At 47.9% G+C, this 59,507-nt stretch overlaps 4 protein-coding genes and 5 non-coding genes across 9 annotated transcripts; 7 read left to right on the top strand and 2 right to left on the bottom strand.

Moving 5' to 3' along the window:
- Positions 1–235: 235 nt before the first annotated feature.
- LOC135806567 (uncharacterized) lies at positions 236–1,585 on the bottom strand. Its single transcript, XM_065320769.1, has one exon. It carries the CDS (start codon positions 1,583–1,585, stop codon positions 236–238), a length of 1,350 nt encoding a protein of 449 aa, XP_065176841.1.
- A 1,619-nt stretch (positions 1,586–3,204) lies between these two features.
- On the top strand, positions 3,205–32,084 carry LOC135805119 (uncharacterized). The gene is made up of 19 exons (XM_065319118.1): positions 3,205–3,508; positions 6,701–6,807; positions 7,346–7,509; positions 7,871–8,249; positions 8,819–8,877; positions 9,503–9,679; positions 10,592–11,133; positions 11,956–12,103; positions 12,994–13,154; positions 13,724–14,960; positions 15,766–15,975; positions 18,713–18,826; positions 19,327–19,425; positions 19,720–19,868; positions 20,233–20,370; positions 25,612–25,741; positions 28,133–28,315; positions 28,812–29,135; positions 30,381–32,084. The coding sequence occupies exons 1-19, from the start codon at positions 3,492–3,494 to the stop codon at positions 31,503–31,505; spliced, it is 5,463 nt and encodes a 1,820-aa protein (XP_065175190.1). The 5' UTR covers positions 3,205–3,491; the 3' UTR covers positions 31,506–32,084.
- Positions 18,508–18,579, top strand: Trnaa-cgc (transfer RNA alanine (anticodon CGC)). The gene has a single exon. It is a non-coding gene; the product is annotated as a tRNA-Ala (tRNA).
- Positions 32,085–32,358: 274 nt separating the features above from the next.
- On the bottom strand, positions 32,359–39,671 carry LOC135805120 (uncharacterized). The gene is made up of 7 exons (XM_065319119.1): positions 39,263–39,671; positions 36,238–36,325; positions 35,702–35,793; positions 35,390–35,453; positions 34,229–34,332; positions 33,556–33,650; positions 32,359–33,163 (listed from the first exon to the last, which is right to left on the bottom strand). The coding sequence occupies exons 1-7, from the start codon at positions 39,538–39,540 to the stop codon at positions 33,087–33,089; spliced, it is 798 nt and encodes a 265-aa protein (XP_065175191.1). The 5' UTR covers positions 39,541–39,671; the 3' UTR covers positions 32,359–33,086.
- A 2,792-nt stretch (positions 39,672–42,463) lies between these two features.
- LOC135805117 (GPI mannosyltransferase 1-like) lies at positions 42,464–52,775 on the top strand. Its single transcript, XM_065319117.1, has 4 exons — positions 42,464–43,547; positions 44,392–44,650; positions 45,119–45,220; positions 51,735–52,775. The coding sequence occupies exons 1-4, from the start codon at positions 42,838–42,840 to the stop codon at positions 51,906–51,908; spliced, it is 1,245 nt and encodes a 414-aa protein (XP_065175189.1). The 5' UTR covers positions 42,464–42,837; the 3' UTR covers positions 51,909–52,775.
- On the top strand, positions 45,463–45,535 carry Trnar-acg (transfer RNA arginine (anticodon ACG)). Its single transcript has one exon. It is a non-coding gene; the product is annotated as a tRNA-Arg (tRNA).
- Positions 46,439–46,511, top strand: Trnar-acg (transfer RNA arginine (anticodon ACG)). Its single transcript has one exon. It is a non-coding gene; the product is annotated as a tRNA-Arg (tRNA).
- Trnar-acg (transfer RNA arginine (anticodon ACG)) lies at positions 47,521–47,593 on the top strand. Its single transcript has one exon. It is a non-coding gene; the product is annotated as a tRNA-Arg (tRNA).
- Trnar-acg (transfer RNA arginine (anticodon ACG)) lies at positions 51,263–51,335 on the top strand. The gene has a single exon. It is a non-coding gene; the product is annotated as a tRNA-Arg (tRNA).
- Positions 52,776–59,507: the final 6,732 nt, after the last annotated feature.

The raw sequence follows: 59,507 nt of genomic DNA, 5'->3' as shown, positions 1-59,507 counted from the left end.
TCTCAAAATAAACTCCCTGCATGATGTCACATACTCCTCGCCTTGTCAGGTGTGTCTTGTTTTTCTCCTTCTAGTTCTACACTTTTATTCTGCACCTGCGAGCAAGTGCACAAAGAATGATGATGATAGTATTGCATTGACCAAACTAACGTGATAGCCTGCAGTAGCAGTTACGTTGTGAACTTGCATGGTTTGGATTGTAATAGTAACTACTATACAGTACTACAGTCTGCTATCACAGCATTGAAGAGATTGCAAAGCGGACATCGCCCCCGCCAGGTAGATCTGCAGGTGCCGCTGGTGGCAATTCTGGTCCTATGCGAATGTAATTTGCTTCGTCGGCATTCCATGTCGTACTGTACTTGCAATTGGCTCTCTGGCAGATATTGTGGAGAGCTGCACAGACCAATGCAACGTCTCTCATAAAAGCCGGGTCTCGGATGAAATTCTCAATGAGAACATGCCAACGCCCTTTATAGAAGCCAAACGCGTTCTCAATTTTCTGTCGGGATGATATCAGTGCCTTGTTGAACCTTGTCTGGTGTTGGAAGCGTGCCTGGTCGTAGCACTTCATCAGTTGAGGCTCCAGAGGGAACGCACTGTCACCTATCAAATAGGGACGAACAGTGGTGCCATCAAAGTTGCGGTGCAAATCTTGGAGCCACCGGCCACCAACAATACGTCGGCGCAGAGAGCTTTCTGCGTAGCTGAAAGCATCTCCCACGCAACCAGCTCTGCCGACATCCACGAAAGTGAATTGGCAGCGGTGATCGCACACTGCCAACATATGAATTGCTATAAAGTTTTTATAGCACCAATAGTTGTCTCCCCAGAGAGCAGGCTTCTTGATATGCACAAAAGTACCATCGATCGCACCAGCACACATGGGCAGCTGAGCTAGATCACTGAAGCCAGCGATGACGTCCTCCAGCTCCCTACCAGAAGGGAACTTGATGGCTGCTGGTACCAGGATGTTTTTAAAAACACTGACTGCAGCATGCACAATATCATGGGCAGTTGACGCCCCAATGCAATACAGCTCGCCTAGCTGGTCAAACGTAAGACCATGCGCAAGCCAGTGCATACAAATTGCCAGGCGCTTGGCAGGGGGTACAGGTGTCCGAAACCTAGTTGACTCTTGCTGTAGGTCATTGCAGGTTTGACGGAGCAGGAACTCAAACGTCCGACAGTCTACTCTGTATGTGCGCAAATAACGCATGTCCAAATAGTCGTCAGCGTCTCCTGGCATCCCAAATTCGTCCGCAATGCGATGCCATTGCTTCACTTTGGTCTCCCAGAAACCCAGTTGGCCACCAGTGTGGTGAATTGACCACCAGCGCCGCTCTCGCCTCATGGACGAGGCAGCATCCTCCGCTGCAAGAAGAAGAAGAACGTCATGGCGTGAAGATCGGCGAGAAACTTGAAGATTCACACTATCGTGGCTTCGCAGGGAGCGATACCTGGACTGAACACTACGGACAGGTCGATGCACGTGGGCTTGCAACAGTCTACTTCGGGCAGAGTCACCCTCTTCTCTACCACTACTTTGCTGCAAAAGAGAAAGGCCAGCGAACATAGCAGCCATACTCTACTGGAGGGAGGGGAAATTCAGACGACTCAATAACTTTTAGAACTTAGCTGTGCGATGGAAACTTATACACTGTATTTGAACTTCACGGGCCGCTATATACCTATGCGCCACGTCACTGCAAAAGAGAAAGACCAGCGAACATAGCAGCCATACTCTACTGGAGGAATATTCAGACGACTCAATACTATAATAACTAACTTCTAGAACTTAGCTGTGCGATGTGAACTAATACACACTGTATTTGAACTTCGCGGGCCGCTATATACCTAGTACCTATGCACGATTCGGCAAAAAAAACTTTTCCAAACTGCCCCGCACGGACGCCATATTGGTTGGCATGGCAAAAGATGCTCGGGCTGTCAGTAGGGGGAAATCCCTTTTCGGTGCCGCGGTGAGAGCTGCACAAGTTTACCGGTAGTGTGAATGCCGTTCACGGTTTGACGGGGTTCACGGTTTGACGGGGTTAACGGTAGTCTGAACGCGCCCAAAGCAGCACCAGGAGAGGGATAGTGAACAGATAGACGAAACAAGCCACACCAATCCGCTTACAAGGTTGCTGCAGCTGATGCTCCCAATGATGTTGATCAGGGAGTAGTACAATACGCGGTATTGTACTACTCTCTGATGTCCATTTGCTTTGAGTTCTTTACATTTTAAATTTGTTTTGGGTTTTAGTTGCATTGCTATTATGCATTGCTATTATTGATCAGTATGGTATTCTTGCCCGTACAAGAGGCTTGAGTAAAAAGTTAAAAAAAAAACTACATGTACTCCCTGATGTTGCAACGTTATCATCTGGCATGGGGGAAATATCAACATAACCACCTCAGCAGAAGGCTGTACTCACCTCATCTGCAGCTCCTGAATGCGTATTCTTCTCCTCGAGTCGGCAATGTCATACCGCTAGCAACTAAGGGTGCGCTCTCGGAAAAGTTGGAGACTCTCCGAAAAGTTCGAGAGCTGTTCTTATATCCTCTCCGACTTTTACTTAGGAGGCTCTCCAAAATATAAAGCTCTCCGAGCTCTCCAAGCTTCAGAGGTGGTTGAAACTTGGAGATTCCCGCGGTTTGGGATCAGCGCATGCGAACTACGACTAAAAGCCACGTGTTCATCATGAGTATACGCATTTTCCTTTTCGCATACGCACACATTTTTTTTTTACACGTGCATTACTACATTCATCATTCAAGATCGCGGCCCCTTTGGCGCTTCATTTTGATGTGCAAAATATCTCCTTCGAGACCCGTTCTTGAGTAAATCCCAGTTTCTTCGACTTCTCTTTTCTTCTTCTTCTAGAAGCTAGAGAATATAAGAACGCACCCTAACTTACATGCACGTACTGACATAGTCATTCAGTGGAACAAAAATTCACAGACCGAAAAAATCCCATTCAGTGATTCACCTTCACTGCATCCATGTTTTCCGGCTGCAGCGGATTTTGAACTCTCTCTAGCTCTGCTCTACATATAATTATATTATGTAGATCTACAGCACTAGTGGGTAGTGCATGCTGTAGATCTACTAGGCCACGTGATCACGATAACTAAAGGCGCGAGATTCCAAAAATCGTCAGCGGCCATGCACGGCCACTTTCACATCGATCACGCGGCCACAACTCGTCGGTTTTGTACTGAGCTGATTTGGTTGTCTGATCGATCGATTCGACCGAAACTACTTTGTAGTTATGTCTTGATCCCGGAGCCTCGGAGTCGGAGGTACTTACCGTTTTCTTCCACGAAGATGCCTTGGCCATATTGATCTGCTCTGGTGACTGACGTTGGATAATCAGAATACAAGTACAGGAGATACATTTAGGCCGTAGTGATGAGGGAGAGCATAAGTAATTTTTCTCCAACTACAACTTTTCGTTGATGTCCTGCATTGAAATATCCGTCATACAATGAATAGCAGTCTCAGGTAGGTGTTTATGAACTTTCAGTACTTTATAGAGAAGATCATCTTGCAATTTTAATAGAAGTTACTAAAAAATAGTTAGTGTTACTCTTTTTGGTTTAGTGCCAGTCCAGTCGTCCCCCTCAATCCAGCATTTTATAAACCAGAACCTCCCATGAGTATAACCAAGAGTAGATAAACAGGAGTGTGCAACTCCGGATCTCTCCTGCACAATCTGCAGATACGGCGGAATTTTTTGTTCACGTCACCTTTTTTCAGAGAAAGGCGCATTATGCCGCAGAGCAGTGTGAGAGCACGTGCTGGGCACCGACTTTGTAGTGCAAATGCGGCCAAGTGCACGAGGGAAAAATTTGCAAAAGACTCGCAGCGCGTGCGTCGTCGAAAAGATTACGTCAACAAAAAATTCCGCCGTGGGCCAACCCATCCCGAGTTGCACACTCTTGTTTATCTACTCTTGGCATTACCCAGCACACCCTATAAAGCAGCATAATTTGCAGCAGCCAAAATGTCATTTTCATGCCCGCTGCACCAATAGATTTGTTAACCTTTTGAGCCCGGGCCCATTGAAAACCTCTGCCACGCAGTAAAAAAATTTAATTCACTCTATGTGACCAAACTTGATTTCAAACGATTCTTTCATGTATCCTGAGCACAGAACTGTTTTCGTTTTGAAAATACGACAAAGATTACAAAAGTTATGACCGTTTTCATAAGGTAGTTATACGCGAAATTGGTATTTGGAAATGTATGCACGCGCATGTAACTCCAGTTCAAACTTGCGGAGCGACTCGCACTTTTTTTTACGGTACGCGTACATACTAGGAGTCCTCTGTGCAGCGGTACAGCTCGACGCCACGCCACGGAAGAAACGCGGGATCGATGTAGTTCCGCACTGACTCGTGACGTCCTAGAACGTCACGCGTGTCACAGTGGCAGTGGTCATGACGTGTCAGAACGTCACGCGTGCTCAAAAGGTTAACAGCAACCTCCCTAATCCAGCAGAATTTCAGTAGCACAAAGGGTGTATTGCGCTACAAAGCTTTCGCTCAGTTCTTCTAGACTGGCGTGCGCGTGGGCAGCGTCAATGCATGTGCTACATTAAAAAAGATTTGGAAACCCTTCCTGTAATGCTGTTTATATCAGCTTTTTTACATTGTATAAGGCGTTCGATGATGGCGAAATGCCGAAATGTTACTAAAATTGAAAAATGGATGTGAATTGAAAACTATGTTCAGTGTTTTGCAGAGTTATGGGAATGAGCTTGTCAGCTTCAATGTCTTCTAAATGAAACTGCAAGAAGCCTCTCCCTTACTTCTGAGTTTACATTGTATGTACAGTTTGAGCGATTCGTTGCAGAAAATCGCTGCTGGAGACGGAATTCAAGTGCCGGATTAAAGCGTATTAGAGAGGGACGACTGCACATAGATTATAATATAGAATAGAAAGTCACATAGTGGAGAGAGAGAGAGAGAGAGAGAGAGAGACAGAGTCAGAGTCAGAGACAGAGAGAGAGAGACAGAGAGAGACAGACAGACAGAGAAGAGAGAGAGAGAGAGAGAGAGAGAGAGAGAGAGAGAGAGAGAGAGAGAGACAGAGAGAGAGACAGAGAGAGAGACAGAGAGAGAGACAGAGAGAGAGAGAGAAAGAGAGAGAGAGAGAGAGAGAGAGAGAGAGAGAGAGAGAGAGAGAGAGAGAAAGAGAGAGAGAGATAGATAGATAGAGAGAGAGAGAAGGAGAGACAGAGAGAGGAATCTGTGTAGCAACTGAATGATTATCACGATCGTTCAGTCAACTGGTGGCGGGGGAGCGAGGTGATTAGGGGGAAGCACGGCGCAAACTGTAGGTGTAGGCAATACCCGTATTATCTCTAATATAAGCACGGTCCTTTATTTTTTCAATGTACCTCCGCCCAGTGCTATTAATGGAGACGTTGCTTTATTGGAGACTGTTCCATTAATATTTCAACCTCATTTCAGAGGTTGGTGCACCGCGCGCGATCGCGCAACTGACCATGATAACATGTACATGTTCATGCAATGTGCGTACATATACTACCGTATGGTGTCCTTTATTGGAAGCCCAGGTGGTTTTCAGAGCACTTCACAGTGAGCACTTCACAGTGTGCTTATAATGGAGACTGAGCACTTTATTTTTTGAATGCCGCCCCAAGGTGTTCTATTATTGGAGACGTGCTATTATTGGAGACTGTGCTTATATTAGAGATAATACGGTTAGTCTTGACTGTCTAGTATAATCAGACTTCAACTCCCTCACTCCCCTGTACGTTCGGCTGCCTGTTTTTGACCACCAGTTGAGTCGCTTGACTGATTAACATGACTTTTAAAACATGTGATACTGTGAGTAGCAACACCCCCCCCCCCCTCTCCCTCTCTCTCTCTCTCTCTCTCTCTCTCTCTCTCTCTCTCTCTCCCTCTCTCTCTCTCTCTCTCTCTCTCTCTCTCTCTCTCTCTCTCTCTCTCTCTCTCTCTCTCTCTCTCTCTCTCTCTCTCTCTCTCTCTCTCTCTCTCTCTCTTCCTCTACTGTGTGGAAAGCTCTGCCTTTTTTTGCGGGCAATTGAGCAGCCTACTTGCCTGCAAGTAGCAAGTCTTATAATTGGTGAGTTTCTGCTACACGGAACTACGTACCAAACTCCGTGTCAACTGCAGTGAAGCTTGACACCGATTTTTCGTACGTTGCGCCGGTTCTGCTGTGTGTGGCATGCTCGTAGCATGCTCGAACTTCCCACCACATATACTCTGTGTGCTCAGTCTTCACACGGAGACGGTATGAAAAAAATCCGTGTGAAACTTGATCTCGAAACCGCGACGATGTTTCCATGCGTACTTTGGTACGTTTTACCGCGTAGCAGAAACTCACATTTATGATACACGTCATCCGATTGACAAGCCAAGAGGCCCTCCTTTCCGACAGTCACTCTGGGATCAGAGTGTGAAAGGATACTAGTAGTGGTCCGCGCTCGATAGGTAGACTGGGTAATTATGATATCATATTTGGGAAGCTTGATGTTCAATCTGTAGTAATCATGTCCAATTGTTCGTTTTTCAGGCAAGATTGGATTTAAAAAATAAATAACGTTATGCTTGCAAGGCTGGGGTGGGCATCGTTGGAAAAACAAAGTGTGTGCGTGGGTACCTATAATACTATGTGCCTGCGCCTCTACTCTTGTTGATGCAGCCAAGGTCGTTTGCCCTTCAAGCGGATCACGCCGGCCATATTCTCTGCTGGTAAATTTCACGATGAAGATGAGGACGACGACTTTGAGGACGCTCCACTTCGAAAAGGTTCGATCTGAAATACAACGTACTAGTAGTCATGGTATTGACATGATCCTGTGTGTGCCTGGGGGGGGGGGGGGGGGGGGGGCTGACTTACTGGGCCTGACGTACTGGGCCTGACTCACTAACAACGACGAAAGTACCGTATGGGGCTTTGCGGCGGAAGAGGTGCCTGTGCATGCGGAATGGCGAGGAAGTACTTCAAAGCATGAGAAGTAAATGGAGAGAAGGGCCGTTTCTTCTGTAGACCCAATTTCCTTTATTTCACCAAGTAGTGAAAATTAAGCATAGGTACTATCAAGAGTACATGAAATCCAGAGTGTCGGGTCAGTGGACTGTATGTTAGCTTGGATAGTTTTACGCATCACGTGAAGCAGTCACTCGCCTCCTCATTGTCATTGAATGCAGCATCTGCTGTTCATGTTTGTTTGGCGTTAGCTGATCTAGACCTCATTAGTTTTTGTCGATTTGTCAACTAGTTTGGACGAGTTAGGCATGTGACTTTTTAAAATTATGTTGAATTTCTTCCTCCTGTTTTTGTTAGGAGTTTCACCTCATGCTAACCCTGCCAAGCGACTATGCTCCACTCCTGCTCCCACTTCGGCCTCATCTGTAGCCAGAACACCCATCGATCCGTGTGCCCGGTTTCAGCCACTTGCCTCTGATTCACGCTCATCCTCTGGGAAGCGATTGCAAAAGCAAGTACCGGTAAGAGTTGTGTTCTTGTGTAAGAGTGCTTGATGTTGCTCCTCTTGGCTGCCATATGTTTGACTTCAGTCTTCCATCAAACAGTGGTAGTTGAATGCAGTAAGTAGAGACCTTTCCCTTTGTTATGCGAGTGCGGGACGAGCACGAGACGAATGCTTATCTGTTACCTGTGTTTGTGCGCTGGTAAAAGCTTGTTGATACAAGTAAATGCACTTACTTGTTCATTTGCTGGCTACTCTTAGTGGAGCTTTGTCTCTCACTCGTTTTGTCGCAGAATGTGAAAGGTATCGACGCGAAGTTAGCTTTGCCGTTGATCGTGGTGTTTCGTTGTACTGCTCTGTGTTGCGCTCTCGCCTTTCAGACTACGGTCACCACCGCCAAGGCTACCAGTGGCATATTTCGGCAGGCTGGCAGGCGCATACTGGGAGCACACAATGCTCCTCGCCTCCGTCTTCTGCCTGACGACTGCGACGTACCTGCAGGCGAGGAAAGCCTGGATTGCGATGACGAGCTGTTTGCAGATGATAATATCATTGACTTGACATGCAGCCAACCCGTCCCCCCACCAGCCGTGATGAAAGGAAAGCGTAAGGCGGTCATCATGGACTCTGATTCAGATGACAACTGTGATGATAGTGCTGGTGGTGGTGATGACAATGGCCCCAGCAGCACTGCTCGCAAAGCTGAAGACCGTGACACTGTGAATAGGACCACTCCAGGAAGTAGGGCAACTTTTTTCGGTGAGTATTGCCGGTGAGGGTAGCAGAGTGCTTCCTTGCACGCACATCTTGGATTGTTGAAGTTCGGTTGAAATTATAATTTGGACTCTTGGGTATACAGCTGCGGGCCAGAGTTCAGGGAGTTTAGAAAAACATGGCGTACGCAGCACTCGCACGCGGGGAAAGCCAAGACCCCGCACACGGGAAAACCCAAGACCCCACCACACCCGGGAAAACCCACGACCCCGTGCCCCGGGAAACCGGAGACCCTGCACCAACACCGTGCACAGGCATACTGCCTATTGTCCTACGATGATGTTGCTTGCCTAATACGTTATTAACAGCCAGGTTGGAATCCTTCTAAATTGGACAGTTGCACGTATACATTCGAACGGTGAGAAATGAGAGCATGGCAGGTTGGGTCAATGCACCCTGCGTTCTTCGGTGCGCAAGATCACTTGAAGTGCTCGAACTTACACGCCGTCTGGGTCATTTTATTTGGAGTCTTCTTCTTCTTTTAGCATAATTATGCTTTGCTCTTGTGTGCTTGTGTGCATCTTATGTTACCTTGGCGCCTGCTGCCTACTCAGATTCCAGTGATGATGATGATGACCTTCCAGACGTGGGTTTGGCTGGAATGTCTACATCGGTAAGAGAGAAAAAAAGTTAAAAAAAAAACTGTTGAAAAACTTGAGAAGAAGAAGTTGAAGTTGAGTTGAAGAACTATCTGTCAATTGAAGTTGAAGTTGAGTTGAAGAATATCTGTCAATTGTCTTCTTGCTCACATCACATTGCTCAGCTTGTATCACTATTGTTTGTGGCGTCTGCATAGCTAGCTGTATCACGGATTTGCATGCAGATCTTGCTAACTGGCCAACCCAGCAATTCCCAATAGAGTGAAACTTCAGTGAAATGTACCTCCAGGGTCTGGAGAAATCTGTCGCTAGTATTTTTAGCCGAGCCACTCTATATCCGAGGTCAAACGAGTAAAAAAGGATTCCCAAGGTCCTCAAAAACATACTTTATATCCGAATGAACACAGAATTTTATGTTATACCGAGGGCACTTTATGCCAAAATTTCGCGAAACATTTCAAAGGTTGAGCAGTGCATGTACTTTCAGCCTTGATCAACAAATTGTTCTACTAACTTCTTTCACTGTCCGTGTGGAAGGTATGCATGTATTAGATTCCAACGCTTTACTTAGATGTTGCGCCACAGCCCGTCTTCTTGTTCTCGTCATGCTTTTTCCTTGTGCTGCATCCGACACTCTAGGCTACTCGCGACAAGCCGGTTAGAAGGCCTCCTTCACCGTCCTTGTTTTCACCTGTGAAACGCCGGGCAGCAGATGAGAGCGTGCTGGAAGATGCCCTTGATCATGGTGACAGCGGTGGTTGTGGTCAGGATTTGGACAGCATTGATGACATTGCTGCCGAGCAGCTTGAAGCGGAGGTACGATTGAAAGATGATAATAGTTGATGTCTGTGTGTGTCCTGTAAACGGAGAGAGAGAGAGAGAGTTTGTGTGTGTGTGTGTGTGTGTGTGTGTGTGTGTGTGTGTGTGTGTGTGTGTGTGTGTGTGTGTGTGTGTGTGTGTGTGTGTGTGACAGACAGACAGACAGACAGACAGACAGACAGAGCTTAGTGAGCAAAGGTATATAAACTCAAAGAGGCTTGGACATCAGGTGTGTATGCAGGCTAGTGCATGTGTGAAAATGTAACACAACTAGAAGTCATTTCGTCCTTCAAGTATCTGATTAACATGCCCTGTTCAGTTGACACGTGTCCGCCGTGTGGGTGTGTCATGGATTGTTCTGGAAGGCATGTTATACTGGAGCTGGTGAATGACTTTATCTGAGCTTCCCTTCGAAGATTCCTTGCCCACCTATTCAGGGCCGGTGCCACTGGTACGGCCGGTACGGCCATGGCCGTACCAACTTCCCAAAAATTCGGTCCACGTGGAACGTCCAAAACCGGGGATTAAAAGTTTCGATGTATGATTTTGTACAGGGAGTCGCCCAGAGTGCAGGATTTGCCGTCTAAATTCCAAAAAAATCTGGGGGAGGACCCCAAGACCCCCCTTAAACATGACCCTTCGGCCACACCGCTCCGCGGAAGCTGTCTCCGGCCCTGCTATTACCAGCAAGGGAGGTGACACTTTGCTTTGGTGCTGCTGCTGTGTCTGGTCGTCATGCAGCACTCTTTTCGATAACTTTAAAAATAAATTCTGCTGTACTTCTTTTTGCTCCTGCCCATGGCTCCCTACAAGTATTGATTCACATCCTATAGTAATTCATTTGAAGTAATTTCATATGAGATGGATTGACTAGACTGAAGACTGATCCGTTTCTTTTTTCTTGTTCAGATGAAAGATTTCGCTGACTTTGATGATGACAACGATGGCTGTGCTGCTGCTGCTGCTGCTGATGATGATGATGGAAGCGATGGTGGCAGCTCTGAGAAGTCACCAGCTACCAGCACAGTGCCAGCTGCTGGAGCTGGTTCGCCTGGCGTTGTCTCTGGTGCTGCTTGCGGCAGCTCAATCGGTGATGATGCATGTGACCGGGAGGACATCGAAGCAGAAGAGTGCAAAGCACCCAATCTGGATACGGGCATTGATATTGGCGACGAAGATGAGATGCCGCTCGGTATGGACTCGGACGCGGAATTTGATCGTTCCTTCGACCTGGACAAAGCCGTGTCGGACGCCATTGACAACTTAAACTCTGATGACGGGCTTGGCGATGCCACACTAGCAGAGTTGAATGGTGCTGCATGTGCTGCTGGACAGGAGCAGCAGCCGAACAACGAGATGCAGGTTGAGCTGGCGCCCGGCGAGGAGAAGGACAACGGACACAATGAACACGGGATTATTGACGTTGATGAGGAATTTCCTGACGATGAATGGTATGTGACACTGTGCAGCGTGCCCAGTGTATTTGATTGGATCCTGGCCCTCCCCGTGCGTATATTCCCAGCTAGAGCCACGTGTGTCCACTACTGATGTCCATGCAGGTGTTCCCAGCCAGGGCCATGTGTCAGTGTGTCCACTACTGATACCCATGTGGGTGTTCCCAGCCAGAGCCATGTGCCAGTGTGTCCACTACTGATACACATGTGGGTATTCCAAGCCAGAGCCATGTGCCAGTGTGCCCACTACTGATACCCATGTGGGTATTGACCCCCAGCCAGAGCCATGTGCCAGTGTGCCCACTACTGATACCCATGTGGGTATTCCCAGCCACTGAGCCTCAGCCATGTGTGTACAGTACTGATGCCCATGCGTATTCCTCTCCCTGTTACCAGTGGCCTGTGTACTGTACTTGTAGCACTCTGGCTTCACCTGACCAGTGGCGGTGTGAAATCCCCCTCGTCAGGCTCTGCAAACTGACTCTGCAGTATTTTCCAGGCTGTGAGTCACCCTTTTATTTCTGAAAAATCAGCCAGAAATCCACCCTCTGCCTTGTACCTGGAATATGCATTTCAGTGCAAACAAGTACGATGTAATGGCTGCCTGCAAGTAGGGGGGGGGGGGGGGGGGGGCAATACACCTGTGTGGGTATTACACGACTCGAAGTACAGTATGTGTAGTCTGACAGAAATGGAATATGGACTACAACAGGGCTAAAAACGAGAAAATGTTTGAAGAAACCCGTCCTGTTGTAATCTTATTTACAAAGTTGAAACTGTGAGCTGCCATTGATTTTATTCCTCTCTGCCACTGGCCAGGTATGATGCTGAGTACAGCAAGGAAACCGGGAATGAAGCCATGAATCCTCAGTGGTGTGACTTTCTCATGACTTATCCGATAGAAGAGCCTCTAAGCACCGACTCCCAGGAAGTCCGTGGACTGTTAGCTACAGCCGTTCAATCCGACGTGAGTGCCTGAAGATGAGCCCCATCATATGTAATGCGTACTTTCTCTTGAGCGTTTCAGCTTACTGCACACTTTTGCTCATGCTGAACACTGCACTGAAGGGGCTGTAGAGTGTGACGAGTGTACAGATTGGTACTGCACACAAAGCAGATGTGTTCCTCACTGCATGCATGTCTGTGTTCCAACTGTGTTGAGGTCACCTGGCTGGGCGCTCATGTTTCTCCGTCACCCGACCATGCCTGCGTGTGTGTATACGTGCGTTCCATCTGTGTGGGTGTGTGTGTGTGTGTGTGTGGTTGTGTGGGTGCGTTGTGGTTGTGTTGAACTAACCTGTCGGAAGGCTACCTTCTTGTCAAAGCATTTGGAAGTTGGACTAGTTTCGGCTCCACAATCCAGTGTGTCGTTACTATAATAGCTTTCATGGCTGAGGTTGTTGGTATGTCTGTTGGCTCTGGGTTCCCAGTACTCACTAGCCGAGGCTGGTTGGTAAAGTAACTCCAATTTCACTTCAAGGTACCAGTGCATCTAGTGTCTGCTTCTATCAAAGCAGCGTGCTGTCTATACTGGTTACCCCAGCAAGTGCAGGGTGTGCATAGGTAACTGTCTTGGCTGTATTATGCCGATGTACTCCGTGTGGTGTAGACCAGGTGTGCATTGGTGGTCGATTCACATGGCTTCGCCAGTTGTGTGGATTAGACAGTTATCTGGCGCAAGTCTTGATCTGTCTCATTCAGATCTTGTTCGCTATCGTTGCTATAAGAGAAAATCTGTGGGTGCACATCTAGTGCATTTGCAGATTTGCGTACTTCTCTTGCGACGGGCGTATACAAAAAACAAAAATACAAAATGTGTTTGTACATATGTGTGCATGCGTGTACACGCACTTGCAGTGGAGCGGTGGTGAAGCCGTGGAACACCTTCAGAATCTGTTACTGATGCACGCCAGCATCATGACTGAGATTTGCCAGCAGTTAGAGACTGCAGGCCCGCCGTCTCTACAGCAGGTCTTCGGTGACGGTGCCCAGAAAATCATGAAGCTGTTGAGCTTGAGGTGAGACGCTTCACAGAGTGTGTTGGATTGTTTTCGGACTATCATTGCAGCAGAATGAAGGTACTGATGCACTGGTAGTCGATAATACTGGTTTTCACGATGCTGACACTGAGCACCATTGCACTTCCCACCTAGGGGTTGTAGTAAAGTGTTTTTGTCCCTGAAACAAACATCGTTCATTAAGGTTGTACACGCACACTCATGGGATTATCATTTGCGTCGTTCAGCTGCGTTCATTTCGGGGGGGGGGGGGGGGGGAGGTCCGAGTGCATAATGAACGATATTTCTTTCAGGGACGTCAAAAAAAAACTTTTGCTAAGCCTGGAGAATATAAGTATCTGTCCACACAGTGACTTGCAGTACTAGTAGTTGTCTAGGTTTTTCGCATAATGTCACCTAGTTCATCTAGCCTTGTGCTTTAACTTAAGTACTGCAGTAGTAGGTGCATAGTATACTGTACTTTGAAGTACTAGTAGTTTAATAATTTCTGGCTTGTTGTTGTACATGTGTCCGTGTAGATATCTTTGTGAGCTGTTGTGTTGTTGTGTTCCCATGTTTTCCTCTTTTAGGAAAGGATTCTGCCGAAGGGCAGAGGTAACCAAGGAGCACTTGGCAGCAGCACTGGAAACCGACGGTAATTTTGACGACGTAGACCCTTCTGTACAGCCCCCGGCTTCTCCGAACTCCAGCTCAATATTGCCACGTGGAACAGATGAGTCAACGGGATCATTTCGCTTGGCTGCTCCACAAGTATCACCAACACCCCGTCCTAGCCATCAATTGTCGTCTCCATTTGCAGGTAATTCCAGGAGTCCTGACTTGTCCAAGTCTGCCACAGATAGAAGTGCTCACAGGAATGGTGCGAATCCGTATAGCAGTGCGCATTGCCAACAGCAGGACAGCGCTATTGCATCGAGTGCGGATCGCTTGAGTAACAGGAACGATGACAGTGGCAAGATGCAAACCATCAGCTCTACGCCTCGGCGGGGGACCAGACAGCAACACCATGTGGCTGATTTTGGCAGAACAGGTGCGGCTGCTGACCCCGACGCAGGGATGACTTGTCCCCTGGATGATCAACTCTTGGCTGAGCACATTCTTGAGCACGAGAATGATGAAATCACTAGCCATGCTGATGATGCACCAACGTTTCACAGCAACAATGGCCAATTGGCTGACAAAGCCGGTGGCGGTACTCCTCGCTTCAGATTCCAGCCACCCAGACCTGCCTCCACGAAGCCAATGACAACACCAAACTCAAGCACAGTGGCTGCTGCAGCAACACCTCGCTCCACATCTTGTTCGTCTTCTCCAGCACTATCATCCCTGGCCTCGTCGTCATTTTCGTCTAGTGTCGCTGAAAATCGTCGAACCTTGTCTGTGGGAGGACCCAGGCAGCAAACAACCCTGAGCTCTTACGTCATCAACAAGCAACCACCAACAGCTGCAGTGTCACCTGTCGTTCGAAGCAGTTCCACACCTGCCGGATCATTCTCATCCCCAGGTCATCTTGCATCATCATCAGCAGCAGCAGCGACAGCACCGGATGAAGGATTTAGCAGTGCTGCCGGTACGCCGCAAGGCACTTCCTCATCAGCCGCGTCCACTGGTCTGTGCAAACAATTCAAGCCTCCTGTTCGTGCCAATGTTCCCCCGCTCGCTGGCACTCATCGTCAAGCGTCCAGTGGAAATGGTGCCGGTCTCAGCAGCACACAGCCCATGACGCAGATTGTTGCTACCGACACCAGTCGCTTTTCGTCAGTCCAATTCCCGCACTCTAACCGCTTGTGGAACATCTTTGATGGGGTAAGCCGTTTGGTGCTTGTGTCCCTCTATGTAACTCTGAGCAGCAAGAACACTTGAATATGCATACAGTCAGTCGCTTGTTGGGTGTCCAAACACCTCGTTTGGATAAGTGAATAATTCAGATAACGGAAGCTTAGTTGTTCTACAGTATGATACTATGATGTGTTTCCATGGTACATACACTTGCTGCACTTGCTAGCAGTACGAGTACACATTGAACTAGAGACAATAGGGCTTGAAAGTGCCACGTCACAGCCAGCCCGGAGTCATGACAACGCTGAATTTTGGATCAACTTGGATCCAGTTTTTGTATGGATCCATACACGTTTGGATGGTTTTCCATCACAGCATAGTGACACGTCCACCAGTAGTGACTGATCTGGGCCCTCCCGGTCAGGGACCCACTCCTAGTACAGAAAAATCGCACCTGGGTGCGACACGAGGGCCCCACCCACCACAGCCTGTACGAATTCGCTACGGGTAGAATGGATTTAAAAGTCGTTATTTGTCGTTAGATTTTGACACCTGACTTCATCACTTTCAAGCCCTATGTGGGCATCACTATGTCGACGTAAGGGCGATTCGGATTACCGGAACCCACTTTCAAAACAGCTTGCAACACGCGACTTGTTCGGATACTATGGATAGCCGTGGGTAGAACTGTATCGGTGAGTTATGTGTACATACATGTACACGTAGTCCTTCTTTTGTTATATCAACCTTCATTACGGCGTTGATGACAGTACCTTGAACCGTGGCTGTAACACAATGTGTACCTCTCCATTTGCCTGTGTATTTTTGCTAGACATTTGGCTTGAAAGAGTTCCGTCCACAGCAGCTGGAGACCGTCAATGCTGCGGCACTGGGAAACGACTGCTTTGTGCTGATGCCTACTGGTGCCGGCAAGAGCTTGTGCTATCAGCTACCTGCACTGCTCGAGCAGAAGGTCACCATTGTCATCTCACCGCTCCGCTCTCTCATCCATGACCAGGTGGAGCGTCTGAGAGGCATGGGGGTATGTCTGCTCTTCAAATGTTGTGTTTATTCCCGTAGCTATGCAGAAGACGTTACTTCAGTAACGTCTGGCGCTAGCCAGGGTCCACACAGCTTTAATTTGGTGTTTGTTTGTGTGTTTGTTTGTTTGTGTCACGCCTGGAGCTATCCCGTATCTGTCCCGTATCTGTCCCGTATCTGTGACTACAAAGGCTCTACAGGATTGTACATAATAGCTGTCCACAATATGTACCGGCTCCTGTATCTGTCCCGTACCGTACCAATATTCGTCGTATTATGTGTACGACTTCCTGATGTAGAGGGAGATTTGGAAAGAAATAGGGAGACGAGGAGGAAATTAAATTAGAATAGACGCCGAATAGGTGATAGGATGCGTCAGCATAAACATACTTTTGAAGAGAGATCCCGTCGTCTCCAAAATAAGCGTGAACGAGCGATTCAGCGCCGGTCACAGGAAACGTCGGAAGAGAGATCCCGTCGACTCCAGAACGCCCGTGATCGGCAGAGTCCGCGCCGGTCCCAGGCAACGTCAGGACAGACATCCCGTCGAGTCCAGAACGCCCGTGATCGGCAGAGTCTAAGCCGGTCCCCGGAATCGTCAGGACAGACAACCCGTTGAGTCCAGAATGCCCGTGATCGGCAGAGTCAGCGCCGGTCCCAGGAAACGTCAGGACAGACATCCGGTCGACGCGCAGAAAAACTAAATCTGCAGCCTCTTTTGCCGTCGGACAGGATACGTATTTTAGGAGACTGTAAAGTTATGTAATGTGCTCCACAGGCAACCATGCATTCGGCGTCGTCATTGGCTCAACAGGTCAATGTACATGTATTACTACAAAAAGGCCAGAAAATCCGATAACTGTATTAAAATCAACTAATTTTCGCTGGCGATTTTATTTCGCTGATTTCGCCGCTTGGTACCAACCGGCCAAAGTAAATCGCAGGAGAAAGTTTTGTCACAGAGGCAAATGATGCATGATTGAGCAATGGATGCATGTGAGAGCAAAAGTACCGATCGATTTCTTTTTGAAAAATCCAATCGGCCAAAGTTTAATGACGGCGAAAAGTTTCGTTTCTGAAGTAACGTCTTCTGCATAGCTACGGGAATAAAGTGCATTTTTAACCTCTCTAATCGAGAGGTTTCTATTTCTCATCGGCCAAAATTTGTTGATTTCCAATATAAGGAGATAAAAATTAAAGAAGGAGCAAAACAAAAGTAGATGATTATTAGAGAAACAGCAATCCGCAATAAATTCTGCAAATACTTTTGCCTAACTCATAATATTCAAACCGATTGAAACGTTTTTGCAATACAGTGATGTGGCCAATCAACGGAAAAAGACATTTCCATCAGTTCTTATAACATGTACGATGAGCTAGGCAAAAAAGCCTAAAAGCATAGCGTAGGGCCCTGAGCTTCCAAGCTCTCTCGTTACAAATTATTAGCCTCCGTTAAAACACTCCGCTAGAAATCCTCTACGTAAAACTCTGCATTTGCCTACAGATGTACTAGCCTTCGACCTGCTGCTTCCTGGAAATTCTAGACTTGGCTGAGCAAAATGGCCATCGAGCAAGCCATCAGGTGCTGTGCTGATTTAGTAATGTTAATCGGAAGCCTAATTAATACTCTGCTTCGCCGTGCGAGAAAGATGTTATTCTGAACATGTACATGGCAACAGTCACGACAATTCGAAAAAACTTTCCACCATCAGGGGAGGCCGAGGAGGAGGGATAACCGGGTGGGCAATCAGCGCTGGCAGTGGTACTGCAGTGGTACTGTCACTACCGGCAGCAGGTGGGCTGATACACGTCTGGAGACTATCCACGCATTTCCCCTGGTCCCCACTGGCGATGGTAAAAAAAATAAGTGGTACATCGGGATAAGTTTTCGAAGTTAAGCCAGGCCCCAGTGGCGCTGGCCAGATGGAAATGTCCCTTGTCCGAAGAAGTTCCCCGTTGCAGTGCGCCACTTGCACACCTTGTACGCCTCTCGGGCTTTCTTTTTCAGCGTTCAATCTTGTTGGAGACCTCCACCGCACTCATCCGCTTCTCACTACCAGCCTCCTCCAACCTCTTGTTCAGGAGTTCTGTTGCCACTTGTTCCTTGTTCGCTCGACTTCATTTTGTAGGAGCTCGACAACAGCTTGGACCAAATCTCCAGTAGCATGGTTTCAGATGAGGCTGAAAAAGCACGCAGTGGCATTATCACAAGGCTCCAAAGAAAGAAAGAACAAACAGAAGCTGCAATGACTACCGGCAAGAGAACAAACAGAAACTGCCACAGCCAAAAACCTTTCTAGTTTCTTGCTGGGAAATCAAAACTGTCCACAGTTCCCGCCAAAATAAACATACTCTTGTCCGCGAAACCAGACAGTAGCCGAAACCAGAGCTTTGGGCCATGACCACGGTTCCGGTCAAGTACCAGCCTTATCTCGAGAAACTATGATCTCCCTGGTAACTATGCCGAAAATGAGACTTTCCCCGCGGTGTGAAGCCCTTATAAGCTTGACATGCCCACTTGGTTTTCTGTGTAGGGGGTTTAGCTCAGTGGTAGAGCGCTCGCTTCGCATGTGAGAGGCCGCGGGTTCAAATCCCGCAACCTCCAGATTTTTTTGTTGATTCTGTATTTGAAAATGAGGCCATACTGCTGCGTGCGCTCACTGATGGCGAGGAAGTCTGGAGAGGATAGATGATTGCAGTCTTATTGTATTTTCTGACTTTCCTCCTGTACTGCCTAGATTGGCGCTGCCCACCTATCTGGTGACATGAGCATTGATCAGATTTCGTCAATCTACGACTGTTTGTTCATGCGGCCTCCCAACATACAGTTGCTGTACGTCACACCAGAAAAGGTGCGTGCACATGATGTGTAGTGAGTACTATGAGCACAATGTACATGTACAGCACTGTACTTGCCCACACCCCACGCTCAACTGGGTACTACTGGGTACTACTCATTGCTCGGAGTGAGGGTGACACGGACGCCGCTAGCGAGGTTTCGCGGCACTTGCTTGTGAGCCTTACCCTCTCACCCTCGCCGCTGGGCGCTACATCCGCCACCCTGGTATATTGTGCATCGTGGTGGCCTGGCACAAGTGAACATTCCTATTTCCTAAACCTGTTGTGTGTTCTAAACACAATTAGAGAGCCGGTAGTAATGCAATGGGATATGCCAACTATACGAGTACTTACTTGCTTTGCTCGCCACCGACCCAGGTCGTCTTAACATGATTCCTTCTGCTGGGTGATGTTGAAAAGATATCTATGTTTGGGTACTAGGATTTTGGCTTTGAAGTAGTCTGTTTGCTTGCTTTGCTGATATGGCTGCATGTGTGTTCTCTCTATTCATCAGCTGGAAGCCAGTCAGAAGCTGAAGGATGCTCTCCGCTACCTGTATACGCACAAGCGCCTCAACCGATTTGTTGTTGATGAGGCCCATTGTGTCAGTCAGGTAAGATGCACCGTTTCTAACGTAGCGTGCGCACGCTGGTGTGATGAGTGTGTGAGGAGCGCGTTTTCAATTCATTTTCACAGCAGGTTATGTACATTGAACACGTCTGTTCTTTGCATATCATTGGATGATCGGTCTCTAAAAACAGCGTGTCCCTCTTTGTTCTCGTCGGTAGGTTTATTGGTACTGATCAGCAATCGAGTAAAATCACGCCAGTGAGTTTTGTTCCACTGATGTTAATGCTCTGTCTCATATGTGTGTGTTGTGTGATTTCCCTTTTTCTCTGCTTGATAGTGGGGCCACGACTTTCGGCCAGACTACAAGCGCTTAGGCGGGCTGCGACGTCAATACGCCGATGTACCTATCATGGCCGTCACCGCTACTGCAACGCATCGTGTGCGCCAGGACATACTGCACATCATGAGCATGCCTGATGCTTGCGTGTAAGTCAACGTTGCTGCTGATGTTGTTGCTGATGTTGTTGCTGCTGATGTTGTTGTTGCTACTGATGTTGCTGCTTGCTCTCTGCTTTCGATCACGGTCGTTCCGAATGCCAATCTGTCATCATATCTGATCTTCTGTATTTTCTGAACGAGGGCACTAGTTCTTCTCTACCGAGCTGCTGCCTGTACGATAGCACGTGTATGTGATGTTGAGCCGTATGCCCACTTCCAATTGGGAAGGAGAGTCAAAAGATCGAATGCTACTTTCGATGGCATTCACTTTGCCGGGCCTGCGCCGTATTGTGATCAAGGTACCGATATCAATGTGTTTACTACTGGCTTGCTGCTGCATGTGTATCTGCAGCTTTTCCACCTCATTCAATCGTCCCAATCTGCACTACTTTGTGCACCAGAAGAAGGCCCGTCGTGTCAACCAGGATATTGCTGAATTGATCAAGAAGGAGTATGCTGGCCAGTGCGGCATTGTGTATTGCCTAGCCAGGTGTGTAGTCACTGTGTACACAATATACTGCCATGTCAGGTGTGTACATACATGTAGTATTGCCATGGCAGGTGTGTACATACATGTAGTGTTGCCATGGCAGGTGTGTACATACATGTAGTGTTGCCATGGCAGGTGTGTACATACATGTAGTGTTGCCATGGCAGGTGTGTACATACATGTAGTGTTGCCATGGCAGGTGTGTACATACATGTAGTGTTGCCATGGCAGGTGTGTACATACATGTAGTGTTGCCATGGCAGGTGTGTACATACATGTAGTGTTGCCATGGCAGGTGTGTACATACATGTAGTGTTGCCATGGCAGGTGTGTACATACATGTAGTGTTGCCATGGCAGGTGTGTACATACATGTAGTGTTGCCATGGCAGGTGTGTACATACATGTAGTGTTGCCATGGCAGGTGTGTACATACATGTAGTGTTGCCATGGCAGGTGTGTACATACATGTAGTGTTGCCATGGCAGGTGTGTACATACATGTAGTGTTGCCATGGCAGGTGTGTACATACATGTAGTGTTGCCATGGCAGGTGTGTACATACATGTAGTGTTGCCATGGCAGGTGTGTACATACATGTAGTGTTGCCATGGCAGGTGTGTACATACATGTAGTGTTGCCATGGCAGGTGTGTACATACATGTAGTGTTGCCATGGCAGGTGTGTACATACATGTAGTGTTGCCATGGCAGGTGTGTACATACATGTAGTGTTGCCATGGCAGGTGTGTACATACATGTAGTGTTGCCATGGCAGGTGTGTACATACATGTAGTGTTGCCATGGCAGGTGTGTACATACATGTAGTGTTGCCATGGCAGGTGTGTACATACATGTAGTGTTGCCATGGCAGGTGTGTACATACATGTAGTGTTGCCATGGCAGGTGTGTACATACATGTAGTGTTGCCATGGCAGGTGTGTACATACATGTAGTGTTGCCATGGCAGGTGTGTACATACATGTAGTGTTGCCATGGCAGGTGTGTACATACATGTAGTGTTGCCATGGCAGGTGTGTACATACATGTAGTGTTGCCATGGCAGGTGTGTACATACATGTAGTGTTGCCATGGCAGGTGTGTACATACATGTAGTGTTGCCATGGCAGGTGTGTACATACATGTAGTGTTGCCATGGCAGGTGTGTACATACATGTAGTGTTGCCATGGCAGGTGTGTACATACATGTAGTGTTGCCATGGCAGGTGTGTACATACATGTAGTGTTGCCATGGCAGGTGTGTACATACATGTAGTGTTGCCATGGCAGGTGTGTACATACATGTAGTGTTGCCATGGCAGGTGTGTACATACATGTAGTGTTGCCATGGCAGGTGTGTACATACATGTAGTGTTGCCATGGCAGGTGTGTACATACATGTAGTGTTGCCATGGCAGGTGTGTACATACATGTAGTGTTGCCATGGCAGGTGTGTACATACATGTAGTGTTGCCATGGCAGGTGTGTACATACATGTAGTGTTGCCATGGCAGGTGTGTACATACATGTAGTGTTGCCATGGCAGGTGTGTACATACATGTAGTGTTGCCATGGCAGGTGTGTACATACATGTAGTGTTGCCATGGCAGGTGTGTACATACATGTAGTGTTGCCATGGCAGGTGTGTACATACATGTAGTGTTGCCATGGCAGGTGTGTACATACATGTAGTGTTGCCATGGCAGGTGTGTACATACATGTAGTGTTGCCATGGCAGGTGTGTACATACATGTAGTGTTGCCATGGCAGGTGTGTACATACATGTAGTGTTGCCATGGCAGGTGTGTACATACATGTAGTGTTGCCATGGCAGGTGTGTACATACATGTAGTGTTGCCATGGCAGGTGTGTACATACATGTAGTGTTGCCATGGCAGGTGTGTACATACATGTAGTGTTGCCATGGCAGGTGTGTACATACATGTAGTGTTGCCATGGCAGGTGTGTACATACATGTAGTGTTGCCATGGCAGGTGTGTACATACATGTAGTGTTGCCATGGCAGGTGTGTACATACATGTAGTGTTGCCATGGCAGGTGTGTACATACATGTAGTGTTGCCATGGCAGGTGTGTACATACATGTAGTGTTGCCATGGCAGGTGTGTACATACATGTAGTGTTGCCATGGCAGGTGTGTACATACATGTAGTGTTGCCATGGCAGGTGTGTACATACATGTAGTGTTGCCATGGCAGGTGTGTACATACATGTAGTGTTGCCATGGCAGGTGTGTACATACATGTAGTGTTGCCATGGCAGGTGTGTACATACATGTAGTGTTGCCATGGCAGGTGTGTACATACATGTAGTGTTGCCATGGCAGGTGTGTACATACATGTAGTGTTGCCATGGCAGGTGTGTACATACATGTAGTGTTGCCATGGCAGGTGTGTACATACATGTAGTGTTGCCTAGCCAAGGTGTACACAGTACAGTACAGTGTGTTGCCTTAGCCAGGTGTGTACACGGTATTTCCTAGCCAGGTGTGTACACGGTATTTCCTAGCCAGGTGTGTACACGGTATTTCCTAGCCAGGTGTGTACACGGTATTTCCTAGCCAGGTGTGTACACGGTATTTCCTAGCCAGGTGTGTACACGGTATTTCCTAGCCAGGTGTGTACACGGTATTTCCTAGCCAGGTGTGTACACGGTATTTCCTAGCCAGGTGTGTACACGGTATTTCCTAGCCAGGTGTGTACACGGTATTTCCTAGCCAGGTGTGTACACGGTATTCCCTAGCCAGGTGTGTACACGGTATTTCCTAGCCAGGTGTGTACACGGTATTTCCTAGCCAGGTGTGTACACGGTATTTCCTAGCCAGGTGTGTACACGGTATTTCCTAGCCAGGTGTGTACACGGTATTTCCTAGCCAGGTGTGTACACGGTATTTCCTAGCCAGGTGTGTACACGGTATTTCCTAGCCAGGTGTGTACACGGTATTTCCTAGCCAGGTGTGTACACGGTATTTCCTAGCCAGGTGTGTACACGGTATTTCCTAGCCAGGTGTGTACACGGTATTTCCTAGCCAGGTGTGTACACGGTATTTCCTAGCCAGGTGTGTACACGGTATTTCCTAGCCAGGTGTGTACACGGTATTTCCTAGCCAGGTGTGTACACGGTATTTCCTAGCCAGGTGTGTACACGGTATTTCCTAGCCAGGTGTGTACACGGTATTCCCTAGCCAGGTGTGTACACGGTATTTCCTAGCCAGGTGTGTACACGGTATTTCCTAGCCAGGTGTGTACACGGTATTTCCTAGCCAGGTGTGTACACGGTATTTCCTAGCCAGGTGTGTACACGGTATTTCCTAGCCAGGTGTGTACACGGTATTTCCTAGCCAGGTGTGTACACGGTATTTCCTAGCCAGGTGTGTACACGGTATTTCCTAGCCAGGTGTGTACACGGTATTTCCTAGCCAGGTGTGTACACGGTATTTCCTAGCCAGGTGTGTACACGGTATTTCCTAGCCAGGTGTGTACACGGTATTTCCTAGCCAGGTGTGTACACGGTATTTCCTAGCCAGGTGTGTACACGGTATTCCCTAGCCAGGTGTGTACACGGTATTTCCTAGCCGGGTGTGTACACGGTATTTCCTAGCCAGGTGTGTACACGGTATTTCCTAGCCAGGTGTGTACACGGTATTTCCTAGCCAGGTGTGTACACGGTATTTCCTAGCCAGGTGTGTACACGGTATTTCCTAGCCAGGTGTGTACACGGTATTCCCTAGCCAGGTGTGTACACGGTATTTCCTAGCCGGGTGTGTACACGGTATTTCCTAGCCAGGTATGTACACGGTATTTCCTAGCCAGGTGTGTACACGGTATTTCCTAGCCAGGTGTGTACACGGTATTTCCTAGCCAGGTGTGTACACGGTATTTCCTAGCCAGGTGTGTACACGGTATTCCCTAGCCAGGTGTGTACACGGTATTTCCTAGCCAGGTGTGTACACGGTATTCCCTAGCCAGGTGTGTACACGGTATTTCCTAGCCAGGTGTGTACACGGTATTTCCTAGCCAGGTGTGTACACGGTATTTCCTAGCCAGGTGTGTACACGGTATTTCCTAGCCAGGTGTGTACACGGTATTTCCTAGCCAGGTGTGTACACGGTATTTCCTAGCCAGGTGTGTACACGGTATTTCCTAGCCAGGTGTGTACACGGTATTTCCTAGCCAGGTGTGTACACGGTATTTCCTAGCCAGGTGTGTACACGGTATTTCCTAGCCAGGTGTGTACACGGTATTTCCTAGCCAGGTGTGTACACGGTATTTCCTAGCCAGGTGTGTACACGGTATTCCCTAGCCAGGTGTGTACACGGTATTTCCTAGCCGGGTGTGTACACGGTATTTCCTAGCCAGGTATGTACACGGTATTTCCTAGCCAGGTGTGTACACGGTATTTCCTAGCCAGGTGTGTACACGGTATTTCCTAGCCAGGTGTGTACACGGTATTTCCTAGCCAGGTGTGTACACGGTATTTCCTAGCCAGGTGTGTACACGGTATTTCCTAGCCAGGTGTGTACACGGTATTCCCTAGCCAGGTATGTACACGGTATTTCCTAGCCAGGTGTGTACACGGTATTTCCTAGCCAGGTATGTACACGGTATTTCCTAGCCAGGTGTGTACACGGTATTCCCTAGCCAGGTGTGTACACAGTACAGTATTCCCTAGTCAGGTGTGCACTAAGTATCGCCTTGTCAGGTGTGTTCACAGTATAAATGATCTGCTGTCATGCATGCGTTTACTAGGACTCAAGCTGTCTTATGCTCACGGCCGTGTCTGCGTACAACCTATCGGTTCGACTGCAATGAGCGAGCTGTCATTGGTGTTCTCGTTTTTCTTGTTGTCGTCGCCGTCGCTGTTGTTGTTTGCTTGTGCGTTCTCTGTAGCTGTTGTCCTCTTCTGCCATGCATACCTTTTACAGGACATTCTACAACCGTAATACAAATGTAGTGGTTATCAGAACTGTTTGCAGCGAGATGGAGGGTGTGGTGTTCAGCATGATTGTCTTGACCGCCGCTTGGTAGACTATTGTACAAACACGTTGTGCAGAAATTATCGTTCGGCCGTGGGTACTTACGCTGGTGACAGCACGGCACTAGTTGGTGCGTATCTGGAAGACGTTTTACACTACTACCCAGTATTGGCCTACTAGTAGCGGCGCATGTAATGCTAACTACTGTGCATCGTTTGCCGTGGCCTGCTATTTGCTCATTGTGTGCAGGCGAGAGTGTGAAGTGGTGGCCGAGGTGCTGAGGAACGAAAACATCGCTGCCGTGCCGTACCACGCCGGACTCAGCGATGCCAAGCGTGTCGAGGTTCAGAACAACTGGCTACTGGAGAGGCGATGCAAGGTACAGTTGGACCTCACTTTTCCACACCCCGGTCAGCTGGAACCTTGATAGCCTGGACTATCCGCATTTACATTCCCGGGGGCTGTGGATTGGATGGTTGGATGCAGTATACAATCATGTGCATGATGCCAATAATAGGGTGGTTTCGCTCTACTTGCCAGTAATTACGTATGAAAATCCGTATATCGTACTCGCCGGGGAGCAAGGACAACTATCATAGGTAAATCTCTCGACGGGTTTCCGTAGGAAAGCACTTTCCTACGTTCCCTCCTCCTGTAGCGCTTTGAATTTTTTCTTTTCCGGATTTATCGATGGCAACGTTGCGCAGAACACAACGTCCATGCCACGTGGAAACAAATGGAGAACGTAGTTCAGCAGGGTCCGCACACCGGCATACTTTAGAAATTCAAGTATATTTTGGACACATAAAACCAAGATTGAGGACTTTTCAAGGAGATTTTCAAATGACCAGTTGCACACATCACAGCAAATACCCTCGCAGCAAACAACTGCACAGCCAAAAAAATGCACAGCATGTGCTGACTTCTTTGTAGGGATGACGGAGGAGAGGAAGTCGCTGTACTCCGTTAAGATGTCTTCGCATGTGACGTCTTCGACTGTTCCAGCACCATTGAACGCAGCACAAACACACTTCATGACTGTTTTTCATGCACTCTTCCTTACCCGAATGGCTGTACCTTTCTTGCAAGCGAAGCAAAGCACTTCAGCTTGACGAGAACAGCCGGATGTTTGGGCCATTTGCGAATCACATCGTACGAGTCACAAGCTGGAACCTTCAGGGTTTTTGTCGGTTACACGGGCAACGAAAACGATGATGCTGCTCCACGTGCTCACAGCTCTCTCTACAACAGGCAGATTTTCTACCCATCGGTGCTGGCAGAATTTCATGGAGAAGACACTGGACTCTGTAACTCTTGTGATGTCTTCTCGTCTTGCGGGGCTGTCCCTGAAACAATAGTACAGGGCCTTCAACATCTCAGTTACGCCCCGCCCAGACTTTCTTGCTCCATCCTGGAAAGCCCTGTGCAAGATGTGTAGGCCACAGCTGCCCATGTCAAGAGGGGATTTGTTGTTCGTGCGCTGGAGCTCTTCCTTCACGATCGGTGAATTTTCCAATTCACCGCTGGGCCATCCATTGACACCTGAACCATTTTGCTTAGGTTGAGTTGATAAGTTGCGGCATGGAAATGGTGCAGCAGATCATTGGCTGTCGAGTGACCCAGGCACGCCAACTTGAGGTAACGTTAGTGAGTTGCTACAGAACCACCATCCGGACCGGAACTCCAGACACAGTCCATGTGCTTGGTTTTTGTCTTGAAATTGTGGTTCTCATCAAATATCGGTAGAAGCACGGCTGACTCTGCCTTGTTAACTTGCTTCTGCAGCGGGTCTTGGAAGTATGTACTCAGGCCGTGCGCACAGATAGTCGCACTTACCACATTTCCCGTAATTTCACTGTCTGGCAAAATCGTCCTCACCAGAGGGCCAATGTTGCTGCTGGAACTGTACGAATAGTGCGAAGTACACACTCAGCAGCTTATGAAAAGCCTTCAAACATTGCTCGAAGGTGTGGTTGTACACTCTTGTAAGCGTGTGCGTATGTAGCTGACTCCTCTCCCACACAACAAGGAATGCTTAGCGACTCTAATACCGAGTGCTTGTACTCGTCGAAAAATTACGTGTAACGAAACCCTGGCGCAGATTTTTACGTACGGAAATTACGTGTAGTCCCATTACGTGGAGCGAAACTCCCTAATGTACAGTTTGGATTATCCACACGAAATATGTGCCTGGCTAATCAATTTGTATAGTGACTAGCCAGACACGTAAATCTAGAACCACTGACGAAATGTGTTGGGATCGGTGAGGTTCAACTGTACTTTGACAACCAATGTACATGGCATGCATTGTAACAAGAGTACATGAAACCCAGAGTGTCCAGCTTGGGGCTTTTTATACTATGGATGTCTGTCACGGCGAAATTCCATGATCAGATCGTATTTGGTGCAGATCTGAGGCGGGAAGGGGGGAAGGGGCGTAGTGCGTACAACTGAGCTGCAGTTGTGCAGAAAGAGACCTGCTTGAATCCTGTTTGTACGGAACTTCGTCCTGACAGCAACTCATCAGAGCTGCACACTCTGGGTGTCATGTACTCTTGACGGTAATGATATGCTTCTACTGTGCTTTGGCTGTAGTGCTCTATTAGGGTTCCTAATACTTTCGGTGTTTGTATGAGTGTTAGTTTATTGACCCGGCAATTTGTTGTGGCACTTGGACCTTGTTTCACACCATGCTTACACGGTCTGGCCGTGCACTGTCTTGTCTTTGTGTTTTGTTGTTGTTGTTGTTCTTGGTGTGGTTCTTCATCAGGTGGTGTGTGCCACCATTGCATTTGGCATGGGTATAGACAAGCCAAACGTGCGCTTTGTCATCCATCACTCCATGCCAAAGTCCGTGGAAGGCTACTACCAGGAGTCTGGCAGAGCTGGTCGTGATGGCAAGCAGGCAGACTGCATCATGTTTTACACGTACGCCGACAGCCATCGCATTAAGGTAGGTCGACTAGTGCTGCGACAATCTAGTGTTCTAGAACATTGGCATTGGTATAATCAAGACTACATAACCCCCAACTCCCCCCGCCCAAGCCAAGAGGGTGCAACTGCCTGCACAACCTCTATACATTGCTGCGACGGCAGAACTTCACATCAAAGTGACATGGTTCGAATGGTTACGCTGGCAAACAGTGCAAAATGATCACAAGATAGTTGTACCTAAAGCAGGGTTGTTTACAACCCTGTATCTATCACGCATGGGATGCAAATAATGTGTACGGGTTCGTCACGTGATGTGAAGTTCTGCCGTCGCAGACCCTATAGCTGGAGTTGCACACTCTTGGGGGTTATGTGCTCTTGGTATAATCCATACCTGTATTACATTGCCTTATTTTGGCAATTACATTGGACATGTATTGCATTTAATTTGTGTGTGTGTGTGTGTGTGTGTGTGTGTGTGTGTGTGTGTGTGTTGCATTTTTATTCTAACCTGACAGCGCATGATCAACAAGGAAGAGTCAGCCACAGTCAGCTCGGCGCAGCAGCACTTTGACAACCTGTTCCGCATGGTTCAGTACTCTGAGAATAAGTCCGACTGCCGGCGAGCGCAGCTGCTCAATTACCTGGGAGAGTCCGCGTTCCACAAGAGCCAGTGCAAGGCGACCTGCGACAACTGCCGCGACCAGGGAACCATGCAGGAGGAGGATGTGACCGAGATTGCACGGCTCTTTGTGCTTTTCGCCAGGCAGACGGTTTCGTCACGCGACAAGTTCACGCTGACGCACTATGTGGACGTGTGCAAGGGTTCTAACAATGCAAAGGTCAGCTTCGACAAACTTGCACGCACACACACACACTCATGTACACAAACACACACGCACGCGAGCGCACACACGGTGATCTGTTAAAACACACACAATGTGACATACTTCCGTTGTGTTGAAATGCCGCTGTGCGGGCACACGATCATCAGAAAACAGTATCGCTTGATCGCTTAGTGCGTGAAACTCAGAGTTAAAACACTTGTTCAGTTCTCTTATCCTGGGCGGTAGGCAGCACACAAGACAACTTTGCGGCCAGGTCTTATGCGGATAGAAAGCCATACAACTTCTTGGTCAAGGGTTGGAACAGCTTCCAGTTCTTGAAAAGCTAGGTGGGATTTCACCCACACAGCCACGCCTCCACCCTGTGGTGTTCGGTCTCGTCTTACTGGAGGGGAGTACCCAGGAAGAGTCACTTCGGCTTGCGTCATCTTATCCAGGGTCAGCTTGGTTTCTGTGACTACAGCAATATCTGCATCAGATGCCAGAAGGGTATGTTGAAATTCGCCAAACTTTGAACGGATACCAAAGGCATTCGTAACCAGCAATTTCAACGTCTTACTGGTCATTGCTCAGGAGAGGGTCGGCAGGTGGGAGACTATCATTGTTCTGAGGAGGAGGGTCAGACTTGGTGATGTCATCAGTTTTGGCAGGTGGGCTAGAATTATCATGGCGTGCTCCACTGCTTTCTTTGAAACGCCATTGCCTGGCATAAAGTGGCCGGGGCCAGAAGTTTGCAGCGGTAATTGTAGAAACTATGTGGACGTGTGCAAGGGTTCTAACAATGCAAAGGTCAGCTTCGACAAACTTGCACGCACACACACACACTCATGTACACAAACACACACGCACGCGAGCGCACACACGGTGATCTGTTAAAACACACACAATGTGACATACTTCCGTTGTGTTGAAATGCCGCTGTGCGGGCACACGATCATCAGAAAACAGTATCGCTTGATCGCTTAGTGCGTGAAACTCAGAGTTAAAACACTTGTTCAGTTCTCTTATTGTTTGAACTAGCTCTGCCTCTCGGTATTGAGCACTCTCTTGGACAGCCTGGAACCTCTCTGTTTTACCATTGGATTGTATGGCGATGTCCGCTGTGCACTTGTTTCTGTTTTCATCTTGCTTGATAGGTCCAGCATTGCATTGCAGGGTATCTTGCTTGATAGGTCCAGCATTGCATTGTAGGGTGATTTGCGCTTCTGGCCCTTGTTTCTGTTTTCATCGTTTGCTTGACAGGTCCTCATGCACAATCATAACCAGTCGACACTCTTCAATTGCGCCAGCCGGTTCTCTCGCAACGACTGCGAGCGCCTCGTCCGTCACATGGTGCTGCGTGGCGTGCTGACCGAGAGCATGAAAGTCACCGAGCACGACACGGTCATTGCTTACCTGCAGCCGGGCAAGCGCGCCAACGACGTCATGGCCAACAAGTACCAGATCAAGTTCCATCGTCGCGTGTCCAGCGCTCCAGTGTGCACGGCCAAGAAGCTGTCTGCTGGCGACGAGAGCAAGCGTAAGTTCCTGCAGCACTGCCTCGACGCCCTTAGCGCGTTGCAGAAAGAACTGGCCGGGCGCGACGGGGTCAACCCGGAGACCGTCATGCGCACCAAAGCGCTCGACTCGCTCGCCAAGGACCTGCCCAGCACTCGAGCCCAGCTGCTTGGCGTCGAGTCGATTGCCCGCACTCACGTGGAGAAGTACGGCACTGAGTTCCTCGAGCTTATCCAGCAGCTCCGCACGGAGAGAGATGGCAACAGTGCGGCCAACAGTGGCCGTGGCGGTGGTGGTGGTGGTGGTGGTGGTGGTAGTGGTAATTCCAACGCTGGTCTTAACACACCTGGCCAGTCACGCTACTTCAATGCTAATGGACAGAAATCTGCTGCCAGTGCAGCAACAAACAAGTTTCAGTCATCTGACTTTGCTGGTGATTGGTTCTCCGATGAAGACAACGACTTTGATGATGAGCTGGATGGTGGGGACGATGCCGAGCCAACCAACCAAGGTGCAGACCATTTCTTGGAAGAGGTACCGGCCGATTGGTCAACTTCTGTGCCGCCAGCATCATCTAACCGACGCGGTGGCGGAGGACGTGGGAGGGGTCGCGGTAGAGGACGTGGAGGACGGTCTTTCGCTGGCAAGGGCCGCGGTGGCTGGAAATCCAAGTCAAAACGAGGCGGCAGTGGTGGTGGTGGTGGCGGTGGCTCGTACAGGGGAAGAAAATCCGGTGGGTCATCAGCAGCTTCCTCAGGCAGTACTGTGCTGAGCACAGGTGTATGGATATCTAAACCTACCAACATGCCTGGTCAAGCCAGGCCACCTTCATTCCTGCCTAGGCCGACACCGAGAAGCCGTTTCAATTGAGTGTACTCGCTTCTCCCCCCCCCCCCCCCCCCCCCTGTTTCAGACCCTCTATCTCTATAAGTTAACCTTGCCTGTTCCAAATTTCTCTGTGGGCCAGAGTTATGATTTAGTTTAGAAAAAAATGCATCTCACAAGTCTCTGGCATCTGACCTTACTTTACTGGTTTCATCTGTAATAGCTCAAGTACGGTACTCAACGACTCTTCATTTCAAGGTCATTCCAATGATTATTTAGCCCTGTACGTGGGATTAGGCATACTATTGTATTATTATTATTATTATTATTATGCATCAGTTGCTTTTAGGTACCTTCAAGACTGCTGGCCAAGCTTCAGTTTTCTTTTCTTCTGATTTCTGTACCGACACTGTACCACTGATCGTAGGTAGACTAGACCCATGATATTAATTTTCGTTTCTGGTTCCAAGAAGTCATGCCAGCATGCTGTGCAGCTTTATTGTCAGTCACACATCATGCTTTCTGCATGCTCCTCCTGGTCATGCATTGTGTTGTCCACACTGCCATTCCTGTGTGATCCCATTATTATTCAGTATGGAATCAATGGTATTTGTCCAACTCCGATATTGAACAATCGCCAGTACCATGGTAGCCACAAACTCAGAGTACAGTTGTGGCCAAAGAAATCCGACCCGGGAACCGAAAGGAACACCAACGCAATGATCATGGAGCCCCTGCGACCCTTCCACAGGTGGCCCTTGGGACATGTGCATAATGCAATTGAAATGGAAAGGTGGCGCTGCTTTTGACTCAAGGGCCGGGTTTCTTTGGCCACGACTGCAATATGAAAAGACGTCCGTCCGTCCCCACAACAGCACAAGGTACAGAAACACCATGCTACAAGTGCCAATACCATCATCAGTGTGGCCAAGATGCATGCCAACAGAGGTTGGAGGAATGAAGAGCTTTTCGTGACAACTCAATAAGCCGGAAACAAAACACCTACAATAAAGACCGCCTGCGCTGCATATATATATAATAAAAAACTGCACTAGTACGAAAGAATAGCATGACTGAGATGGAGAGAAGGGCCGAGTTAGAATTAGATACAAGAACAACACAACACCCATGAACAACAATGAGAGGGAGGATGAATACACACATGTTTTGAATTGGCACCTCCCAATGACATGCCAGGTGAATTGTAGGCATACTACACAAGAACACAGTAACAGACGAAAACACGCAATTACAAAAATGATACGTCAGTAGATAACGGTTCAAAACATCTTGATTAAAGATTAGATACAAACACGGGCATGAATAGTAAGTATCAGCTGTCCTATAAAAGCCTAGCAGTTGCAGACATCCAAACTGGTGTGAGAAAACACACAGCTAGCTACTGGTGAAACAAGTAAAAAGAGACAGAAAAAGAAAAGCTGTTAGGAAGACGAGACGAGTATGGACCATGAAAACTATGTGGCTCTCAACCAGGCCAATGCGCAGTGGCCGAGATAGAACACAAAGAACCTGCCACTGCCACTGCCAAACACGGGTTCCCGGACGTCAATAAAAGGCTGAAAAAATATATATCCAAAGCAAGACACTGACGGCACAGGGCAGCAGCTACGTTTTCCGGAATGCCTTCAGGATAGGGTAGATATTCTCGAAGGCCTGGTAGATTTCAGCTCGGACTTTTGCACCTAGAAACGCATAGGATTGAGCACAGTTACGGCACAGGCACCAGAGATGCTGTTCAGCAGTATGCTTATGTTCAAGTGCTCGTTTGGAAGAAAACGAAGAAACAAGGCATAGAATACAACTACGCGAAGAGAAGCATGGCATATTAATGCCAGGAGTATACTGCCCCCCCCCCTTTAAATCTGTATCAAAATGAGGACCAGCAAAGGTCCATGTACATCTGACGCATACACAAATTCCCATGCTCATAGTGTAAGGAATAACTACTGGTACACTGTACATCTTCAGATAGCTAAGTAAGCTAACCAAGTAGTGATGAGCCAAAGCCAGTAGTCCAGAGTGGCGAAAGGGATTAGCAGTCAACAGTTACATCGTTTTGGCAGATCAAACTTACCGGTCAAGACGACTTTCCCCGACACAAAGATGAGCAGGACGATACGCGGCTTGACCATTCGATAGATAAGACCCGGAAAGAGCTCCGGTTCGTAGCTATTCATAGTAGCATACAGTAGAGAAAAGGTAAAATCGGCATGAGAAATATGGCACTGTCTATAGCATCGGCAAGGAAATACAGAATCAGACTCGGGTACAACGGTGTGGATTTCCTGCAACTACGGCACATAAGCACAGCCTGCAGGCGGCCCCACAGGTATTGGACCTAACCTTGATTCTGCATATCATTATTGGCCATCAGGCCATACTGTATCGGAACAACCAGTGCAGTATGCCAGTACAATGTACATGGCTGGATGCGTAATTGCGGTTATCACTCATGAAGCGAATCTCTCCACACTCACAAGCACAGCTCGAGCATGGACTTTCTTGTGTTTGTCTACTGTTTAAGTTGGCAAAGTGGATGATACGAGTCAGTGCTCATTGACGACGCTGACTGTACACAATCCACTCGACCACTACACGATGTCCCGGCGGACGGTCAACAATTTGGCAACATACGCCCCAATCCAGTGGATCGGGGCGCTTCAATTGCAAGAAACGAAAGTTGCAAAGATACGTTTTTTTTCATTTTTGCAAAGAATAAAAAGGTTACCGAGTGGCAACTTTCTTACCTTGAAAACTGACCATGGGACAATACCAAGCCTTCGAGTTTAATTGGAAACTTTACGTCGCAGCTACCGACCATATTCTGGATCTTGAAATCCATGAACTTTGCCTAAAAGTACAAAACAGAAGGACAGGCATAGGACAGATGCAACATAACTCAATCCAAATGTTTCCTGGAAATCCTGTGGTACCCTGTTGAAACTATAGTACACTTACGCTCACTGAAATCCGACCTAAAGTGCAAAACTGGCGCCCTGGACCAGCTCCGATTACACCCTACTTGTACATGTGTACATCCAGCCGCATTCGTACTACTTCCAGGGCGTCAAGGGCCGTGCAAGTTGAGGGCGACAAGTACCGTTGATCCGCCCCCTCTCTAATTCCCGCCCCCTGTCGATTTTCTCCTTGTGAAGCGACTTCGGCGTATACAACGAAATACGATGTTGAACCGACGCATGCACTGCTGTACACAATACTTGCCAATCCAGGATCAAAATGTGCACAATCCAGCACATTGAGTCTGATCCTCTACGTTGTTGTACATCGTACTGCACTTGACAGCCTTGATCGAATTCCTGCCCCCTGCCCAATTCCCAGCTGGGAAGCGACATGGCGTGGGGGCGGATCAACGGTACTTTACGGTACACACTTTAGGCTGGATTTCACCGAACACAACTGTACATGTATAAGACATTCACATTTACACTATCCCCAAACTGCAAGCTGCTTTTGACCCAAAGCAGCACCAGATGAGTTTAGGAAAACTGGCTCAGCTGAAAGCGTCCAGTCAGGATGCGCTAGCTGCAATGAAATAGAGCAGCCAGCTTTGCACTAAGGCAAATACTGCAAACCTGTAAATAAGTACACCGTATGTGCCAGAAAAGAGTTCCCCCACTTCCAAACCCTTGACCTTCTACTCCCAGTTTTTTTGCACTCAAATACATGACTGTACAGATACTGGCCAAAATAATTGCTCCCCCCCCCCCCCCATACAGTGAAACCAGGTTGCATGCTGCATTGCAATTGATATGCGACATGCCCTGGATCATGGTGGTAAGCACTGCAGTGCATGCATTTCCGGACTATTGTTCATCCCCGAAAGTTAGCACAAGGCCAGGGAGGGGTGGAGTGAAATGCGTATTAAAAAAATTACTTGGACTGCTTACGTCAAAGCCCAGTTTCTGAATGACCCTGGCGTATTTCCTCGCAGCTAAACGTGAGTGATCTTCACTGTACACAACATGACAACAGAGAGTGCACACACAGTCAACAGACAAGACTTCTGTCACACTCCCCTCCCCCATTCAACAAATAATGCTTTTTTCAAATTATAACGAATGATTGGGCTGTTGAGCTGCTTGGCATGAAGACTAGTTATCTAGTCTGGGTCCCTGCTACACAATAGCAGCACAAGTACATGTAGCAATGCTCACAGAGTGCACGGCCATCACAGCAGCATCAAGGATAGTACCACCAACCTCTTCGCTCCGGTGCACACCATTTTTCCGCTGCTGAATATAAGCGCAGTTGTTCTCGGCTCTCGGATTCTCATGATGACGGCGGCGAATCGCTGTTAACAATCACAGCATTGCAACAAAGGAGACAAACATAATCATACAATCATCATTACAATGTATTGATTTTCCTCGATTTTTTTAACACTAAACGTGACTGATCACACAGCATGGGGTTGTGTTCCCAAAAACAAGCAAAAGAAAACGGACAAAACAAATCGAATACAAACACGAACACAATAAGCAACAAACACACAGGAGGGAAGCGAGAAATGTATCGATATATTGATGGGCGGTAGATGGGAAACTGGAAAGCAGTTGGCCCAGCAACAATTCAGCAGACAAGAATTGTATGATTGGCACACTTGATCATCATGAAGGCGCACTGCTAGCCCACACCGCACACCACACACCGAACACCAGACATACGCGGCACAAAGCACTGCTGATTAAGCAACACCATCACTGTCAAACCGCACATACAACACAACCGGGCTTACCTTTGGGTTATACTCCGCATTTCTAGCGTGCAAAGCTATTTCCTTCAGGTTGAGCTTGCAACCAAGGTTTACAGTCGAAACGATATTCCTGTGACACATGTTAAAGATGAGGCAGACACTCTATCAGACACTCTATCATTGCAAATACAACTAAAGTTACTTTAAAAAGTCTAAAGCCCCATTCACAATACAACCCTTTCTGCGACATGCGACACGCGATTTGCGACAGTTGCGACAAGAAACTGCCTGTCGCGAGCTGTCGCAATGCACCTGTCGCAGAAGTTGAAGAAAGTTCAACTTTTGCGATATGCGACACGCGACATACACAGATGGAGTACAGTTTCGACCCTGGGTGCACGTGCAGTGCACGTGCATAGTACTACTTGTGCATGAGGATGTCGCAAACATGAAGAATATTGTGAACCGTGTGTCGCTGTCGCAGAAAGTTGTATTGTGAATCGGCCTTAAAGCAGAGGCACACCACATTTCCTTGTCCACTTGCTTTGTAGCAGGCAGGCATAGTGTGATGGTCTAAGATCATGATTGAGAAACAGAGGGTACCAGGTTCAAGTCCCGCTTGGAAGCGGAAGGATTTTTTCCAGCCGTGCTGCGACCCACAGTTAATTGGGAACTCGTGGTCTGGCACGAGGAAAACATGGATGCAGTAAATGGGATTTTCGGTCTTTGACCACTTGCTGGTGAGCTGATCTACTCACCTCCCACCGCTTTAGGAGCTGCATCTGCGCCTTGATCCTTGAAGGGTGGTGGCGTTCCTACGGATGCGGAAAGCCCGGCTTCCAGCCGAGTCTCACGCGAACCGAGAATTTGTTTTTGCTTTGCAAGTAACTTTACTTTTCTGGCATGTCTGCAATACATCACTCAGAGATAACCTGAAAGCAGGTGAAAGTCATGTACCACATTTTACCGTTAAAAAGCCCGGTTGCAAGTCGGCTGCCCCCTTTATCTTTCGGTTTTAGGTCATAAAAGGTTGACTTATAACTGGAAAATGCCGTACTACTGATGTGAACACCACAAGCATGCGGTCGAGTTGAGGACACGTGATGCCATAATTATGCCAACCCCGTTCCATCCGCCGCCACTGATCACCTGTATACTGTATACTGTGCATGTGCATGTGCAGTGTGGTGTACTGTAAGTACTGTACTACATGGTGTTCACCACTCAACCAGTCCCTTTCCCTGGCGACGGCCACCAACGGCAAGGACTGGTACTCAAAATCCAACCGAACAAAGCGCTTGAGTTACAAAGCAACTGCACGCCAGCGGGTCATGTGGCACAACAATTTGCCAGGGACTCGGTTCCGGCATTGAAGAAGGCGTGGCCACCAGAGCCCGACGACCCGTTTCAGACTGGACCGATTGACAGCAAATTGTCTTGATGTGATTGCTACAGTGCTACACCCTCGGTTTCGACACCTATCATTCGCCCCTCTCTGTCAGAGGTGAAGGGTGCTCTTCTGAGCCTCTGCAACCAGGTGAACTCTGCTAATGACAGCATCAACGGGTCCACCATAGACCAGCTGGAGGTCAAGCGGCCAATCAAGCGTCCTTGTCCTTCTCTGCTGAACGACATGCTAGGTGACAGCGAAGCCGAGTTGAGCGGTTCCAAGCGAGAGCAGTGCGACTGAAGTAACAACTTACTTGCAGGTAGGAAGCAGTCTTATCTCTTGTACAATGTATACATTGTCATGTATTTGGCCACTCTGCAGTGCTTTTTGTTTTTGTTTTTTTGCACTTTGTATACGCACAATAAAATGTGTTGTTCGAACGGAAATTCGGACTGCTCGTGTACACGAATACTGTAAAGCGACAAACTTTCGCGGCACGCAAATTTAGCGTTTTTATAAATTGGGCTGGTTTACGATGAGAAACTTTGGCGATTCAATCTCTTCAGTCGGATCTTGTACTGTCTACAATCAATGTACGGAGGGGTTTGCGGCGTTTTATATTCGCGAATGTGTGATGGTCGCGAAAATAGCGAAATTTAATCTCCAGCGAAAGTTTCTCACTTTACAGTACTTCTTTTCTTCGCTGTCCTATTATTTTGTGCAGGAGCGACAAGTAACACAAGCCAGTCCTAATGACCTACTCCAGAGGTGGAAGACTAACTCTTCGCGCTTGGCCCCAGTTCACCAGAGTGTGCTGTTCGTGCCAGCTACCTCAGGATTGGTGGCGGATGCGGAGCGGTCTGTCACGTCACCAGCTATGGTTGATGCTCTCGTGTTTCTGCACAATCCCGTTTTGGCAAATGAGGCAGGGGAAACAAGCCCAGCCAACCTCTGCAGTCAAGTTTGTTCGGAAGGAGCCCGCCATTGAATAAGTGTGTGTTTGTGTGTGAGCGTGCTTGTGCACTCTCAAATCGTTTACCGACACCCCTGGCTCCACTAAGCAATGTAGTGTCCCGTGGGTGTTTGTCTTTGAACACTGTATTTTAGCCCCTCTTGTCTCACTCACTTTCCTGTTGTTTCTCTCTCCTCTTGCATGCTATTTCGTCGCTAGATGTATCACTTAGTTGTAATAATTACCACCCTTGTGATGCTATCTGTCCGCACTGTTCCTTGGTTCTAGTTGCTTGTAATTCACTTGAAGAGAATATAATGCACCAAAACTGGTTCCTGGAAAAACATTTATTTTTTCTTCTCTCTTTTTTTTCGTCATTTTACAATGGTCTGCCAGTGCAGTCGTGTCAGTGTGTGCCATGAGTTTCGCTCTTGAGTTCGCAATACTTTAACGTGGTATCTCAGTAACGTTTCTCAGTTTTTTCTCAGTAACAGATTCAAGCAAGCTTGTAACAAAGGACGAACTGCATGCAGAAAGTGAGTAACAGAGTCAACAGTCAACAAACGTGCAATAAGGATAACAACCATCATGAACTACGGTAACTGGGAATCTATTCGTCGACCATAGACGAACAAAATACATCATCCATGGGACTAATCGCAATACAAAGTGAAATCAATTCAACTCTTCTCATGAGAAATGCCCATTTTCAACACAATACGTACTGCAGTTGAGGAATAATTCCCGAAGGAGTTGGCGGCGCATAACTGCTCGGACCTGGCGTTCCCACCATACTAAGGGCTGGGCTGGCAGGAGGTGCAGCCAAAGGACGGGGAACTGCCACTGATGTGGTTTGAGATGCGGCCACCTCGCCAGTTGAGGCTGCCTCGCCCACAGCAGGAAACGATCCACTGGAAGCCATGGCTCGAGAAGCTATTTGTACAGCTGAGCCAGCCGCCTGCGCAAGATTCTGGCGAGGCAGCATTGTGTCTCCACCGTCCATTCGTCCACTTGCAGAAAAAAGCTATCACTGAAAACAACCACACTCAAACTTCAAAGCAAAAGGTGAGATGCAGACGTCTTCCTACAGACTACCACACTGATAATCAAAAAACTGAACAAGACAGAAAGTCACAAAAAAAACACAGAGAAGATATTATGTACATCGTCATCTTTTTACCAAAACAAAAATCAGCTGATCAGACACGCGTGGCTAGCTGTTCAAGCAAGTGGGCGAAAAATTAAAACGGCCAGTCACACAAAGCCAGCTGATTTTCCGTTGAGATTTGAATTTTTGGTGAAAATGACGACGCTCGTGGGATCGGGATCGGGAGTCAACTGCGGTGCGCGAAACGTCAGATCGCCGGCCAAATTCCAAGAGATAACCGTACCAAATCAAACCGGGAATCGGTAAATCGATCAGGTTCGCCAGGTCAGGTTATGTCCTTGCCGCGAGTCCCGCGACAATCAAGAGCTAGCAGAAGCCATGACCTGGGAGTCGTAAAATACCGGTATTTTACGACTCCCTAGTACGGTATACTGTATCCCTGCCGATTATTAATTTTTTGAATTTTGGTTGGATTTTCGCACTTTGATTTTTTTGAATTTTGGCCGTTTTTGGAGAACGGCAGTGCTGTCACATCTGGAAAGTAGCACTGCAGAGGCTCTGCTTCATGTAATACTGTAGACCCAGGGGCGTCGGAAGGTATTTTAGTGTGGTACGGTCAGGCATCTGAAGTACTTGAGGGGGGGGGGGGGGATTTAGAGCCTGGATCAGTGTATTTTATTGACTCATGGGGTACCTGGGGCAAAAGTCACCGGGTACGGAAAATACCTTAGTGACCGTACCGTGTCCGACACCCCTGGTAGTGGCCCCTTGTTTTCTCTGCAAACCTGCTACAATGACCACAATTTTTTTTAACGCCAAACACCATACCATAGGTGGTTATGTCTGCAATTTTCTTTGCAAACTTCTGGCCATGGCATCCATCTCTCAGCTCATTAGCCACTCAACAGTCAAAATTGTCATCACCCTTGACTACATGGTTGAGTATAGGAGCCTAACTGCCAGAATGGAGGAGAAAAAACATGAATGTAAAAGCTCTGATTGCTGAAGCAAGAAACACGAACCACAAATTTACACGCCGACTCTGTATTGTGCAGACAACTCGGCCAAAATAAGTTGTGCCAATCAAGCTCTTTTCACAAGAGTGAGCGTGGGCTCCAGAGCAACTGCTTAGCATTAGTAAGAATGAAAACGTACTAAAAAGTGAATTTTCTTCTCCGCACACAATGGAACTCGAAGAGGCCGCTAACACCCGGAATAACCCAGCGGCAGACGCAGCATCTAACAGTGGTGGCGAGGACACCAGTAAGTCTCTTGTAGCACTCAATTACTAGTAGTTTGGCAACAACAAATTCCGAAACCAGGATTCACCACAACACAGTACTGTTGTACATTAGTATGAGTCGGTAAGACTAAGAGATTAAAAAAAACTGCATGCAGCATGACATAAGTAAGCATCACATGTGTGTGTGGGAGGGGGGTCGTCTTGACTATCGCACTAAAAGGCAAAGAAAGAGAGGGAGCAATCGGTTCCCACTGGCCAGAAGTGTCAGTAGGCCAGGCTGCACATCTTGCAACTGGTGAACAAGATGGCTCACCAGAAACATTGCTGCCACTAGAAGCAAAGTGGTAGGAAGTGCTTTTACTTTGGTCAAAAAGAGCGCCATAGGCATTGCCATGCCATGAGTACCTTGCGGGCAGTATACGAACATACCGGTAATGACTTTCACCATCCGCATCCTCGACTATGGTGGAAACTGGGTCACACTTCACAGTACTCAGCAGTGCCAAAGGACAATTGGAGCTGCTTGCAATTCACCTGAATAGTCCGTCACGTGCATCAACGCGAGGACACAGTGCGGCATCCATAGCACAGTACCGGTGCATTACAGCTGTGTTTGCAGTGGCACTGTTGTGCAATGCCATGTACACGAGCAGAGGACTGCGTTCATTTGCCAAAGCTACGCTGACCCGAACGCCAAAACTCATCAAGGCGGTCTCCTCCATGTGTCGGCCAGGACTGGGTAATTTCGCCGCATAACGCGGGTATGGACCATAGCGCAATACTGACATATACCGCATCAGGATATGTCTCGCTTTCGTTTCTCACCACGCGACTTGCGATGCAATGCGGGCCGCTTGTCATCACCACTCAGCTCTATAGCGCGGACAGCACGGTCATCTTGCACAGCAACGCCAGACTGTATGGTATAGTAGACGATAGTGGAGTCAGAATCCACAATGGCTAGGACAATGGCTTTCCTGGAAATGTCCTCAATCTCCTTTCCAACATGCTCCAGGAGTTTCTCCATGTCCACAATGCTGTGCTCATCCGATGCACGGACAGGAACAAATATTTGCTTCGGACAGCCTACCTCCTCCTGACCAACTAGGTAGGGGATGCGGAGTGTATCGCAGGGCAGGACTTCCACCATTTTCCAAACCTTCTTGTACGCCAGATCGGAGTAAACATGCCAGGTAGCGAGAATAACATCAGAATTGAAATTTGCAAATCTTGCAATAAACTTCTCTTCTTCGTCGCTCATTGTCACGGACGACGATCGAGGCACAGAAATGCCAACAGCACAGTGAGTGCAATGATTATTAATAGTACTCCGAGAACTACCGTGAACAGACGGACGTGTAGACAGAGAAAGAAAGCTAACTGTAAATATTTAAAAGTAAAGCTACATTGAAAGCCGGCTGATTACAGCATAATGAATTTAGAAAAAAATTCAAAAACAATGTCATGTAGAAGATGACGACGCTGAAGCATGTTTATTTTTTCAAAAAGTACAGACTGTCAGTACAGAAAGTAAGTATTACAGTTTTTGTAGTTGGTTTTTGAATTGAATGGAGTTCGAGTGTGCTCTCTTTCTTTCTTTCCCCATTTCCCATTTCTCCAAAGAAGGACTGATATGATTCTGGGATGATTCTGATTGTTGATCGACTATTGCTGCTTTCCCCTGCCGCAAGGCTGGTATAGTCGCTTTTAGAGATTTCTTTTGGTCAGAGGAGAGAATTTGTGACTTCTGCCACGGTGGATTGAGAAATATTCCCTCATACACACAAGCGTGTTCTATACTACCGATAACTATGATGATCCTGAACGCCTGCTGGTGAGCAAGATCTTGGAATGGATTGCACGGATGTTGTTGGATTCGGGATGATAAGGATGTGCTAGCCAAACTCCCACCGTATTTGTGCTGTTTTATTACCAAGTCGTTCGAAGCAATGGCGCTGTCATCTATGCCATCATGGAAAACAGTACTTGTGGTGTCTGTGACCCTGCGAATTGCACTTCTGGTATTCGGAGAGTGGCAAGATCGTAACATGATTGTCAAGTTCACTGATGTCGACTACCATGTCTTCACAGACGCGGCACGACACATCAGCGAAGGACGATCCCCGTATGAGCGGGCAACCTACCGCTATACGCCGCTACTAGCCTATTTGCTAACATTGAATCTGAGCATTCACGCTTGCATTGGAAAGCTGATTTTTTCTGCATTGGACTTGGCTGTTGGCTGGTTCATCCGCTCAATTGTCAAGCAGGGTGGTCACAGTGAGAGCGTATCGGTGTTTAGTGCGTGTGTGTGGCTGTTCAATCCACTGACACTTACAGTATCAACACGTGGGAACGCCGAGTCGCTTCTCGCCATTCTTGTACTGGCTAGCATTTGGTTGCTGTATAGACGATGCACGGTTAGTGCTGGCGTGTTGCTGGGCGTTGCGGCGCACACAAAACTATTCCCGATGATCTATTCTCTGCCAATGTTCCTACTCATTGATCAAGCGTATGGAGCTAGTCCACTGGTTTCATCGTGGAGTAGAATGCCTGGTATCAGGGGAGGTCTTTCCCGGTTCTTGCGACCGAGGCGTTTGCTATTCGCCATGTCTGCGGCTACTAGCTTTCTGCTGTTGTTCGTCTGGATGTACTGGTGGTAAGTTACTTGAGATCATAATATGCATCACCTGGATTTACCCCACTGCTTGTATTTTTACATTTGAATGAAAATTCAGTCAACCCCATAGTGTAGGAGCCAACCCAATCACCTACTCCCTCGCCCTAGATCAATCATCATGTCAGTTTGCCACTTTGAAGTAGTTGCTGATTACATATTCAGGCTCTCAGGATCACAGTCCACTGTTGGCACTCTGTACTACATATACTGTAAAGTACCGCCGGAGCGCCCCACCATCTCGTCCTTTCGTGGTCGTCTTGTGGAGGTGGTTTCCTGTCTGTAGGTCATGCGACACGGACCTTGTACACACATTGCACGTTGTGCAGTCAATCCGTAGTTCCGTACCCAGTTTACCTTTGAGCGAATGCAAGCTCCACGTAAAAACATGCCAAGTGTGACCTTAGTACACGAAGGTTCTCACACTGTACACACTTTGTTGCACTCTGCCATATGATTTTCTTCCCTTGGCTGAAAAATCAAGATGGGGCGCTCTCGTGAGACGGGGCGCTCTGGTGGTACTTTACGGTACTGGTAAGAGTGTACCGGTATGCAAAGTTGCAAACTGTATTTGTTTCTTTAATTCTTTTAAAACTCAAAGATTGCTTTACGGAAAGGGCATGACTTCCGTCCAATTACTACTGCTTGAGTTATGGAACATGGAGCGGACTCCACACAACTTCTTGACTTGGAAAATGAACCGGATGAATCGAATGAGTGTGCATGACTGTACTGGTATGCTTTCACTGTTATCTGGGTGGAACTTGAAACAAGCTAAGTACAAGTACTCTCTTTTGTGTGCATAACTCTGTGTGCCGCTGGCTAGGTTTGGCGATGCGTTTGTGCACGAGACCTACCTGTATCACTTGACACGGCGCGACAATCGTCACAACTTCTCCGTTTACTTTTACTCGCTCTACCTGAGCTGGCAGTCCAGCTTGTCATCGTTGTTGTCTGTAGCCGCGTTCTTGCCCCAGGCTACGCTGCTGTTGGTCACGAGTGTGCTCCTGTATCGCGACATTGCACTGTGTTGCTTTGTGGAAACGTTCATCTTCGTGACATTCAACAAAGTGTGCACGTCGCAGGTAAGGCTGAGATGGTGTGTGCCCTTTTAGCAGAGGTAGTTCACGCATGTGACTCCCCGTAGCCGTACGGCTGTTGTTTCTTTAGGTACTACATATAGATGTACTGCAGTATTTGCAGCGTGCTATTGATGCGACTCCAGGAGTCTAAAAGAGGCATGAAATCAAGCTGCTGCGAAGTGATATTCATGGCATTTGATCGTCAGTCTGCTGGATGTTATGTCATTGGGTCTTACGGAAAGCAGCCTGTTTTACCGGAGAAATAACTAGGAATAACATAATGTGCACTGTATGATATGCGATACTCTCACATGGATAGAAAGCAGCAGATCATTTGATTTCAATGGTATCCTTGCTCATCTACAACTGCACTCGCCTATAAATATTGTTCTGTTTTGGAATGTCTTATATGTGCTGTGTGTGTGCTGTGTACTGTGTGTATGTGCGTGCATGCGTGTGTGCGTGTTGCAGTATTTTATCTGGTACTTATGTCTACTACCATTGATCTTGCCGGCATCATGGCTTACTGTGAAGAAAGGCTGTGCTCTTGTAGCACTCTGGGGAGCCTCACAGGTACGTACACTCTTAACTTTTCTTTTTTTTAATGTCTCACAGATACGTACATTCTTCTTAGGCTGCATTCGATAGCAATGTAGAGCCTCGCCTTTGTTGTACTCCCTGTTGTGCACTGCACTTCTTGCAGCTGTAGTACCACAGTGCGCCTTGACGATGTAATCCTATCAATAGGTCAACTGACTGGAGTGGCCTTGACGACATCTATCATAGATTGAAAAGTACTTGTGAACATTGTGATTGGCCGCGTGGCCCAACGGATAAGGCGCCTGACTACGAATCAGGAGATTCCAGGTTCGAATCCTGGCGTGGTCGCATTTTTTTGTTGCTTTTTGGCGACAATTCCTATCCGTTGCACATGATCAACATGCTCGCCAGAAGAGGAAGCAGCACATGACTCTTTTCACCGATATTGTTATTCGAAAACTCTTCCATTAGAGAGGTTCTGCTACACGAACTACGTACCAAACTCCGTGTCAACTGCAGTGAAGTTTGACACGGATTTTTCGTACATTGCACCGGTTCTGCTGTGCGTAGCATGCTCGTAGTATGCTCGAACTCCCGCCACATGTTCTCTGAACGCTCAGTTTTCACACGGAGTCCAGTCCGTGTGAAGCGTGCTTCACACGGAAAACGGTATGAAAAATCCGTATGAAACTTGATCCTGTACCGCGGCGAGGTTTCCATATGTACTTTGGCACGTTTTACCGTGTGGCAGAACCTCACTATTAATATACATTCTACCTACAAAAAGAGAGTTAGTGCAGGCGCTCAGCTGCAGCAAATAAATAAAGAAGTTGCGGCAATGCCTATACATATTGCTCCTTGGGCATCATGAGAGCATCATGCCGAGGAAGAGGAGGCAAGACACGGTTGTTTTATTTGAGAACGAGGCTTTTGGATGGACTAGAAAAGAGGTTGCGTTGTCAGTTTTATTGTGGGGTGAAGGTCCATTGAGTTCATGGTGATGTCATTTGTGTATGCCCAACTGTACTCTCTACACCAATGGTATACACTATGCAGGGTAAGGAAGAGGGGGTTGGGTGGCAGTTTGTGGGTGCCTCGCCTTTTTGCACCCCTTGATGGGGCATGCACTGCACCACCTGCAGCTGTAGTACCGCAGTGCTTGATGATGCGATCCTGTCAATAGGTCAACTGACTGGAGTGGCCTTGACCAAAGCCGTCATGGACTGAAAATTACTTACGAGCATTGTGGCTGGCCGCGTGGCCCAACGGATAAGGCGCCTGACTACGAATCAGGAGATTCCAGGTTCGAATCCTGGCGTGGTCGCATTTTTGCTTTTTGGCGACATTCAGTGTCCATTTCCATTTTGCGTTGTATCCATATATCCAATAAGCTATCCGGAAGAGGGCACCCAATTCTTTTCACTGATATCAGGGAGGTTTAGTTGCACATAACGAATACGGGGAACGTGGGTGATACCCGTAAAATTCATGCAATGGACCCACGCTCGCAATGTTGTGTTTTAAAGTCAGACGGATTCAAAACTTGTGAAAGCAAGAAAAGTAAACACGTTATTTCGGGACACAAACACCTTGGATAAGGGTTCGGGAAGAAACGAAAGCACTTCGAAGTGAGCTTGATTTGTGTTTGTGTTTGTGTCGATTACGGGTTGACTGGCTCGGAATGTGTTGTGCCTCGGAGGGCTTTCAAGACAAGCCATGAGGTATCATGAGCTTTTAGATTTTTGAGCACGTCTATTTACTAGTATCTGAATCCAAGTATCACACCACCTTCCCTTTTCATGGATACAATGCAAAATGGAAAAGCATGAGATCGAAAGGAAAGGTGAAGCTTTGAAGCGAAGAGAGTATTGCTTATCGAATATTTGATTTCGTGCTTCGAAAACTTCTTCAGCTGAGCACCCTCACAGCTTGCACAATGAGCTCCAGTCTGATTTTCACTCACCTTCTGGCGGAACGTGTGTGAGCCTCCATACACGGTACCGGTATGCCGTGAATCAGAAAACGGCTGTCCGTGGGTCACTGAGCTGATGAGGATCTGGGCTGATTGTGATCCCTAGACTGACACATTGGCTGAGATAGCAATGGTGGCCTTCGACATCTGCTGTTTCTGGATTGATTTTCTTGACCAACTTACGCCAATGGCGATTTAGAGCCTCACCTTTTTTGCACCCCCTGATGTGTAGTACTGCACCACTTGCAGCCGTAGTCCCACAGTGCGCCTTGACGATATAATCCTATCAATAGGTCAACTGACTGGAGTGGCCTTGACGAAAACCATCATGGACTGAAAATTACTTGTGTGTGTTGTGGTCGGCCGCGTGGCCCAATGGATAAGGCGCCTGACTACGAATCAGGAGATTCCAGGTTCGAATCCTGGCGTGGTCGTATTTTTTGCTTTTTGGTGACAGTCCCTGCTCATTCACCAAGAATACACGCGCCACACAGGCCACCCATACATACCTAGCTCGGAGATCAGAGTTGCAGTTTCGAGAGCAGAAGTGTTGTCCCTCGTCAAGCGGGACTCTGAGAACACACAGCGTGGCTTCGTACACTCAGAGCACTTAACGGCTAGACGGACTTTCTCCTTCCGAAGCAGGATAGTCATGGCTGGAATCGTCTTCGCTGCTCCATCTCCAGCTGCCTTTTTCAATGAAGGACGGTGCTCTCCAGAGGTCTGGGTGCCCCACACATCACTGAAGGCCTTGTAGTGGTCACCATCAGGGGCAGGGCACGGGAAGTGGTGCAGCTTCCGGAACGACTCGGCCGGCAGTGTAGGTGGTCCACAGATGGCACATTTGGGACTGCCACACTTCTTCACAACGAAGAAGTTGTGCTGTGCAATGCAGCAGTGCTGGAAAAACTCCTGGAACTTTGGCAAGGAGAACTGGGCCTTGGTCATTGAACGCCGCACATCTGAATCGATGTCTGCAATGATGGCGCATAGAGCATCAGTGTTCTCATGATTGGCAGCTTGCTGAGTGACGAATTTCTTGCCGACGAGTGGCACACAGTGGAGGTAGTCCGACACTAACGATTTTGTTGGCTCCACAGACTGCAGCAGTGCATCCATTAGACCCGCCTTCTTTGTGGCAGCTTCCCGCACATCCTTTGTGCTGTTTGCTGACTTGGAAGAAATGCCTCCATGTCGTCAGACATCTTGGCTCGCATCAAGCCAACTGACTGCAGTGCGAGGTTGACCAGGGACATAACCCGCTCCACAGGATTTTTGTAGCTCTGGTACGGGCACGTCCGAACTGCAATGAGGTAGTCCAGCTGCAGATGCTTGAACAGGGCAATAAGAGAGAGTTGGACGGATGCAAAATGACATTGTGATCCGAGCCACCATCAGTGTAAAGAGCAAGGACAGGATGGACGATGGTGTTCACCTTGTACTGCTTGAGGGATGTTGTGAGCTCAGCAGCATGGCGGACAGCAGATGATGGCTGAAACGCAGCCTCCTTCAAAGAGACTATGACTTGCCCACGGTAGAAACTGTCACGCACGGACTCGGGGATATCGACAACTAGAGCAACAGATGGTACTAGCTTGACCTTTGTGAAGTCGTGATCAGCAACAACGAATGCGACATCCTTGCTGACCAACACAGCCTTGCCTCTGTCCACAGCAGCTACTGGAAAATCTGGCTCCCCACTTTCAGCATATGCTTGTCATCCAAGCACCCAAGAGTACAAACGTCCCGGAACATGACGGCAAACTCCTTTAAGCAGCGGAACTGGTCAGCGGCGTAGTGGCCGTCGACATGGTTGTGGCTGCGCTGTCGAGCCTGGACCATGTGCTTGATATCTAGCTTTCCAGTGTAGTGACAAGCAGCAGCATGGGAGGTGTTCTTCGGGCAGAACTGCAATCTCACCCATGACTCACAGGGCACAGGGCTGTCTTCGGGCAGACATTTGCCAACTTGTTCAACAAGATCACGGGTTGAGATCGCTGCTGCCATGTGTCATCAACAGCCGTGAGGGCTTGGTCAGCTAGGAACTTGTCACACTCCTCCCAGAATGCATCATACCGCCCTTGACGGTCTTCATTCAGAGCACGTAGATCAAAGGCGATGTCAGGGTCTTGAGCGTCGAGGGCAAACGCTTATCTCTCCTGGACAGCCTTGCTTATGGCACAGGATGACTGGGCTACATCTCCGGAGACAAACTGGAACATGTTCCTCAAAACGGCAGGGCTGCACTCCGTCACCATCTGGTATCGTTCGATGAAGGTCTTTCTCATTGCACGTGTAGCAAATGATGGGACATCCTTTTCACATTGCTTGACTAGTTTCAAACTTGCAGTGGAATTGGAATCAGCAGGGTCCACCAGTACTTTCCATGCCCACCAAAGGCAACCAACATTACTACCAGGGTCGTAGGAGAAAAGCTCATAGGGAAACGGAAGCTCCATGCCATGGATGAACTTGTAGCGTTCCTTTCGATCGTTTGGCAGGAAATCATTCAGGTGAACTGCACAGCTATACGGCTCGGACGTACTCATAGCAGCGTCCACTTCACCATACTGTTGGCATTTCTCTGCGGTTCAGACTCGTGCTGAATGCCGCACCAGACTAGAATTCTCACTAGATTCAGTGGACCTCACAGGCTCCATACTCTCGTGCACACTGTTCATGCGAGCTGTAGCACCATCCAAGTACACAATGTACCTATCCAGCTGCCTGTCAAGCAATCGCAGTCCATCGCGCACTGTTGTCCAAGATGCTACTTGTACAGCTGGTACACTGGACAGCTCCATCAAAGACTGGCTCATCTCCTCAATCATAGTCCTGGAGAGAGGAGGCAAACGTTTATGCCATGCTTGCCTGGGTTGTTGACTTGTTGTAGTTCTTCTTCAGGAGGGGCTCAAACAAAGCAGGAGCAACGCACCCTCTGACCTGGAGATGTTCAACACGCTCAGATGTGAGCTCGAAGAGGACAGAACGCAATTTCTGAATGAACGATTTACCAACACTAGTCTCCAAGCCATTCCTGAATCCGAGCTTCGCAACTGCCAACCAATCGATGATGTTGTTCTCCAATAGTCTGTCACCGCGAAGAGTATCATCACTCGTGTGTTTTCCCGGTTGTTTCACGGAAGAAGCAGCTTGGGCACCTAGCATCAGCACAGGAAATGCATTTGTTCGTCCCCGCTGAGATGGTGCTGGCGAAATTTCAGGGAGAACAATCGTCAAGAAAACCCCAAACCTGGACAGGCGAGCCACTCGTTGTGATGCACTGACCTCAATGGCATTATTTCTTGACACCGACGCTGACACTTGACAAACAAGATCTTCGTATGTTACGGCATCAGAGTCGGTAATCTTTTTCTCCAGCTGACGGAAAACATCGCATACTGCCATGGGCTCATTGACATCAACGATTGTCCACTTCAGAAGAGAAGAAAACGTCTGCGGTCCTCGAACGACTCTAAAGGAAAGCAGCTCACCTTCTTCCATTCTGCCGACAAACAGCGGTGAAAGCGTCCCCCAACAGTTGCGGAGAGAACATCGAGTCTTCCGGCACAGCTCCGACAAGCGTGGTAGCAGTGCCGAAACTATTCAGATCCTCGCACTTGTAGTCAGTACACGGCAAGGTCAGCCTCGGGTACAACCAAGAGTACATATTAGGTTCATGTACTCTTGGTACAACTTTAGCGACCTCGCATAGGCCAGGCCAGGGTGCATATGTGCATGTGCTAGTCTCCACAGTGCAGCACAGGGTTTTTTCTTCTTTTTTTCTTCCAGACTCCTGAATCGTATGCGCGCGGGTGACGAGAAACATAGAAATAAAAAAACGTGTGGCCTAATACACTGGCCAAGATAACAATGGTGGCCTTCGACATGCACTGTTTCCGGCTTGATTTTCTGGACCAACTCGCATCAGTGGCATCCTCCTCTGTAACTATATTCTCTTGAGCGGTGTCTACCTGCGTTCACTCTGCCGTTCAGCGTTGTCAGTATCCATTCGGCTTTCCAGATACATGTAATAATTCAAAATCATAGTGCTAGATGATTCGTCACACATGGACTGAAAATTACTGAACAGCATTGTGATTGGCCGCGTGGCCCAACGGATAAGGCGCCTGACTACGAATCAGGAGATTCCAGGTTCGAATCCTGGCGTGGTCGCACTTTTTGCTTTTTTGGCCACCTATTTCAGTATTTTCTATGTTGCACTATATCAAGAGTACATAGTGCAACTTTGCAGCTGGTCTGGTGCACGGGATTTTTGTTGATATCGCTTTTTCAGAGCGCACGATGCGTGTCATACAAAGCAAGTGGGAAACCTGCGCTGGGCGCCGGCCTTAGTCGCGAGTTTGTGCCTTTGCGGCTCTTGAAGTGACGAGTGAAAGTGGGGTGCATAAAGCACAGGTCGCAAATCACTTGATTATCAAGCTGCAAAGTGTACTTGTTTGCATGGTGCGGAGCTCACTGAATAGTGCATGGTTGGTACATGGACTTGTTGTGGTCGTGCCCTCACTCACGTGCATGCTGTTCTGTGTGCTGTTTGTGACTGTCTCTGCACAGGGTCTTTGGCTTGCCGCCGCCTATTTCCTGGAGTTTGAAGGCTATAACACGTTTCTGTTCATTTGGATGGCCTCGCTCATTTTCTTCTGCTCTAATGCGTTCATCCTGGCGATGGTGCTAGCCCATCATACGGTCACCCCTTCATTTACAACACCAAGAGAAAAGAATGACTGAGCCACTACCTTCAGTTCACCAAAGAGCACACAGTCATGCTTAATTGCTTATCATTAATTTTTTTTAATTATACTACATTCCGAGTACAGTATAGCAGTTGATAGATGCGATTTTGCCAATTGAGCTACCATGTATCCTGGAAATGTCCCTTGATTTAAGTGACCATGTGATGTCGCTGCTCATGGAGATCTCCGTTTCAGCATTGTTGCCTTGAAGGCTTGGGGCTGGCCCCCGCGACATAATCTGATGAGTAGCAATGGTTCGCATCTGTTCCTAAGTGCTGTTCTCCTTTGCTGTTGCTCTAGCTCTTCCTTCTTTGTCCAATTGCCGGTTACGCCATCGTTACGCCATCTTTCTGACAACACAACTTCTGAACGGGATGCCCGGGCTGGCGTGGCTACTTGTACCTCAGACGATAAGTGAGTGTTCCCAGGTCTGTCCTACATTTGCCACTCGTCCTAGCGGCTATGTTATGTGCGACTAGTGTGTACTTCAAAGTATTTTCAGCTCGGGGTGGGTTTAGCACAAAATAGCTCCTTCTTTTAGCCACCAGCACCATGGCATCCCGCGCCATGCAAATCGTTTGTGGCTATTGCCATTTACCAGCCCCATGCGCCACCTCATGCTCAATGGGCAATTGTGATACACTGTACTTGCAACTAAGTCTTACCCATTCACATGGCACCTCCATTATTGTTGACTGACACCATAGAAGGAAGGCAAGGAAGAACATGGCATTGGAATTGAAGTTGGTAAAGTCATCCCTCTTTTCTCTCCCTGTATCAGCGTATGAAGCAGCACATACATACTCACAATACATACTCACAACACTGTGACTTGTTTACTCCTGAGCCTTCCCCTATACTAGGCTATAGTGCTAGGACATGGCGGAATACACTTACGCTTTCCTCACCTACGAAACAGCGGTTGCGACTGTCCTCACTTACACATCAAAATGGGATACCTAAAGAGGCAGGCAGCGAAACTGCGAGCGTTATAATTGGGAGGTAGCAGCAATTTTGTCCATTTGAGTTTATTTACTTGCGAGTCAGACCAGCGGTCTAGTGTAGGCGTTTCCCGTCATTAGCAGAACTAGCTTAGCCTTGTGTTTTCTAGTATTCGTGTTGTAATCGTTTGAATGAGCGATACAAAGGGAGCTAGAAAGAGAGGGATATTGAGTAGTCTTTTGAATTGCACACGTTGCCGGGCAGCCTTTTCCGGCGGTGGGTTTGGTTGCGCCTACCTGTGTATATCACCGTGGCAGTACTACAGAAGCTGTAGCTAACTGATCTGTACTATAGAAGCTGTAGCTAACTGATCTGTACTTGGACAACAAGCCATTGTGCTCACATATTACGTTGTGCTATCGAAGTTGGACCAGATATTTTGGATGTCTCTATTTGATGCTGTTCAGTATGTTGCCAGCAAACTGCTGTGTGTCAGTCTACTTGGTGGGGGCAGTGCTTCTTATTCACAATCAGATTTGATCTCGGAAAGCAAATTGAGCTTTCAAAACTTCTGAACTTTCTTTTTGCATTGCACCTGTGATCGAAGTCACTGCTGGGTACTGTGACATTGTATGTATATACCCTGGGACAGGGTGCTGTGTCAGGGTACATACTGTGCTGTGTCAGTGTATATACTGTACTGTGACAGGGTATATACTGTACTGTGTCAGGGTACATACTGTACTGTGTCAGGGTACATACTGTACTGTGTCAGGGTATATACTGTACTGTGTCAGGGTACATACTGTGCTGTGTCAGTGTATATACTGTGCTGTGTCAGTGTATATACTGTGCTGTGTCAGTGTATCTCTATACCCTGAGTACTACATGTATGTCAGTGTATCGAATGCACCAGTAGCTGCAGTGTGTCTAAGTAGCACCCACTGGGGATTCAGGTTTGCAGGACAGCCACAGCTTGTTCATTTCCTTTAGTTGTTCGGGTTTTCCTTCACTTTCTGCCAGTCGAGCTGTGGGCACACGGGTTCTACATGGTCAGTGTACTCTCTCTCTCTCTCTCTCTCTCTTGCTACAAGGTCCCTCTAGACCCTCTGTATCGACGATGCACACGCATGAACAACAGTTCAGAAGGTGAAACGTGCAAGCCTATCGAAAGCCAGCTGCTAAAGCTATTTGCTCAATGCTATGGCAATTTGTCTAATTTAGGGGTCTGACAAACTAGGACAAACTGTTCTGCTTCCATCCAGCGAATTCTTTCCTCGACAGTTCACCTCTCGTTTGGCACAAAGTCGTGCCGCTAGTGCATTCAGTGGCAACGAATTGTACGGTATACTCGCTGCGCAATATTGTGTCGTTATCACTGGTTGGAATGCTACCCCGGTATAATAATATCAGGCTGTGTAGTGGTGTTGTGTGATACGAAGTACACTCTCAACTGACCCGCCCTTGATGGAAGTGTTCCTCATCCAAGCTGGGCAATATTGTACTAATACATGTATACTCAACTAGTCGCTTATTTTTTATTAGTGGGTGTAGACCAATGGGATTGATTCTTGATTTGATCTTTTAAGTTCCTATTATGACACTGTGTGTACGTCAAGTAGAATCGTGCCCACAAGCGCCCGATTTTGTGAATTTATTATCAATAGTACACAGAAGGATATCAAGAGTGCAAAACTTCATGTGCTTTGGTTGCTGTGTAGAGTACAACATCTCAGTCATGTGCTGATCTAGTTTATTTTAATTCCCCCGGCTATTGTAAACAGGCTGGGCGCGAACATGGTTATAGGTGATATTGGGCGGCACCGGGTCAGTTATGAGCAGTTGAATGTCCACAAATGGCCACATGGTCACCACGGCTTCTTCTGCCTGGCTCGGGGGACCATTGGCGGAGAAAAGGCAGGACGTCTTCACAGCCACTCCAAGACGAGTGAAGTAGGAGGGACAGGTATTGCATGTATCTGGGGTGCAGAGCGCAAACTCTTTTGTCAAGTGATGGAATCCAGCCATGTCCAATTGGCATCTTCTTCTTGTGAAGAATTCTCCAATCTGGCCTAAATATACCTGGCAATGGATGCGTTTTTTTTGTATGTTTTGATGTTATTCCTTTTCAACTTGGTATGGTCAGTAAACCCACACATGAAACCGTAACTTGGTCAGTAACCCACACATGAAACTAACTCGTGTAAATTTCTACTTCGAAGTACTGTACCATTTCATGGAAGATGCGGTGGGTTGAATGTTAAAGCTTGGTGTGTTCCCGGAAGCAATGACACGGCTACATCACTTTCACTATCATCATGTTTAGCGATGTTCTCATAACTTTATTACTTGTTTGACACGGCGCCTGCACGATGCGTGCGTCTGTACTGGACGTCATCAGCAAGCACAGGGTTCGAGGACCGCGCGGACGGGGTTTGTCCGGGTATTGAGCACCAGCTATACTGCACATTCTGCTGGTACTTCCGTGACTGGTGATGACAGGTTGTTATGAAACGTGGTACCACCCAGCAGGAATTATTTGCCAGCTACGGTCACCCGGGGAAGAAGAAGGATCACCACGAGACAATCCTGTTAGTTAGCAACTGCTTGTCTCTATCACTCACCGTGCTAAAGATCACTCCAGTATGGCGCTGCTTGTTGCTTCCGATTGGGACTGCTTGGTCGTGTAAATGCTTCCACACATCGGCTGGTATTGCCTGCTAAACGGAACAGGTCATTAAGTCATTTGTCAGGGATGAAGGTGATAATTGCTGCCTCGTGGGAGGTCCTGGAATCTGGCAAGACCAGCCGCAAGCCAGGGTGATTTCCAGCCAATCGTGCCTTGTGGTGGTGTGCACCTGGACACGACTGTGACGCGACTTGACTTCCATTTCCTGGACTTATCCAACGGGCTAGGCTATGCCTTGTGTTTGTGTGTGTGTGCGTGCGCGTGCTTGTACGTATGTCTGCCACCGTCTGGCGGGAGGCAATCGGCAGTAGCATGCAGTGTTTGTAGTAACTTTGTACACCTATTACCGTGAGCTGTTCTGCTTGAAGCTGACGTGTTGTGCTATGCCTTGAATGCACTGCAAACCCAAACTCAAGCTGTTATTGCAATATTGGTTGCTACTACACCTGTCACTCATTACCCAATAGCGCTACAAAGGGAAATGTTACAAGTATGCAAAGGATTGCACGCCATGTATAGCTGGAGAGCACCAGACAGAATGTATACAGTACACACAGCCATAATGAATCCTCGAGACTTCACTGTAGCTGCTACCGCACGAATTCAGGATTGCAGTAGTTCCAATTAGCCCGAAATCAACGTTATTATTACTTGATGTACTAGTACACGCAATGCGAGCATGCAGCCGAGGGGCAGTGACTTTCCAGCCGCGCTGTTAAAATAAAATAATAATAAATTCGACGGGTTCGCGTACCGGGCAGGTCAAGAACAAGGAGTTGTACAACTCCCTGGTCAAGAACCACCTTTCCGCTTCCGTGGGACGCCACCACCCCATGATCAGGCGTCAGATGCGGCTCCTAAACGGTGGGGGAGGATAGATCAGATCCACCAACCATAGGCCAAAGGCCTAAATCCCATTTGCCACATCCATGATTTACTCATGCCAGGTCACGAGTTCCCAATTAACTGTGGGTCGCAGCACGGTTGGAAAAATCCTTCCGCTTCCAAGCAGGACTTGAACCTGGTACCTCTCGTTCATTAATCATGGTCTTAGACCAACCCACTGTGCCTGCCTGCCCCCCCCCCCCCCCCCCGCGCTGTTACTCCGGGGATATTCATGTACACTCCTGGTAGACACCAAGTGAAACATCCTCGTGCCTCCACCGTAGCTGTGATATGCACGAATTCAGGATAGTAGCAGCAGTTCCAATTAGTCTATGAAATTAAGGCTAATATGTACTATAGCAATGCGAAGCATGCAACAGAGAGACAGTGATCGAAATGTCAGCTGCTGTGTTGCGGGAGGGATACTACTGCCAATTGCTCATATCTTACATGATCCGAGGGACAGTGTGATGGTCCTAAAGTTGAATGGATTTAACTGTCACTTCAAACGTATCCTGGAATTCCCTGTGACAGCCTTACAGCAGCAGGGCGGCCAGTATAGTTGTGATAGACTGCATCATGGGCATACCAGCTACTACAAGTAGTAGTTGGGGGATTAGATAATTATATATATTTTTACACATACTTGAGAGTTATCAAAAGCGTTTCTGCTGTAACTCTGAGTTTCACGGTTTTAACCGATCATCAGACAGCAACTAATTGTATTTTTTTAAAGAACTCAGCTCGGCTCAACACAGGTACCAAGAAGGAGAAATAAATTGCAGGGAGGATGAAGATACGACTATTAGTACAGACTTAAGGGTTGATAGAACAAACAATTATTGAGTCGGGGCTGACTACCCACTAGCGTAGTTGTCTAGGTGGAGCGTTGTGAACTCCACCGACCAAAGGTCTCAGGATCCTTCGACACCATGTGCACCTGGGGGGGGGGGGGGGGGGGGAGAAAAAAAGAAGAACTATGCTAGTCTGTGATGTGAACGTCGACGGCAGGCTCCTTGGGATGAGGGAGCATTCAGGATGGTAGTGGGTAGGGCATTCCATATGGTGAGTAAGCCAAATGAGAAAGATAGATGTAGGAAGTCAGGACAACTGGAAAGCGCTAGTGTTTCACTTGATGCTAGTGGTGGGTTTTGAGGTGGGCGGGCTCAGGGATACTAGCAGGTGGCAGCATGTCAGCTGCAGCGCTGGGCTGGACAGGGAATGTAGTGCAGCTTAAAATTAACACATTAACACAGTGCCGGGACTTGCAGATGCACTGACAAGTTTGGGAGCATTGTCCCAGGGCCAATGCTGCGCAGGCACCGTTGCTGAATCATGCCGCGGTCAAGCTAAGAGTATGACAGACTAGGTTTGATTTTGTGATATCGTGGGCAAGGAGGGATGGGGCTAAAATGGAACCGTGGCTGTGGAGGGTACGAATCCATGGGCATATTAATAATAATTATTATGATATTCACACTCCTAAGACTACTATGCTTGAACTCCCTAGAGAGGGATCAGATAATAGTTAGGGTACCTGCATTTGAAGTAGGTGGCAAGCAGTCCCTGACGTATCTGAAACTCATGCAAGCAAGATGAATACCATGACCAAGCCGTATCCCATTCATATGGCTCGATCAACCATTCCCACCGCAACGTGCATGTATGCTAGAAGTAGAAACTCCATAGTTGAACTTACCCTATCTTTTTGCATGCACTTTGTTTCTCGTTTCGTGATATCGTTGAAGGTCGTGAACTAACCTCCACGTCCTTCGCTGACAGTAGGAGTTGTAGGGTTCCCTATAAGTATAATTGGGAAGGCCCTAAGCCTATAGGCTATAGATTGCCTGCCTGAAAGCCCTGCCTGCATGCAACATGTCACCGCTATCTTGTCGATTGATGACCCTATCGGTAAACAGGTCTGCTACAATTGGTGTTTGTAATCATCAGCCGTTTGTCCAGCCAAATCAGAAGGACTTCTTCCCACTCCTCCCCATTGATTATGGTGCTTGAGCTTCTGTAGCTACTTTTCGCCATGTCGACTATTAATATTATAGTAAGCCTACAGCCGCCGCCCCCCCCCCCCCCAAGCATCACAACGTTCAAGGTGTCTACATGGCTACCTTTCGGTGCGCCCCACAAGGCACTTCTTCTACCAGTGTTCGACAAGACGGAGGGAGGGAGGTGGGGGCAGGAATGCCATGGCCGTTCCGAGCTAACCTGAAGAACTTCTGCATGCACGGCTAATACATGTACATCGTGGACGTACATGTACATGTACATCACGAAATACAAAGCACATGTACCCGTGGTGCACGAGGCAGAACAGCAGGTACCTTTTCTCGTGCCGGACTAGTCGACTCCGAGTTTCGTGTGCAAAAACACTAATCAGACGACGCGTACAAGTAAATCCGCGAGAAATTGAACGATTGAACGGCTTATCACCTAATATAGTAATGGTCTACACAACAGACAGTGCTCTGTTGTACATGTATGTCTCACAACGCACTGGATGTCTACGATCCGTTATTTACAATTATTTAAATCTCGGTGTGTGTCGTATCCGTGCGCTTCGTGTCTTCTTTTATACAATGTTCAATGTACACATGAAGCTGGCCTTAAGCGAAGGTCCCTGGTTCGAGTCCTGGTGGTAACAGCCATTTTTTTCTTCAGACCTTCCCGCTTGTGTCTTTCCCTCAACCTATGAGTACATCACCCTGATCGGTATTATCCAGTTTCTTATAACGTGTTCTACGTGGTCATGTCGATAACGAGTCGACAACGCTGCTTGCTATTTGTGTCACTTTCGTGTCACTATGGATCACGTACAATGTACATGTACATGTACATCGTCATGTCTTCAGTAAAACAAGTAGTGTAGGTAAAATTGCTATCGACCTGACGACATCTTGTGACGTAACGCTATCAGCGATTGTGGCGAGTCTGGCGACGGTCCAGATGCCGGGTAACTCTGAGAATTCGCTGTTGAAACGATTCTAACGTTATGCATCGTTGTCTGCTGAAGATAGGAGGAGCGTGTAGGTCGAACGCTGACGAAGTTACGTTGCTTGTCTTAGC

Source organism: Sycon ciliatum, chromosome 1 (genome assembly GCF_964019385.1).
Source record: "Sycon ciliatum chromosome 1, ocSycCili1.1, whole genome shotgun sequence".
NCBI classification, from domain to species: domain Eukaryota; kingdom Metazoa; phylum Porifera; class Calcarea; order Leucosolenida; family Sycettidae; genus Sycon; species Sycon ciliatum.
Note: the sequence above shows the minus strand (reverse complement) of the source record. Positions and strands in the feature narration are given on the sequence as shown.

What these genes read in the sequence shown, in the direction of transcription:
- LOC135805120 (XM_065319119.1), bottom strand. Translation starts at nt 39,540, where the DNA reads ATGGACGGTGGAGACACAATGCTGCCTCGCCAGAATCTTGCGCAGGCG. An exon ending in ATGCGGAGTATAACCCAAAG is followed by an intron (nt 35,794 to 36,237) that starts GTAAGCCCGGTT and finishes GATTGTTAACAG; the next exon opens with CGATTCGCCGCCGTCATCAT. An exon ending in GGGGAAAGTCGTCTTGACCG is followed by an intron (nt 33,164 to 33,555) that starts GTAAGTTTGATC and finishes ATGCGTTTCTAG; the next exon opens with GTGCAAAAGTCCGAGCTGAA.
- LOC135805119 (XM_065319118.1), top strand. An exon ending in AAGTAGGGCAACTTTTTTCG is followed by an intron (nt 8,250 to 8,818) that starts GTGAGTATTGCC and finishes CTGCCTACTCAG; the next exon opens with ATTCCAGTGATGATGATGAT. An exon ending in ATTGTGTATTGCCTAGCCAG is followed by an intron (nt 20,371 to 25,611) that starts GTGTGTAGTCAC and finishes CATTGTGTGCAG; the next exon opens with GCGAGAGTGTGAAGTGGTGG.
- LOC135806567 (XM_065320769.1), bottom strand. Translation starts at nt 1,585, where the DNA reads ATGGCTGCTATGTTCGCTGGCCTTTCTCTTTTGCAGCAAAGTAGTGGT.
- LOC135805117 (XM_065319117.1), top strand. Translation starts at nt 42,838, where the DNA reads ATGGCGCTGTCATCTATGCCATCATGGAAAACAGTACTTGTGGTGTCT. An exon ending in ACAAAGTGTGCACGTCGCAG is followed by an intron (nt 44,651 to 45,118) that starts GTAAGGCTGAGA and finishes TGCGTGTTGCAG; the next exon opens with TATTTTATCTGGTACTTATG. An exon ending in CACTCTGGGGAGCCTCACAG is followed by an intron (nt 45,221 to 51,734) that starts GTACGTACACTC and finishes GTCTCTGCACAG; the next exon opens with GGTCTTTGGCTTGCCGCCGC.